The sequence below is a fragment of the Miscanthus floridulus genome, chromosome 11, assembly GCF_019320115.1.
Source record: "Miscanthus floridulus cultivar M001 chromosome 11, ASM1932011v1, whole genome shotgun sequence".
Lineage (NCBI taxonomy): Eukaryota > Viridiplantae > Streptophyta > Magnoliopsida > Poales > Poaceae > Miscanthus > Miscanthus floridulus.
In genome coordinates, this window is record NC_089590.1 from 66131423 (window position 1) to 66203360 (window position 71938).

General features: G+C 43.4%; 3 protein-coding genes across 8 annotated transcripts; 1 reads left to right on the plus strand and 2 right to left on the minus strand.

The window, feature by feature from the left end:
• Nucleotides 1-30664: 30664 nt before the first annotated feature.
• On the plus strand, nucleotides 30665-33849 carry LOC136491047 (pentatricopeptide repeat-containing protein At3g53360, mitochondrial-like). The gene has a single exon (XM_066487252.1). The coding sequence runs from the start codon at nucleotides 30753-30755 to the stop codon at nucleotides 33051-33053; it is 2301 nt and encodes a 766-aa protein (XP_066343349.1). The 5' UTR covers nucleotides 30665-30752; the 3' UTR covers nucleotides 33054-33849.
• A 120-nt stretch (nucleotides 33850-33969) lies between these two features.
• On the minus strand, nucleotides 33970-39921 carry LOC136491058 (UDP-xylose transporter 1-like). 5 transcript variants are annotated; one of them, XM_066487272.1, is made up of 9 exons: nucleotides 39700-39921; nucleotides 38542-38664; nucleotides 37265-37430; nucleotides 36948-37132; nucleotides 36812-36879; nucleotides 36383-36515; nucleotides 35943-36104; nucleotides 35068-35340; nucleotides 33970-34257 (listed from the first exon to the last, which is right to left on the minus strand). In XM_066487272.1, the coding sequence occupies exons 3-9, from the start codon at nucleotides 37377-37379 to the stop codon at nucleotides 34171-34173; spliced, it is 1023 nt and encodes a 340-aa protein (XP_066343369.1). In that variant the 5' UTR covers nucleotides 37380-37430; nucleotides 38542-38664; nucleotides 39700-39921; the 3' UTR covers nucleotides 33970-34170. The 5 variants fall into 5 exon arrangements, with proteins under 5 accessions (XP_066343369.1, XP_066343367.1, XP_066343368.1 ...); XM_066487270.1 differs by having other exon boundaries at nucleotides 38542-38670; XM_066487271.1 differs by having other exon boundaries at nucleotides 38542-38728.
• Nucleotides 39922-49767: 9846 nt separating this feature from the next.
• Nucleotides 49768-53735, minus strand: LOC136491062 (probable cytokinin riboside 5'-monophosphate phosphoribohydrolase LOGL6). Of its 2 annotated transcripts, XM_066487276.1 has the most exons (7): nucleotides 53486-53735; nucleotides 52054-52151; nucleotides 51852-51882; nucleotides 51060-51159; nucleotides 50522-50592; nucleotides 50264-50407; nucleotides 49768-50186 (listed from the first exon to the last, which is right to left on the minus strand). In XM_066487276.1, exons 1-7 carry the CDS (start codon nucleotides 53657-53659, stop codon nucleotides 50043-50045), a joined length of 762 nt encoding a protein of 253 aa, XP_066343373.1. In that variant the 5' UTR covers nucleotides 53660-53735; the 3' UTR covers nucleotides 49768-50042. The 2 variants fall into 2 exon arrangements, with proteins under 2 accessions (XP_066343373.1, XP_066343372.1); XM_066487275.1 differs by having other exon boundaries at nucleotides 51852-52151.
• Between the last annotated feature and the right edge of the window lie 18203 nt (nucleotides 53736-71938).

A 71938-nucleotide genomic window follows, 5' to 3' on the forward strand; every position in this document is an offset into this window, starting at 1 on the left:
GGTGGCCCCGGTGCCGTTGCACCTCGGTGTCCCTGCTCCCTCCTCGGTGGCTCTGGTGCTGGTGCGCCCCAGCGTCCCTGCTCCCTCCTCCGTGGCCCTGGTGTCATTGCGCCCCAGCGTCCCTACTCCTTCCCCGGCGGCTCTGGTGCTGGTGTGCCCTAGCGTCCCTACTCCCTCCCCGGTGGCCCCGATGCTGGTGCGTCCCTGCTCCCTCCTCGGCGGCTCTGGTACCTGCTATGCGCTTCGGTGTTCGCGCTCCCTCCACCGGCGGCCCTGGTGCTGGTGCGCCCCGACGTCCCTGCTCCTTCCCCCGGTGGCTCTGGTACTCGTTCGCTCCAGTGTCCACCACCCTTTTTTGGCTCTGATAGTTTCATGTTTTGTTTTTTGATTTGATTGCTGCAGTGGTAGCCATTGATTTGATTGCTGCGGTTGACATTCATCAAGATTGCAATGTGGTCTTCGATGTTAATGAATTAAGCCATAAATTGGTAACTTAAGACATGGACCATAAGGAAGTGATTGTTATTGGCACTTTTGAAAATCTAGACAGTATGATAGTTGCTTGTTATGTTTCATATTTCTTAGAATCACCAGTGCTAACAAGCACTGAAAGTGCATGCTCTAGGTATGAGCTGCTAGCAGCTTTGTTAGGTTGTAGTAAACTCTGTGAGGTGTTCGGTCTCTGCTTGAGTGTATTCCATCTTTGTGTGTTTGACCAATTAGTACTATAAAACTTGTTGAGACATTTATATAGTGTATCTTCATGGATATTATGTATGCCAAAACTAAATAGCTAGCTAGCTAGCTAGGGGAACTAGCAAGCTAATAGTAAGTATATCTGAACATTGGGATCTTGCATATCTTGACTTGCATTGGGATCTTTCCGTGCATGACGTGTTTATTGGCACCTAGCTCTCTCAAAGGGGGCCATGCATGCATGAAATGCAGCACTAGCTAATAGCTGTACTTTGATACTACTAGATTAGTAGCTGTGTGACCATTTGGCTTTAATTTCATGCTTTGATAGAATATAGAAGACGATCTTGCTAGCTAATGGCTCCATCATTCTTGTTGCATCACGACCACTGCATTATTTGGTTGGATGAAAAGGGAGAGCAAAAAGGCGACAATCATATTGTCTCTCTTCTGCTTTTGAATGCTATTTAGTGCGAACAATATATAGCTAACAATTGCATCCTTTCTTTTTCTTTGAAACGAAAGAGACTAATGGAGTTTGCTCTAGATGGCAAAATACACTTATGTTACTTAATTATAACATTGGAACTTTCCTTCAATAATTCATGTTAGATATTTTATAGATGTTTCAAGCATCATTTCTTCACGCGAATCAGTCCACTAGCAAACTTTCAAGTTCCTAGAATAGAAGTTCCAAATTTTATCAAAATTCCAAGATCGGGTCATGTTACATTCTTCTTCATGATAATGAAATAGAAAATAGGGAAATCTCAGTTTATTGCTGTCTTCCATCAGTGTCACTTTAGTTGGTTTAAAGGCATCACCAGCTTAATTAGTTTAACAGAAATTGATTACTAGCTAGTGTTTCTTATCTCACCAAACAGAAATTAATCAGTCCACTAACAGAAATTGATTCCAAGACCTAGTTGCTATGATTCTAATCTCACCTATTAATTTCTTGTGTTTTCTCATTTGGCCGATGATGCAAACTATAGCAATCTAAGGTGGTTGTGGGTATTCTTCCTATTGGTGCTTTTTTGTCTTTTTGTGTTTTCTCATGTCTGTCATTAAACCGTGGGATACATCCATTCCCAAGACTATTGTAGGCATGCCTACTTGATGGCTGGGATGGACGTGTCCCATGCTTCCATGGTAGCCATGAACTTGCCTTAGTAATTTGTGTTCTTATTTGCCACCTGGGATGATTACAGTTAGCTTGCAAGATGATCATAAGTTAGTTTGCAGTTAGCTGAGGCCTATATTTTTTTGTGCCTATGATGTCAACCATTTTTTTGACTGAGCCTAATACAATTGTGAGACCCTTTTTATGCTTATGAAGATAATATTGCTAGTTGAGTAATGGATTATGCACATTGATGACCTTGGACTTGTGAGGTACTGGAGCATTGTTTCTTCTATCTTCTGCTTATGCTTCTCATGGCTGTCATCAAACCATGTGAGACATCCATGCCCAAGCAATAGCTGGGCGGTTGTGATAATCTAATGGCTGGGCTGGATGTCTCTCATGGTTTCATACATGTCATGATCTTGTTTTTCTACTATCTGTTTGAGGTTTATTGTTGTCTATGTTTCTTAAGCTCCAAGTTTAAGGTCAAATGAAAAGATAATTAAATCTGAGGCAAATCGATTGAACTAACCCTCATCTTATCAACATCTTATACTTTGTTTCATTGATCTGCATCTATCTATCTATTTTCGATCCATCCATCTAGCACTGGTTCCTTCCTTCATCATGAACTACCACTGCTTATGTTTGCAATGATCTGAGATGGATGCTACATGTCGGGGACCTAATACCGGGGTACCTAATGAGGTGGTACTAATAACCATCGAACGTTGACACTTCCAGTCAGATAAGAGCACTACTATGCTTCTTGCCCGAACGACGGAAGATTGGTTTCGCCTCGCTCGATGGCTAAGGGCTGGCTCTGCCTCGCCCGACATCTGAGGGCGGGCTCCACCTCGCCCGGTGACCTAGGGCTGGCTCCACCTCGCCCGACGTCTGAGGTTGGGCTCCGCCTCGCCTGATGTCTGAGGGTGGGCTCTGCCTCGCTCGATGTTCGAGGGCGCGCTCCGCCTCGCCCGACCCCCGAGGGCTGGACTCCACCTTGCCCGATGGCTAAGGGCTAGCTCCGCCTCGCTCGACGTCCGAGGGTGGGCTCTGCCTCGCCCGATGACTAGGGGTTGGCTCCGCCTCGCCCGACGTCCGAGGGTGGGATCCACCTCGCTCGACGTTTGAGGGCGGGCTCTGACTCGCCCAATGATTGCACCCTACTCTTTCATGATGACAAGCACAGGGTATGACAGGACATTCGAGTCAAACGCAGTACCGAGGACCATGCCCTGCATGCCTGCAGGAAGATACCTTCAGGATATGATGGGACGGGCACTTTAAGCCCTTTCCGACATAATAGTGCCTGAATAGTGTTATAGGCGCCGACTTTTGTCCCACAGTGTAGTAGGCGCCGCCTTCAGTCCTAGGGCATGGATACTAACACAGGCATATGACAGCCACTATGGTCCAAGATAGAAATCACATCATCTATAGCGATGGACGTATGGTCACTTCCCCGAGGGTCATAGCTCACCTCTTCGGCACGCCGCATCGTCCACCGGCGTAGGATGGGACGCACCCACTTGCTAAATGAGGCCAGGGCATGGCCTATGAGGATTAGCAAACGCACCACCTCTAACACGGTCTGCCATGTTAAGTAGGATAGGCATAGGGAAAAAGGAAGACCCGACTCCCTCAAAGGACCTTCTATATCTTTGGTATTTTCCTCTTTATCCCATCTATAACCCCTGCTCCCCCCTTGGTCTATAAAAGGGAGGGTAGGGCCCTCCATTAAGGGGATGAACTCTCGATGGATCAGTTCAACACACACAACACATCATGCATACAACCAAGCAGTGACCGAGCTCTTGGCGTCTTTTCGACCATTCCATCAGAGACCTAGGACCTCTCCCTCTCTCGACCATTTGTATCCCCTACTATGAACCTTTTTCAGTACTAATAACACGAGCAGCAACAGACTAGATATAGAGACATTCGAGCCAAACCAGTATAAATCTTATGTCCTTTAGTGCACCATCCGGGCCTAACGGGCAACAATGATAAATTTACTAGCCGGTGTTTGTTTGAAACACCAACACTACTGCTCTGCATCATCATGTTCATATATGCTCTTCATTCCCTGCTAACTAGCTCTTTTGCTGCTGGTACACCCATCCATCATATTATTCCTTCCACATATATATCATGGGTCATGGCTGCTGCCTGCTGCATGTAGATGCAGCTAGCCTGTAGGCCAACCCTTGCATTGAGAGATATTTTAGCTGTCTGTGCTAATCTTGTGTTTAGTAGATGTTAGCTATCTTTTGCTAAACACTGACCCCTCTTATACCATGTCATTTGCAGCTGAAATAGATGTTAGTTGTCTTTTGCTAAATACTGACCTCTCTTATACCATGTCATTTGCTTGCTTGCCTGCTTGCCTGCTTGTTGCTTCACCTGCAAGCACTGACTATGTTTGCTTGCCTGCTTGTTGCTTCATTCATACACACTGCAATCCATAGCAGCTAGCTTCTACAGCTGCTGAACATGAGTACTAGTAGTGTCAAATTTTAACTTTGATGATCTTTGCGAGACGTCATTTGCTCTAAAGCAACCCCGGGCTGCAGTTTCTTGGTATATGACTGATTCTTTAGTTTAGTAGGTAGTAGCTTCATGTGTCTATTTTTCTATACTTGGTAGTATACATGATATTATTTGCACTCCTGTATCTCACCTTAGACTACTATATCTTGTTTAAGTATAAGTACCTTCGATAGTAACTCTAGGGGTAAAGTCCAATTTACAACCTTGAACTCTCGCCAAAGTCCGGATTGCAACCTCGAACTCCAAAACCGGATAACTTTGGCCCTCAAACTCTTGAAACTGTTCAACTTTCAACCCTGGGCTGATTTTTGGGCGGTTTTGGTGTGTGAACAGTAACTTTTGATATTTTCGGGAGGCGTCAAAATTTTATATTATTTTTTGAGCATCTTAACGTCCTCAAATGAAAAAACTCAAAACTACAAAGTTGTAGATCTCGTTGAGAGCTACAACTTTGGTATAAAAAGTATTTTCATTTAACTCCATACAAATAATATATTAGTGCTCTAATGCGGCAAGCGCTAGTAGGCGATTATTATGGTGCCGAAATTTTATATTATTTTTTTGAGCATCTTACTGTCCTCAAATGAAAAAATATTAAAACTATAAAGTTGTAGATCTCATCGAGGTCTACAATTTACATATAAAAATTATCTTCATCTGACATTGTATTGAAGGGTTTTCTATTTTTTGAAATTTGAGTCTCGACACGCAACCTATTTTGCCTTTCTGGTATTCTGTCCAGTGGACATAGCATATGAATTTAAGTTGTCTTTAGAATGCAAATCCCTAGATATTAAGTGAAATGATTCCTTGCCTCTCTTGGTAGCTATTGACCTTTTTCTGGTCCCTGGCATTTTGCATCTGAATTCTAGTCCTGCTGCTTGTCATCCTTATTTCTAGGACAAGGCTGCCCTTTTATAGTCCTGCTACTCTTTTCCACTTGTTTTACCAACCTTGGTATAAAGAATATGATATAAAACTACAAACTACTGTAAAAAAGATACCTGAGACAACTCCAATTACTAGGAATGGCTTCTTTGTATTTATTCCATAGATGACAAGATCCCCTGATCCAGGAGCTACCTAGGTGAATAATTATTTTTGGAGTGCATATTTGGTTGGCAAGGACAACTGAGTCATTGTCTTGGTTTTTTTTGGTTGGCCAGACAACATGTGAGACACATGCTCATGCTAAGAAGTATTTGGTATTTTCCTGCTAGGAGAGCTGAGTTTCTATCTTGTTTCTATTTGTCATGGTAAACATTGATATTGGTGCTACATAGACAACAATACCATTATTTTAATATTTGTTATTTTCCTGCTAGCTAAGACAATTGAGTCACTGTCATGTTTCTAGGACAAGGCTGCTCTTTTCTAGTCCTGCTGCGCAACAGGACCAAAATTGGCATGATGATCAAATGGCCCCCTACTTATAAGCGGCTGTTGTTTTTTTGCCACCTTTCCTATCCTCTATGTTTGGGAAGCAGCAACTGCTTTTTTATACCTTTTCCTCTCTATATTTGCTAAGTAGCTGTTACTTTTTTTTTGCCAAATCTCCCCTCTCCTCTCCTCTCCTCTCCTTTGTTTTGTTGATGATGAAATTGTCCAAGTCCATATATTATATGGAATATGAGCTGATGATCAAGAACTTGTGAGAAACTTGGCATCATTAGTAGTCGTCCCTATATTACCTTCTCCACTCTTCTCTGTTATGATGCCTTGATGCTCAAAGTTCATGATCAAATGATGATTGACTTGTTTCTGAGGCCTCTACTACTGCTACTACTCATTTTTTGATATATTGTTGTTTTATAGGACTACTTTGGTTTATAGACCTTTTTAATTTCTTATATCTTCTCACGTACCTAAAGCACACTTTCTTACATCTATTAGAACAAAGTGCGAAATAATGTCGCGGACACCAGACAGTGCAGCCCGATGCCCCGAGCATGATGAGCAGCCAACCTATGAGGAGCAAGCACTAGAGGACCAGCTTACTCAGGAGCGGTTCGATAACGAGTTAGAAAAGGATCTAGAAGTGATGTTTACTTAGGAGTAGTGTGACGAGGAGGAAGGGGGAGCAGAAGAAAGAGCAGGAGAGGCTGCTGAAGGCGAAGAAGAAGAAGATGATGATGATGAGGACTCAGAAGAGGGATATGTAAGTCCCGAGGATCCTTTCCCACGTGAAGCCAGAAGGAGGCCAACGGAGTAAGATTTGGACAAGGATTTTGACCCGAACGAGGAGGTAGAAAAAAGCCTTAGCTTATAAATTTTGCTAAACCTTTGGCTGTGTTAACTCTGTTAACACTTTAACCTATCGTATATATAGGTCCCTCCTGAAACTCAAAAACGATGACATCGACGTCCGTGACATCTCACCGGGGAAGACGGAGTAGAGGAAAGGAGGGCAGAGGCAATAGCCACAGAGATGAACATTGAGGCCTCTGCTCCACAACCTCAAGACACAATCATGACTACCAAGCCTAAGAGGAAACAAGGGGATAGAAAAGTAAATCAATATCTTGATAAGGCATGCTATGTGATAACGGAGGTCGGGCTAGCAGGGGAGATCCTTGAGTCAAAGGAATTAAGAGGACGATTCCATAACGATCGGGGCCCTAGTAAGAGATAAATTGAACCCAGCAATCCCAAACTGGAAAGAGGTATCAGAGAAGAAAAAGGATGAACTATGGGATAGGCAGCTGAAGCTCAATTTTAGATTTCCATAGGGTAAGCACGGACTGATAAAAAATACTTTCAAGATTATGGGAGAGTCATTCCGATGTTGGAGGTCAAACCTTAACAAGAAGTATATCCAAAAGGGGTTAACTCCCTTCAATAAGTTTGGCAATATAACTCCTAGTCAATGGGAGGAGCTCGTGGCTTAGAAGACTTCACCGGAGGCATTGAAGCTCAGTGTCCGTAACACCAAGCCGGCGAAGAGGAACAAACACCATCATCTAGGCCCCGATGGCTACTATGCCAAGAAGAGCAGTTTAGGAAGATGGACGAAGAGGCCACAACTGCTGAGAATATCGATATGATGAATTTGAAGGTACGCTCAAGGAATTGGATATATGCGAGAAGTACAGAATCATCCAACAGTAATCTTAAGTTTTATAAGCCAGAGACACAAGAGGTAGTATCAAGGATATTGAAATATGCTGAAGACAAGGAGAAGGGCTCATTCAATCCTTTCAGAGAGAGGGATGAGCTTAGCCTTGTCTTGGGAAACAAGGAGCACACAGGCCGCACCAGGGGGCTAGGGAAAAGGACGACCTGGAAGCACGGATTCAAAGAGGACAGGCACATGTACAAGAAACATGGTAGAGACCAGGAGAGTAATCTTGAGCTCCAAGTGAAGGCTCTAGTTGTGAAGGCACTGAAGGAGCAATGACTATTTACGGAGCCACGTATATTAATGACGCCACTAGGAGAACTGGCTTTAGTTGGTAGCCCTCCAAAAGTTCCTAGCAGCCAAGGTTCCACTGCAGCCACAACCCCCATCGATCGCATATAGGAACCAACTAGTTGCACCTTTGTGTTTCTCAGCGGCTAACAGAACATTGTGATGGAGGTGGCAATGGGTGTGGCACATCCTCCCAATGGCTTACACCATAATAATAAGATACCACCGGACTACACTAAGGTCAAGGTGCATACCGTGAAGCCCGAGTTCATACAGTGGAGGATAGACTACGCAACTCTTGAGGGGCTGGTGTTACTCGGAGATGTAATGGGGTAGTTCATCCTCTGACATAAACAGGACATTATATTGACTACTTCTTCGCCACATCCTCCTCTCCCAAATTTGGAGCGAGTTGTTGAGGTCGGAGAGATATTTTCACCATCTCGTGACCACCACATTCCTGAGATGCCACATTCTTCCCCGCCTCCTAGCGAGCATGTGCCTGATAAGACACAACCTCCTCAACCTCGTACCGATCAAGTGCATAATGAGATGCCACAGTCTTCTCAACAAGCACAGCCGATACATGAACAACGAGTGCCTCCTGAAGAAGGTGATGCACAAGAAGATGAGGACATGCCTAAATGGGAACTTTGAAAGAAGCATCCAATCACCATAAGACCAATTTATGTTCCGATGAAAGACGTCTCGTCGGTGCACAAGTAGTATTCCCATGACCAGTTCAAGCCTGACAACCAAGTTAAAAAAGTCCCATCACGGACTTCTAAGGAGGCCGTCACTAGCAAACTCCACCAAATAGTAAAGCATTATCCAAATATTGATGCCATCAAATGGTCAAAGGATTGCCTGAAAACATATGAAAGAGGCAAGCCCTTCCTACCAAACCGGGACATCCAACGCCTACCACTTGGAATGAGAAGGTTCTATGATTGGTACTTGCGTGTTCTCCCAATGAGCATAGACCTTGTACAAGTATGCTTCCCCGCTGGCACATTTGGAAGCCCAGCCAGGAAAATTGTCTCTGACTTCAATGACATGTAGACATGCTTTTACCTCAGAGCAATGGAGATGAATCTAATTTGCACGTGGTGTCTGTAAGTCCTTATCCTCCCGATATGATATGAATGTAATCTTTGAATTTTGTTGTAACTAACCCACGCCGTAATTTATAGAATGCAAGTGCATGTTGTAAAACAAATGCCAAGTGTGAAAGTTGGGTATATAGACCCTCAGGCTATAGCACAAACAAATTTTAATTACCCTAAACAGTGAAAACTGGATGACAAAGAGCTAGCTGCTGGAAAGACCCTTCGGGAGAAAGAGCACATCCGTATGAAGAAACTAATGGAAGAGTCCCTTAAGGTTTCGGCATACATTGCCCTGGCTTTTAAAATTCTCCAACTACACTCTACTATATGGCGACCATACAACTTCGAGTAAGTTCAACTCTATACTTAAAGCTCTGTCCGATATATTTTATTCGATGCAAAAGAACTTATCTAGTTCTATGATTAAATCCATGCAGCAACCACTGGATTTGTATAGGCGTCGATGTCAGGAGGAGCATGGCATAGGTCTTTGATTCAATAGATAGGGACTCGATGACATACAAAGACTTCGTATCGATTCTCAAGATGTATACATATCGACAATCCTCATTAGCTTATATGTTTGTATACATACTTGTAATGTTCACTTTTGGAAACTAACAAGTTGTATTTGCTAAAATAATTCAAACAGGGCATTTAGGTTCTATGTCACTAAACATCACGGAAGGCATGATTCAGTAAGGAAAGAAAAGCTGACTATAAAAACACTATGTGCGGTAAGTGTAACTTACTTCTTCAGAACTCCATTACATGGCTGTCAAAAGCATTACTTAACATTTCCATATGCAAAACACACAATGCTCCAAGCAGAAGCCTAAAAGTGTACATTGTGAATACTATGTATGTTCTATGATGAGTAACACCGGTGGCTACAGGAGACACTCCTTAAGGGTAAGTTTGAACCTCTTTACCCGTAGTATAAAAACTTCGTATATGGTATGAAATACTAAACCGAAACTTGTTCTCTTGTAGTGAAAATAAGAGAAATAAATGAAAAGAGACCCATACAAGGATGACCAACTCTCAGAGCTCGTCGACGACTTTTACAACTTCATATTGGACCAGATTGTACACATCAAAGGCACCTAACATGACCGAGAGTCTGACTTAGGTAGAAATCCTCAGTACCAACACCTTCATGAGACTGAAAGGCTAGCTCTAGGCCGTTGATAACAATATATGTATGGAATTTGATATTGGTTTTACTTTGTGAATTATGTCTATTTAATGATGGATTGTATATATTCTTGTGAATTAGACTTGTAATTGTTGTTTATATAATATTCTTGTGCTTGTAGTTTATATAATACTCTTGAGCGAACGCGGTTCGAAACGTTGGTCGCGGCGCGTTCGGCGGGATTATCTCGCTTTCCTCGCTCACTCGCAACGCGAACGCGGGAATACGCAGAAACAAACAGGGCCATATGTATGTTCTGGTTGAATTTGAATTATAAATTTAAATTTTTTTGATGAGAAAATGTACTGTAGGGGCGGTTCTAGACTGAACTGCCCCTATAAACAGGTATTACACCAGCCGCCCCTACAAATCGATTTGTAGGGGTGGTCTATGAACCGCCCCTATAAATGCATGATTTGTAGAGACGGTTTGGTAAAGGCGGCTGGCCAAACCGTCCCTACAAATGGTCTTGAGCCGCCCCTACAAACCCTGTGTGATGTAGTGAAATGGCATGCCAACATTGTTGATAAGGACCTGATTTGTATATGTAAGTAGGTGGCAAGTGAAATTATGAAGAAACATTATGGGCCATTGTGGCAACTTCAATAGCTACATAAATAAGATGGTAATATACTATGAAACTGCACCTGCATACCTAGTAGATAATAATAATGCTTCTCATGTACAACACTCTTGAAGACATTGCTAGTTTGATACGAACATCAGTCTTTGCTCATAGATGCACCTGCAGTTGCAGAATTGAATGGATATGACAGTAAGAATGTATGATTTAGGCCATTCTCTTTTTGCTTGTTTGAACAAACTAAGGAAATATAGACATAGACTGCCGGTAGGTGGACATGATAGTATGTTGTGCTGCTTTCAGCTCAAATTTATACAATGTAAAACACCAACAGTGTGGGTTGTCCATTATCTCAGATAAAAGAAAACAGAAATGTAAACCATGGTCTGGGAGTGTATTTGTTTAGTTTTCAGGTTATATTCAGTAATCAAGAGCATAGGAAATCAAAATCATGTAGCCACATCTTGTTGTGTAAGAGTCCACTATCAATAAATTTGGTACACTTTTCAGAGCATCGGGAATATAAAAAACAAATTTAAGTGTGGAAAACAACATTATATTCTTGGAAAGTCACCTATAAAGGAGTTAAAAGTAGATAGTCTCAGCTTGCTGCACAGCATCTCCATGATATCTTGCCCAAGGCATATTGTGAGGTGAGCAAACCATTGCAAATGATAAATGCCTCATGGTTTAACACTAAACTGCACCACAATGTGGAGTAGCACAATAAATAAAGATTATATCTACGTAAATTAACTAAACTGAACAGGATGAGGGATCACCAAATAAAATTGCCCAAAGCAGTTTATTGTTGTGCAGAACAGCCCAGCTGCTATGCAAAGGTCATCACAGGAATGTTTTCAGCAGTTTAGCACAATTGACAAGGAAAAAGAAATGCACATAGAAAATATATCACTCTTTGTAGAGTGGCTAAATTGCCATATTATTGCTCATTTTGACAATGTTCCAAGGGCTTTGGAAATAAAATTTGTATATTAAATGATTAGCAGCCTGTTTAGCTGGCTGGGCTGGATCATGGATTATTTACTGCTGACTGGTTTGGTTTGAGAGAAAAATACTGTTCCAGCTTATAATCCACGATCGTATACGATCGTTTACGCCCGCCGAATAGGCTGTAGGTATGTACCGATTGAATGGTTAGCAAGTGAAAGTAACAAAAAGAAGGCATCGAATAACATTTTGCTCTACAATCAGCAATTGATTAGAAATTGAGACTACTGGCAGGACATCCATCAATTCAAATTATTTAACAAAAGGGAAACAAAAGGCACCATTTTTTTGGAGAAGTCTTGGTCTGCAGACCATAAAGTAGGACATCACGCACTTCGCTATGTACCTGAGTTTCATATGAAGCCATAGGAAAAGATTATCACACATTGCCCCCAAAATGGTTAAGGCATATCTATATATAGATATGAGGTCAACATAATCCGATAGCATCCTAGATTTGTTTTAATACCTCTATTGTGTACTATTTTAGCGAGCTGCAGCATGAAAACTATCATTATGTATGTTGAGATTTGTCTCATAAGCTAAGTAACATGTGGTGATTGTAGGAACCAAATATGGAAATAAAATCAAGAATATGGCACCAAAGTATGAAGCAGCAATAAGGGGAAACAAAGAGTTCTGAATGTTTTTTAGTATGCATGGCATGAGTTTGGTTGCCACAAAAGAAGGCATTACTCCCGTGAGGAATTGCTCTGAATCCTGATATAATAATTTGAATATAGTGTTGTCAGTGTTTTGTTTGCAGAGTGTGGTTTACTGAATGAGGTGCTCAATATAAATTTAATGGATTAGCCCTTTTCAGGATTATGCCGGGAAAGCTTGGATCGACATGTGCATTAATCAAGCAAATAAACTTTAGCATTTACCGCCATGCCTTTTGTGTCCAATGGATCTTGACATCTTCACCTGTCGGCCTATTATGCTCCTGCAAAATTAGACAAAGAGATCAGGGAAACTGTGGATGTCAGAAAAAGTGACCAGATCGAGTAAGAAGGAAATGGCATCCAGTACCTAACCTATTTCAGTCACATTAGTGTAAATCATAGAAATTTCTTGGCTATCTTATAGCTTGTTGGGAAGAAGTGTGCACATGTTTCTTTTTTTCTCGTAGTCGAACATTATCAAGGTTATATATGAAACTATTAAGTATTGCCTGCATAACAAATTGTAAGACGTTTTGGCTTTTGAAGGTACATAGATTTTCATATGTATTTAGACAACGTATATCTAGACACGTAAGAAAAGCTATGTATCTTGAAAAAAACTTACAATTTGGATTGGAAGGAGCAACTTGGAAATGGAAATAGGTTCCTGCAATCAAGAAGCAAACTGAATGTGAAAACACATTCTCTCTTTTTTTCAGTACACGTTTTGTATGAAGTCTAAGCAAATAGTCATCCGTACAAAAGGGGAAGAGTTTTAAACTTATAGGATCTCTAGGAGCATAGATCAAGCCAGGTACTTCATGTAAATGGGTAGCAAGTCCTAGTACATGTTCTAGACAGAGATTAGAGGGAGGAGTAGAGGAACGTGTCGAACCTGACACCGCAGAGGAGGATCTACTCGCATCCGCCATGGAGTTGGTATCTACGCTAGGCAACGACGGTCAGAGAAGAGTACGGTGATGAGTAGTGGCGACCGGCGGTGAAGACCGGTGGTGGCGCAGTGAAGTTCGACGCGGTGGCAGCCCTTCGGTGTAGATGCAGAGGCGGCACGGCTGGTGGCTTCCTGTCACTAGCTGCGCCCCTCTAGATCGGATTAGGGTTTAGGGATTTCGGTGGAGAGCTCGGCTTAGGCGAACCTCGTGTTAAGAGCAGCCGGCCCCCACCTCTTTTTATAGCGCAGTGCGATAGGGGCCCTCCAGCCATGGTGGGCTGGGCGCCCCCGATCAGGGCATGAATTAAAGGCCCAACTGGGCCGTTGGGTCTAGTTAGGATTAGAGATCAATCTAACAATCTCTCCCTTGATCTCCTTCCATCTTTCATTTTCATATCATTTACTTTTGTTCATTCCATTACAGATTAGCGCATAGAACTTGTCTCATCGTCACGGTCTATTACCGATAGATTTAACAGCTATAATACACCACTCTGTTCGGAAATAGATACTTATCTTTGGGCCTTCTTTTGTCTAGGAATTATAGGGTTTCCCTTAAACCCATACTGGCTATATGTTCTCTGAACATGTTGGATGGTAAGCCTTTTATAAGCAGATCCACGAGCATCTTTTCAGTACTTATGTGCTCAAGACTTATGACATGATCCCAGACTTTATCTTTCACAATATAATACTTTATGTCAATGTGTTTGGCAGCATAACTTGACTTATTGTTGTGAGCATACTGTACTGCTAGATTATTATCGCAATATAACTTAAGTGGTCTATATATGTCGTCAACCACCTTCAAACCGGGTATGAACTTCTTTAGCCAGTTCACCTGCCCCGTTGCCTTATAACATGCTACAAACTCGGCATACATTATGGATGATATAGTGACGGTTTGCTTTGAGCTTTTCCATGAAAGAGCTCCCCCTGCGAGAGTGAATACATATCCAGATGTGGATTTTCTATCATCTCTCGCATAATCAGAATCTAAATATCCCACTATATGGAGTGAATTAGATCTTCTATACGTCATCATGAGGCCTTTCGTTCCTTGCAAATAATGCAAGACTTTCTTTACTAATTTTCAGTGTTCTATTCTAGGATTGCTCTAGAATCTACCAAGTAACCCAGTAACAAATGTCAAGTCAGGGCGCGTACATACTTGAGCATATTGCAAGCTTTCGACAGCTGAAGCATATGGAACCACTTTCATTTGATCGATCTCATATTGGTTCCTGGGACATTGAAAATCCCCATATCTGTCGCCCTTGACTATAGGAGCAGGTGAGGGACTACATTTGTGCATACTGATTTTCTTTAAGATTCTTTCTATGTATACCTTTTGTGACAGTCCTAATACCCCTTTACTTCTATCTCGGTGAATCTCGATCCCTAGAACGAATGAGGCTTCACCAAGATCTTTCATATCAAATTTTGAGGACAAAAACTTCTTTGTCTCTAGTAGTAGACTGGCATCACTACTAGCAAGTAAGATGTCATCCACATACAGGACAAGGAAGATAAACTTTCCATTCTTAAACTTTGCATAGACACAATTGTCCTCAATATTCTCTTTAAACCCAAAATTTCTTATTATCTGATCAAACTTCAAGTACAACTGTCTTGAAGCTTGTTTTAATCCATAAATGGATTTCTTTAGGCGATATCCCATTCGATCTTTTCCTTCCACGACAAAACCTTTTGGTTGTGCCATATAAACATTTTCCTCTAAGTCTCCGTTGAGAAATGCCATCTTTATATCCATCTAATGTAATTCTAAATCATAATGTGCCACTAATGCCATTATGATTCTGAAGGAATCCTTACATGAGACTGGAGAAAAGGTCTCATTGTAATCAATCCCTTCTCTTTGCGTAAAGCATTTTGCCACAAGTCACGCTTTATATCTCTCTATATTTCCTTGAGAGTCAAGTTTTGTTTTGTAGACCCATTTATAGCCTACTGTTTTGGCTCATTTAGGAATTATTTCTAAGTCCAACACTTTATTGGCATTCATAGATTTCATTTCATCTTCCATGGCCTCAAGCCACTTTGATGAATGATCACTTCTCATGGCTTCTTCAAATGAGGTGGGATCATCCTCCATTTGAAATTTCTTAGTGTTGTATACTTCATAGTCAGCAGGAATAACTGATTTTCTAACTCTTTGAGACCTTCTAGGGGTCTCCACATTTGGCACATCTTCTGTTTGAGGCTGTTGTTGCTCCTCCTCATGTGTGGCAATAGGTTCTACAGGATCCTAAAGAACAGGTTCCTCATCGTCATTCATTGTTGCCACAGGCAAAATAACAACAGGTGCTGGCACTACAGTATCTTGCACTATTGGTGCAGCGATAGCAGGTAGTGAGAAAAATGGCTCATCAATCATCAGAGTGGGTGCATATACCTGCTTCTCTTCAAGGTCAATTTCTCAAGCTACCATGCTCCCCCTCATCATTTCATCCTCTAGGAAGACAGCGTGTCTCATTTCCACAAACTTTGTATATCTGTCTGGATAGTAGAAATGAAAACCTTTTGACTTTTCTAGGTAGCTAATAAAATGACAACTTACTATTTTGGGATCTAGCTTCCTAATGTTTGGGTTAAATACTTTAGCCTCAGCAGGACTCTCCCACACACGTAAGTGGTTTAGTGAGGATACTCTTCCTATCCACAACTCATACGATGTTTTGGGCACCGACTTACTTGGTACTCTATTGAGAATATGAATGGCGGTTTTTAACGCCTCCATCCATAGGTTCAACGGTAAGGTAGAGTAACTTATCATACTGTGCACCATATCCATCAGGGTATGATTACGTCTTTTAGCTACTCCATTCTGCTAAGGTTCGCTCGGTGTAGAATATTGGGCTACTATGCCATTCTCCTGTAAGAACCTTTCAAAGGGTCCAAGAACTTGGCCATATGGGGTATGTCGACCATAGTACTCCCCCACGGTCGGACCTGACTATCTTAATCTTTAAATTGTGTTGGTTTTCAACTTCTGCCTTAAATATCTTAAATTTATCCAATGCTTGTGTTCTTTCTTTGATTGGATAAATGTAGCCACAACAGGAGTAATCATCTATGAATGTTATGAATGAATCATAACCAACCATACTCTTTACAGGAAACGGACCACAGATATCTGTGTGAATAATCTGTAAAATTCCTGCGCTTCGTTTGATATCTTTCCTAATTTTCTTTACATACTTTCCTTTAATGCATTCTCTGCATTGTTCTAAATCTAAGAGCTCTAATGGAGGAAGAATATCATTCTTAACTAGTCTTTCTATTCTCCTCCTCGAAATATGGCCTAAACGACAGTGCCATAATTTCGACAATGCATCGTGAGCTCTCTTTCATTTTCTGTTTACATCCGCAGACAAGGATACATTCACATTGTCGCACGCAACGTTTCCATTATCGCATACAACATTCACATCATCACGTAGTGATAACAGATAAAGCTCATTTTGTAAGATAGCAAGACCAACACATGCATTATTAAATGTTATCTTACATTTGCCATTTCCAAAATGGCAATCATATCCATCATTGTCCAAGCATGAAACACTAATCAAGTTTCTCTGTAATGAGGGAACATAAAGAACATCTATAAGTAAAAGTGTGAAGCCATCAGCAAGCTCTAGAGAAAGATCGTCAACAGCTTCGACATCTGCTCAGACTCCATTTGCAACTTTAGCGTGTCTTTCTCTTCTTTGCGTAGTCCTCGTCGAACGGAATCCCTATAAAGAATTAGCAACATGAATAGTTGCACCTGAGTCAAGCCACCAAGTAGATTTCAAATACTGTACATACAGGAATTCATTTATGAACGCAATAATGTTCTCACCTTTGTTTGCCCTGATCATCTTTAAGTAATCAGGACAATCTTTCTTATAATGTCCCATCTTCTTACAATAGAGACATTAATCTTTCTCTACTATGAACTTGTTTTGCTGAGGCTGATGCAGCATGGGACCCTTTCCCTTTGACTTTGAGGAGGAGTTAGCAATATTATTCTTTTTCTTATTGTCTTTCAAATAATTGATAGAGCCACCATTGACAGCTTTCATTCTCTCCTCCTCTTGCACACACATAGCCATAAGCCTCTCCATATCCCATTTTTTGGGCTGTATGTTGTAGTTGACAACAAAAGTGTCAAACTCTTCTGGTAAGGAAGCAAAAATCAGATAGATAAGGAACTCTTCCTTGAGAGCTAGATTCATTGGTTTCAGCTTGGATGCCAAATTGCTCATCCTTAGTATGTGCTCTCTTATGCCACAATTATCTGAGTACCTCTCTGTCACTAGCTGCTTTATCAGCTAGGTAGCATGTCTTTAAAGAGCTAGTGAACTGACTCTTTATTCTTTTGAGGTACTCGGTGATGGTGTCACACTCTAGGATTGAGCTCACAATTGCTGGCTCAATCATGTTCTTTATCACAACCAAACATTTCTTGTTGGCAGTGACCCACTTCCTATGCTCAAGGTCATAGGACATTCTTTGGCATGCAAAATCCATCTCTTTGGTTGCCCAAGCGGCATCAACCTTTTTTTGTCTCCCTCACCGATGCCACAGGCTTAGTGGGACATGGTGAGGTGACTACCCAGTCCACCTCAGTCAAGATGAAGGTCAGGTCAATCTTTTTCTTTCACTACGTGTAGTTATCACCTTTGAGAGTGGGGATCTCTTTGATACAACCCATTAAGTTGTATTCGCCTGAAAACACAATTCATATAGAGTGAGAACATAAACATAATAACAATAATAATTGCATGCCTTAGTTCCAACGTTGGTTAAAATTAAAATATACAATTGTCCTCTACATTAATTCTATATCACCATTGGGCAGAAATAGAATTAATGCAAGACAAAACATCATCATATTGCCATTAATCAATGTTGGTCAGAAAAATAACAATATTATAATCAATTAAAACATATCTATTTCAAAATTAAATTCTCCCATTGGTTTAAATTTAATAATAAAAATAACATCTTTAAATATGCAGCGGAAAAATAATCTCAATTTAGTGAATTTTACCCACCGAAAAATTCTCTTTTCTATTTTCCTTAAGCCATTTATTCATTTTCCAGGGGATAAAACTTTTACTGGAAAAAGAAAAAACAAAATGACTCAAAATGTATATTGTTTTCAGCCCAACCGGCAAAACGGCTCGGCCCATTTCTCTGTGCGGCGTCCGGCCGCACCCAGGCCGCAACGTGGGCCTAGGCCGGCAAAGTGTCACGACCACACACGCCCACCTAGGCCGCGAAACGGCCTGATCGATCTTGGCCATCCGCGCTGATCCGACAGCCATCCGCGCGCGTCGCATGATCAAAACGCCGACCGCAGCGGCTCCCTTGAAACCCTAGCGGCCATTCTGCTCCACCCTTTCTCTCTCTTCGCCTCTCTTCTCAGCACAACACAGCAGCAACCGAGCGAGTCCGAATGAGCAGATGATGGAGGGTGAGCAGAGCCTCGGCGCCGTTGCCGGCCCCCTCGTCGGCGAGCGCGCTCCCCAGCGGGTGAGCGTGCCACCGTCAAGCGGCCTGGCCGTGGCGCCCCTTTGGCCAAAGCCTGGCGAGCAGCGACCCTGGCTTGGCCTTCTTTCCCCATGCACCGGCAAAGCAGCAACGTTGCACAGCGGCGAGGTAGGTCTCCCCTTCCCTAACATCCCCCTCTGATTGGCTTCTTTCTTTTGTTCTTCTCGAATTCAACCGATTAAGGATCTAGGGTTAGGGTTTCTTTTCTTGTTAGGGTTTCACTGTTTATCTTCCCCGTGAAATCTTCATAGGTTTAGGGTTCGGCTCTATATTCTTAAGGCTAAAACCCTCTTCTTCTTCTCCTTTCCTTAACCCAGTTAGGGTTAGGGTTCAACCAAACCCTCTGTTCTTCTTAGACCCGCACTGGATCTAACCTTCTACTTTCTTTTCTTATCGGTTTACCCATTCTAGATCTAAAAACCCTAGAAACCAATGGCTTTGATACCATTGTTAAACTTATAGGATCTCTAGGAGCATAGATCAAGCCAGGTACTTCATGTAAATGGGTAGCAAGTCCTAGTACATGTTCTAGATAGAGATTAGAGGGAGGAGTAGAGGAACGTGTCGAACCTGACACCGTAGAGGAGGATCCGCTCGCGTCTGCCATGGAGTCGATGTCTATGCTAGGCAGCGACGGTCGGGGAAGAGTACGGTGATGAGCAGTGGTGACCGGCGGTGAAGACTGGTGGTGGCATAGTGAAGTCTGGCATGGTGGCAGCCCTTCGGTGTAGATGCAGAGGTGGCGTGGCTAGTGGCTTTCCGTCACTGGCTGCGCCCCACTAGATCAGATTAGGGTTTAGAGATTTCGGTGGAGAGCTTGGCTCAGACGAACCTCGTGTTAAGAGCGGACGACCCCCACCTCTTTTTACAGTGCAGTGTGACAGGGGCCCTCCAGCCATGGTGGGCTGGGCGCCCCTGATCAGGGAGCGAATGAAAGGCCCAACTGGGCCGTTGGGTCCAGTTAGGATTAGAGATCAATCTAACAAAGAGATGTTAACTGACAAATCGTTTATGTATAACCCATAGAAAATGTATCATATTTGTGCACTATGATAAAATTGAATCTTCTTATCCTCCTGAGAGGACATATAGTCCAATTTTGCTGAGATATATGTGTGTCCTCTAACCTTAAAAGTGATATGAAAGACGTAGGACACAAAGGGCAAAAGAAATAGGAACTGAAGGACCTACCGTGCATATGAGGAAGCAGACTGCATTGGCGCAAGGGCTGCCCCTCCATCTCTAGCTTTGGTTGCACCGTGCGTTATGCGGGCGGACAACAGCGGCGGCGAAACTCGACCTGGGGAGGGCTCCGACGAAGGCTCTGCCAGACTAGTCGGGCCATGCGCCGGAGTGGCTGCCAGGACAGGATGGCGCTGTGGGGGCGGTGGACGACAGGCAGGGGCGGCGCACAGCAGGCTAGGACGCTGGAGGGTGCAGGGGCGGCACGGGTGCGATGCAAGGCAGGTTGGGGCGACCGATTCCTCATAGTTTATTTCGTCCTCGCGGGTGGGCAGCGCGAGGCATGTGGAAGCTTCGAGATGAGGCAGATGGAGGGAAGGGGCATGGCAGCTGATCGGATGGCCGCGTGGCTAATCAGACGGACTGAACAAACTGGTGATGTGGAAGCAGGAGGTGTTCATTTTGGTATACAACATTAAGGGAGTATATGGTAGATTAATCTAACATTCCTAGTCAACCGTTGCAACAAACACATGGAGAGAAACCGCGGTCATCGGCGGAGGCACAGGGTATGCCAGATATGCACTGACATACCCTGCGGCACCGGTGAATATACTATTATATATACGTATGAGCATTTGTATTTGTAAAAAAGGAAAAAACTTACCTGGAATGGATCACGCCACCACGAACGTCCCACTTGAGGCGGCCCACGCAGCAAAGAAGGCGCTGGTCACCCACGAATGGATCACGCCACGAAACGCAACACAGGCACACGTAGGCCCACACGGCAACACTGACCACACGACGAACGGAGCGAGTGGGCCTAAACTGCTTTTCCCTAATCTAATCTCGATTGGAGGCGACGGCTGGCCGGAGCGAGAGGACGGTCACGACGCCGCCGGACACCCTGACAGCCTAACGCCTGAGACGCGGTGAGTACACCACACTTTCCCAGTTCCCCTAGTCTAATCTCTTGTGCTATTTGATAACATCACAATTAATAGATTATTTAATTATTTAGCATCGTGATTTTTAATATTTGTGCAGTAATGAAAAGAAACACGGATATTGCATCTCTTTTTCAAAAGCATGCAGCGAAGAAGGTGGTGGCGGCAGTTGCTACATCTAATCGTTCCTCAGATCTCTGATCCAGTTGAACATGTAGTCGAAGAGCAGACTCATGTAACGCCCTGACCCGGGAAGACGGCTAAGGCCCACTCTACACGTTAAATGAACCGCACCTGCTAATTAACTCTCTTGCGCTTTCGTTCTCACTTCGCGCAAAAGGATCAATCCGAAGTTAACAGCCTCTCAGGTCCTGGCTTTTAAGCTTGTCTAGCGTTAGTTCATTTCCGATATGGGACTAAACTGGGAATACAACGCTGATGCTACAGTACCCCAAGCTACGACACCTCATCACTATAGTGTCATGAATTCGGTCTGGCCCAACTAGCCCAATGGGCTAGGTCTCACAACGCATGAGAGAGTAATTGAGGAAATTGTTTCTAGCTGTGGCAATGACAAGTGTTGAAAGGGTATTTTCTCCCATGGTTTTAGTGAAAACAAAGTCACGAAATAAGATGGGAGATAGCGTTTTGAATGATTGTCTGGTCATTTTCATTGAGCAGAATATTTTCTTTGAAGTCAGTGAAGATGATATAATCAAGATATTTATGTCCCTTCAAAAACGTCAAATAAAACCCTCAGAAAAATAGCATCGTAAGTCTCTGATACTTATTATGCCTATATTTTAATTATCGATATGACTTTTGAACTATTTATATTATATTTAGTAGATGGTTTTAACTTAATATATGAATTTAAGCCTTATTATGTTACTTAGTGCATATATACCAAATTACGTTGTCAATTTTTAAATTATTACTGAATTGGTAAAATAAATTTACCAAATTATATATGAATTTTTTTGAGCGGCATACCTTAAACTAAAATTCTAGATTTGCCACAACGGTCATCCATCCATGGCCATGTTTGGAGAACCCATCTGAATCGCGGACCGGACACGCATGTAAAAGGAACTAAAAAAGGAGCATTGACCTCTTCGTGCTCTTATCGCCCCCGAACATCTTGTTTGACTTGCTGACATCGAGGCCCTGGATCCAGGAACAAGAAGCCAGAGCAATCCACACGGACACGGAGAGGAAAATCTTGGAAGCGTTTTTTTTATGGGGACGAGAGGGCGCAAAACGGATTCAGATTAGCGCGTACTCCTACGTAGTACAAAAATAGGAGTACACGAAAGCACCAACAGCTCCTCTTCTGTGCAACAGACATCTCTGCAGGTTGACTTTTGGAGCCATGTTCTGGAGGGAGACAAAAAAAAATGGTGGTCGTTCGGATACATCGTGTCGTCGGCCTCGAAACAGCTGCGGAAGCCGGAAGAAACATCTGCGACCACGCCTTCCCACGTGGCTGGCACATGAGCAGACACCGGCGCCGGTTCGCTTGGGCGCGCCCACGTGCCGCGCGAGGTCGTGAGGCGCCCGGCGCATTGCTTGGATCGCGCGGTCGTGCTTGTGCATGCATGCATGGCCGCGTCCAGGGATGAGAACGCTTAATTCGCTCTCGTTAGAGCAACTCCAGCAGATGCTATTTTTTATTTTGAATCCAGTTTAGATAATTTGTGGTATAAAATAGACTCCAACAGATATTGTATCTGGCTTTCTAAAATACCCAGCCGGCTATCCCATGAATTCCGCTAGGTAAATAAAGCAAACCTACGACGCTCGCCATCGCTCCTCCCGCGCGATTTCCCGGGTGCGGGGAGTCCTTCCCGCAAGAGAGCGCTTCGCGTGGCTCTATTCTCCCGACAACCCGCCGGTACACTGCTTTGTCTGGTTTCGACCCTTCCCGTCCACAACTACCGTCGTGCTCTATGGTGTCGTCGCTTCCCTCTAGGTGCCGGTGCTCGTCAACATTGTCATGGATACGCAAATTTATGTAGCTGCGTGCCTGCGTTCGCCATCATCCTCCCTGTCCCCGTGCCGCCCCAGTGCCCCACATCCGCCGAGCTGCAGGAGGAGGCGGTCATGGCGGCGCACGGGTGACGGTGGAAATAGGCACAGCTTAACTAGTCATCAGATCAGCCGCACCCGCACCAGGGGCTCTGTGGAGGCCGCCGAACTCTGGCGCCTTGTAGCAAACTCGTATGCTGCTGGTTCTGCTGGCCACCGCGCTGCACCTGCACGGCTCCAGTAGTAGCAGACTAGCAGCAATGCTGTTCTTTTAATAGAGTACTAGGCTACTACTCCAGTAGAACAAATCGAAGAGATCAGCAGCTAGCTCTGGAAATTGCAGTGATCAGACTTGACAAAGTTCATCTATATTGTGCTGGAATATATAGTTTTGTACTGAGCCATGTCAATGATCTGTACTTTGCAATGTCATCAATAAGAACTCTGTAAAGGAGCTGCTTCTAATGTGAGCACGATGAAGATGCTACTACCTGTGTTTCAGGCACCATCACGGTAGTTTGCCCGGTTGGGATTTAGGCAGGTGACATCGAACTTTTCAATATAGAAGATGAGAAATAGCTAGGCTGTTGTAGAGTCCTCTTCTTTTAAGGAGTTTTCTATTTTACAGAATAGCTAAAATATGAAATTTGACAACTAATTTTAGATAATCTCTCGGAGATGCTCTTAGGATTAGGTCATGTCATGTATGGCTCGTTGAATTGGCAATAATGCCGTGCACCTCGTACCACCTCGTACGTGCACCGTGCATGCATAAAAGGCTCGTGCACGTACGAGGGCCATATACAATGAGAGACGCCATGTGTTTTTCCATGCGGTGACGCGGCGCGGATCGGGCGACGTACCTTGCGGTGCCAGGGTGCATTGGTGCGCGGCGCGGACGGCGACTCACGCGGCGCGACGGAACGATGCAGACTTGCAGAGAGGAGATGGACCGACACGTGCTGGCTCTCCTTACGCACGACAACACGACATGTTTGTGTCCACTTTCCTTCTCTCGACCGACCATCGCTGCACCTGCTTCCATGCTGTGCACATCAGCACACATCCGTGCTTCCATCATGTTACCACGGGGGGATTCACGTGAGCACAGAACACACCGCTAGATACTTCTCCGTTTTATACGTGTTGTTTTAAGTGAAACGATACTGATTTCTGAAAAAAATCCTTACAGTTTTACAAAATGTAGATTATATATTATAAAAGTGTTTTCATATGAATTTAAAAACATAAATAATATATTATGAACTTATATATTTTTTTAGAGACCGATGGTCAAAGATATAAAATGTTTGACTTAGAATAAATCTGATGTGACATGTAAATAAAAAGGATGGAGTATTTGGGTACATTCGAATATATTTTAATCTAAAACATTTTACGTCCAAAAAACCAAAAAATAATTAACAAAAAATTATGACAAATATATGCATGTCTGTTCCACTCGCAATCGACATGATAACATGCCGATCATATATAAATAATACAAATCATGGCAACATAAGGTACAATGTTATACCCTGGGGTAAAGCTAGTGCTGGAGGCACCAAATGCCTCGTTGCTACTACTTGGGTTCATTTCATTTTTTTAGAATTACTCGGAACAACGTCAACGCCCACAATACGCACGCATATTTATCCTTATGAACACACGTACATAAACTCTACCCCATGAGCACCTCCGAAGGACTGATGTAACACCCGGTTTCAAGGACAAAGCCGAATGCACACCATATGTGAGCCCTGGTAATCAAACCTCACATATAGCTACAAATAAAGGGGCAGTATCAATTCACGATGCTTAATATATAACGAACTTAGCAAAAGAAATAACCTTAGAAAGTAATCAACGGATAGACAACTCTGATCTCCGGGTGCAGACTTCACTCCCCTGGATCCAACTGACTGGTTGATCACAAGCCTAACTCCTTCAGACTCTAGCAAACTGATATCAAGCCTGAGGTGTGGGGAAAATTGCAAGAGTGAGTCCATGTCGAACTCAGCAAATATAACAACAAGGTATTGTAATCCATAACCACATGATCAAGTGTAATTGAATAATGAATTGCACATAAACAATTCAAATGAACATACAACAATTTCCTCAGTTTTCCGGGCCGCCCGTATCCGTGGGCACGGGTAGTATACCAGTTTATCAAACTCTGCGCAGAGGTGTACACTTTCACTGTGAGTCGTGATTTGCCCTTTCGCCCGAGGTGATCAGCCTCTTAACCCACTACCAAGGAAGGCCGGCAGGGTTCACTATGAAGCCTTTCAAAGGTTCCGTCTAACCGGGAAGGGCCGCAGGGTCATCGGATATAGGAACCCCCTTCCAAAAAAAATAAAAGGCCGCTTCCATAGCTAGGCTCAACAGGACAGAGGCTGTCCTATACCCAACTCGCAGTATCCTCTAAGCCGGCTGGAAAAAGACCTCATACTGAGCTAAAGCCAGAGCCATATAGCCCTCACAGTTGTACTGTAAATCCCAGCTTTTGCCAAAGGATAACATTCATCATTTATGTTTATATCACATTTCATTAAATAAGCCCAAGATCATGGTCATAGAAAGAAAACCCAAGCTATACTTGCCTTAGTCTTGCTTTACACCCAAAGCAACTTGCTTCAGAAGCCTCACTCTATCTTCAATTCTGCAACTTCTGTAGCTTCGGTACTCAGCTTCTGATCATCGGCGCTTACCAACAATTCTGGTTCTACTCGCGGATCAAAGCACACCAACAAACATACAAGGAAACAAAGTAGACTAAGAACAGCAGAGCAAGAGCTTTAAAACAACGTGCTAAGAGAGTGCTCGTTGCTACGGTCAAAGAAACGCAAGAAACACCGATAACCGAACTATCTTTAAAAGAAACGACTAACGGAGTTTTAAATTATACAAGAAAAGAGATGACTACAAGCTCGATTAATTTTAGTTAAACAAAATCAGAGAGTGGTTATTAGTTCAGATTAGTCAAATCATAATTCAATTTAAAAGCCAAGTTAAATCTAGTCATATGTTACCTATCAATTTTGTTATATATTTAAGCAAATTAAACACTAACTTTGAAAAATAAAAGGACATGTGAAAAACCTACTCAAACTACATATCATGCGGCTTAAGCTAAATAACTTATAACTCAAAAGTACATTGATGATAACAATTAATCATATTAATATTTATATATAAAATACCAAAGTATAAAACCTATATATTGATTTTTAGTTATGAAACTAGTTGCATGTATATATAAATTAAACCAACATGTTTAACTATATATGGAAAAACATATTAAAGTCATTTTAAATTTACTTTACAAAAGAAATAAATATTTGAGAGCATCTACGTCTAATATATGTAATATGGTTAAACTAATCATATTTTAATGTATAAACTAGCATGTATTATTTAACCAAAATAAACTTTAGCTTTTCAAAATAAAAGAACATGTGAGAACCTCTAATAGAACTGTATCTGACGTCTTGTTAAACTAAGCAAACTTATAATACATATATATGACTTTTAAATTGGAAAACTAGTCGCAGGCATATTAATCCATTTAATATTCTATTTATAAAATTTACAAGCATGTAACATGATTAAAGTCATTGCTATCATATAGTTTACATCGGCGTGGTCGCAACACAAAAAGAATGGAATTACAACTCTACGTTGCTTTTAATTAGAAAACAATTAAATTAGTACTAATCAAATTATATTTAAATCAATAAATTCATAATTGGGTGACATAAGATACGTTAGTGCTACTGCTTAGAGCGCGACTTTACGAAACTAACGCGACAAGAACTACTCGAAACGGATTTAAAACGAAGAAACGGAGATTAAGGACTAGGTGGCAAACTCGTAATTACATCGTCTTGTACCTTGTGTCATCCTCACGATCTGAGCCTGAGCATGGTGATGGCCTGCTGCTAACGTGCGCAGGGGGAGGGGCTTGGGCTGTTGCAGATCGTAGCTTCCTTGCCCACTGGAGAGGCTACTGCTATCCTCGTAGGGAAAGGAAGGGGCCTCAGTCTGGGATTTTTCATATAGAGAGGAATATAGATATCGACGAGCTCTGAAGACATAAGATGAACTCATATAAGAAGATAACTTTGCATTGATCTAGAAGGAAACAGGTAGAATTTTGAATAAAGAAATAATTGACGCATGATTGAGTATACGTAGATGAGGCATGCATGTGTAGACGTTTGCAGAATAGGATGGAAATCTTTTTCACCAAAAATTGATTTCACGTGAGCTTTGGTTCTCCTGGATCTGAGTGCGCAGCAACAATTCACCACTTCACGGATAGCACCAAGCCAATGAAATCTCGATTCGCGTGGAAGAGCTAGCTGCGACAAATTTTCCTCTGACTAGAACACGACAGCAGCAAGTTGATTTCTCCTCCTCCCGCCGTGCGGCAGCAGGAACCCAATTGCTTCTGTAAATGGATCAGGCTTCGCCTCCGCCGACTCGATTAGGACTCCGCCTTGGACTGACGCTAGACGTCGAGTCGCCTACTGTAGGGCATGGAAAGAAAACACAGAGACTTTTGGCGGCGGCGGCGGCGCATGTATGATCTGCACGGCATCTAGGGCAGCAGCTCGCTATTTATATATATAGACAAGCGATGGTCATATATGTGGACGTGGTGATGGAGATTGACATGAAACTGCAAGTGCTATTTACGGACAGGCATGACGTGCTTGATACGGAGTCCTTGGCTTACACGGCAAATAACCCAGATAGATTGGGGAAAGGAAAACAGAGGTTGATCATTTGCTCTGTTCTTGAAACAGCTGGCTTCGCTATCTATTGCATATATGATCTGTATGTGTCCTCTCATCAAGGCAAGGTGGGGTGGATCAACGTGAGAGAGAATTGTACAGACCTATTCATTAGTCAAGGAAACCTGGTTTAATATAGATTAGAGTTAGAATTAATTGTTTTTAGATTTAATTAATTTCACGAATAAAATATTTTTAGAAAATCCAGAATCAAAACCTCCAAAAATTCAGGGAAATTCCTCGAGATATCTTTGAAACATGAGGAACCCAAATAAAGTATTTGGAGCTCATGAAAAGATATTTTAGAGCATTTAAAAATTAGATTATGCTCACAAACAAGTGAGAACAGGTTCCGGAAAAAGCCAAAGAAATTCCCGAGGTATCCATGGAGATAGGTTGATGAATAGTGAGCAGGAAGGAGTGATTTGGATTTCATGGAAAAGATTTTAGGATACTTCTCAAGCAAATATTAAGTCGGAAAATAAGGAATTTGATCGGTGAGAAAGACTAAGAATTGCTGGAGAAAGAAGATTGACTTACTAAACGCATTTTTAAAATCTTTTCTCACAACATGAAATAAATCAACAACCAAGCATCACATCAAACAATAGCTCGTCAAATTAATTTGGAAAAGCTTGAAAATTCACATTTTTCCTATAACTAAGTTTACGCTAGTTCAAACTAAGATTGGTAAATTTTATCCAAATATCAAAACATTTATTTTAATTAGTGTTTTCTATGCACAACCCAAAATTAGAAATTTTGGGGTGTGACAACTGAGCCGGCGGATCTCAAGATTCATGAAGTCACCACAGGCGCCTCGCTGTCGACGGGGACGTCGCCTACCGCTGAAAGCATAGCGCCGTTAAATCCTGAAATAAATCCAGCAAAATGCAAGCACCTGTGCCAAGTCGAGGACTTGAACCCGGGTGAGCAGGTTCCACCACAAGGAACCCAACCAACTGATTTATGATCAGTTCGCTAGGTTCATTTCATTGACCAACCATGTTTGATGTAGTCGATTAATAAAGGGTGATGCAGGGAAGAGAGGAAGTCGTGTAATCGCCATCCGCGCCATGTAGTCAAAGACGAGCAGGGGGGCGCCCTTTTATAACAGAGGAGGAGCAACATGTAGGGGACAAAAACATGACATCGAGAAAGATTCCATCAATTAGTCCAAGTGGCAACATGTAGGGGACAAAAACATGACATCGAGAAAGATTCCATCAATTAGTCCAAGTGGCAAAACCAGCCCACCCGGCACCATATCGTGTCGGAGCGAAGCGGAATGGGGTGGACCGAGCCCTACACGGATCGCGAGGCGCGTGCGTTTTGCACTCAATTTTCGTCTCTCTCAACCTCACGGATGCTCATAATTACCACTTATTTATGCTAAGTCTATTTAGTCAAATCTTATATGTGACTAAGGCAATTCCACCTAGCATTTTATTTGAGCCTTAAGTTTTATTTGATTTTAATTAAATATAAAATTTAGCAAATCCAAATTAAAATCCGACGCACATCTTTGATGCCATTGTCATAGTCATACCACTACTCAATCAAAATCCGAGACACACATTTGAGGTCATACCAATACTTTTGTTTTGGGAAAAAAAACGTTGTAGGTTGGGAAAAAAATATCTACCTCCTTTGAAAAAAAAACTGTTGCAAGGTTAGTATCTGCCGCATACTCATGTGCCGGCCCAAATCTAACCCTATATGCCTCAAGCACAAACCATTGCAGTGGCGTTTGAATAATGGGATAGTCAAGGTGGGATAGGGAAACGGAGGGTTGTGTAAATAATTTCCCACGTTTGGTTGGTGGGATAGGGAAATGAACTGGGTTGAGGAAAGAGAAATGTGGCACTCATTTCCCACCGTTTCTATCCCACCGAGAGGGGTGGGTTATGCGCGGGTTACGGCGTTGGCGATGAATCGGTCGGAGCCGTGGCCGCCAACTCGCGCGTCGCCACCGCGCGCCGGCCGCCAGGGGCCAGACTGAAGCTGGATTCGCGCCTATCAAGGTGCCCGTTGCTCCCCTCGCGCGGCCGCGCCCCCGGGGACCTGCACAGCTGCCGCTCGCGGAAGCAGCTGCTTCACCCACGCGGCTGTCGTAAACCGCTGCTGGCCTCGCACCTGAGCCACCGCCACCGCCTGAGCTCCTCACCTCGCTCCCGACACGGAGCCACCCTCACTTCACGCTCAGGTCCCAGGAGTAGCCGTCAACTCACGCGGCGGCGGGCGCTCGATTTGCTTCTGTCGGGCAGAGAGATCAACGACGTGGATGGGGATGGGCGGCGGCGTGCAAGTAGCGCCGAATCCGAGTCCTCTCGGCCCGGATCCGGCGTCACCACGCCACAGATGCGTGCGGGATTGTGGGGTTGCTGGATTCTCCGAGCAGATGCATGTCGTGCTTTCGCTTGGCGGCTTCCGGCGCCTACACGAGTACTACTTCCGTCCGGTCCAGTAGGTCACGAGTAAGCCCCGTTCGCTTCGAAGAATTTTGGAGGAATTTATGAGAGAAAAATACTCTTCTGGATAAAAAAAAAAGAAGCGGATCAACAGGCCTAAGGTGAAAGATAGGCAAGAAAAATATGCTCTTTTTTTAATAATTGACCTATCCCAAACCAAGTATCAAACACCGGTATGGGATAAAACATCTATAACCCTAACCTAAACCTACCCCATTATAACCCATCTCATTTCCTCGACCCAAACCTCCAAACGCCACTGCCTGTGTTTCATCGTGTCGAGCCATCTTGCACTCTCCCCATTGCCGGCTTGCCAAACCCGAAAGAAATCCAGAGCCCAGACGGCCCAAATCATGACATCCACGAGCCAACCGCCGTCTGGGAGTGTTTTGTTCCCGCCGCGGCGCCCATCACCGCCTGCAGCTCGTACTGCCAGCGGTCGCCGGCCGCCGCAGATGCAGAATCCCAGCGGAACCATCCTCCAGCTCTACCACGCGGGCCGGCTTTCCGCCGCGCTCCGGGCCTTCGAGTCGCTCCCCTCCTCGCTCGCATCCGCATCCGCCCCCGACCGTCTCTCCCCCGCTGCCTATGCCGCGCTCGTCGCGGCCTGCTCCCGCCTCCGCTCCCTCCCGCAGGGGCGCCTTGTCCACCGTCACCTCCTTGCCTCCTCCGCTAGGGACCCATACCTCGCTCACAACACCATTCTCAGCAACCACCTCATCACCATGTACGGACGCTGCGCCGCCCCAGACTCTGCCCGCGTGGTGTTCGACGGGATGCTCGACAGGAACCCCGTCTCCTGGGCCGCCGTTATCGCGGCGCATGCGCAGAACAGCCGTTGCGCCGACGCCATGGGCCTCTTCTCCTCCATGCTGCGGTCAGGGACCATGCCCGACCAGTTTGCACTTGGCAGTGCGGTCCGCGCGTGCGCGGAGCTTGGGGACTTGGGCCTAGGGAGGCAGGTGCATGCGCAGGCCATAAAATCGGAGAACGGAAGTGACCTGATCGTGCAGAACGCACTCGTCACCATGTACTCCAAGTGCGGCTCAGTTGGGGATGGATTCGCGCTCTTTGAGAGGATTAGGGACAAAGATTTGATCTCATGGGGGTCAATTATTGCCGGGCTTGCACAGCAAGGTTGTGAAATGGACGCACTACAAATTTTCAGGGAGATGATTGCTGAGGGCATGCATCACCCCAACGAGTTCCATTTTGGGGGCGTCTTTAGGGCCTGCTCTGTTGTTGTTAACAGTTTGGAGTATGGGGAGCAGATTCATGGTTTATCTGTCAAGTATATGTTGGACCGCGATTCATATGCAGGTTGCTCATTAAGTGACATGTATGCCCGTTGCAATAAGCTTGACTCGGCAAGGAAGGTGTTTTACAGAATTGAGTCACCTGATTTGGTTTCTTGGAATTCCTTAATAAATGCTTTCTCTGCTGAGGGGCTCCTTAGTGAGGCTATGGTCCTGTTCTCTGAGATGAGAGATTCTGGTCTGAGGCCTGATGGTATCACTGTTATGGCTTTGTTATGTGCGTGTGTTGGCTGTGATGCTTTACATCAAGGTAGATCCATCCACTCGTACTTGGTCAAATTAGGTTTAGGCGGGGATGTTATGGTATGCAATTCTTTACTCAGCATGTATGCAAGGTGTTTGGATTTCCCCTCTGCAATGGATGTCTTTCACGAGACACATGATCGTGATATTGTCACCTGGAACAGCATTCTTACTGCTTGTGTGCAGCACCAGCATCTGGAAGATGTATTTAAGTTATTCAGCCTCTTGCACAGATCAATGCCAAGTCTGGATAGGATCAGTCTAAACAATGTTTTGAGTGCTTCTGCTGAGCTGGGTTACTTTGAAATGGTCAAACAGGTTCATGCATATGCCTTCAAGGTTGGACTGGTGGGTGATGCAATGCTAAGTAATGGTCTGATTGACACTTATGCTAAATGTGGAAGTTTAGATGATGCCAACAAGCTCTTTGAAATAATGGGCACCAGCCGTGATGTATTCTCTTGGAGCAGCTTGATTGTTGGTTATGCCCAATTTGGTTATGCAAAGGAAGCACTTGATTTATTTGCCAGGATGAGAAACCTTGGAGTCAAGCCAAATCATGTAACCTTTGTTGGTGTCCTCACAGCATGCAGTCGTGTAGGACTTGTTGATGAAGGCTGCTATTACTACAGTATTATGGAACCTGAATATGGCATTGTCCCAACGAGAGGGCATTGCTCATGTGTCCTTGATTTGTTGGCACGTGCTGGGAGACTAAGTGAGGCGGCAAAGTTTGTTGATCAAATGCCATTTGAACCTGATATTATAATGTGGAAGACTCTGCTAGCCGCTAGCAGAACACATAATGATGTCGAGATGGGGAAGAGGGCAGCAGAAGGTGTTTTAAATATTGATCCTTCTCATTCAGCAGCCTATGTCCTTTTGTGCAACATATATGCTTCATCTGGCAATTGGAATGAGTTTGCAAGATTGAAGAAGGATATGAGAACCAGCGGAGTCCAGAAATCACCTGGGAAGAGTTGGATTAAACTCAAGGGCGAGCTGAAAGTCTTTATTGTGGAAGACAGATCGCACCCAGAGTCTGATGAAATGTACACAATGCTGGAGCTAATTGGATTGGAAATGGTAAAAGCGGGTTATATCCCAGAACTTTCATGTCACTCATGTAAATATGTTAGTTCTGACCACACATATTATGATTTGCTGAGCGAAGAAATGTTAGCTGAATATGGTTGAGTCAGGTCACAACAGCCATTGCTGATTCCCTAGTTTTTTCTTTTACCATGTCACAAGGTTATTTTTGTTGATTGCCAAAGGAAATCAAGGTTCACTAGAATTGCACCACCAAATCTCGATAAGGTACTTGGTGCTTACCTTTGTGCTGCATTTTGATGATTCAGTAACAGCATGTTGTGGATTTCCCTTTCCTAAATGAATGGAAGAAAAGGTATGGTGTTTTACCAGAAATTATCTGTTTCTTTGGTTCCGGACTCTGGTTTCTAGTTGAAAATACATGAGGGAGAAATGTTTTAACATTGTGGTTGAACTGTGTACATAGTAGTGAATCTGTGGAGGAAGCTACTGAAGTTGATGCTGCTGTTTCATAGCTGATGGCAGCTTCTTCTGCCGCCCCCTCAAACTCTGTAATGATTTCTTTTGTAATCTAGTTTCGAAAAGATAGCTGATGGCAGGTTATACCTGTTTGAAGTGCCACATATTTGTGTTGAGTAGGTTTCAAGCTAGTGAACAAGACACGTGAAGTATCTGAATTCTTACAGAATAGTTAAAACCTTTGAATTTTTAATTTACTGTTCAGAAGCCCTGCCTTTTATGGGTAGCAGCTTGCTAGTACACTGCCTGAAAGGTGTTCGTACCAATACATTTCATGCAAGCAATTGTGATGATACATCTCTGATGTAGACCACTTTTACATAAATGAATCCACTTGGAGTAACCGAGGCATAATATTTTATCCTCCGTTTCTTTCACCTTGGAATTGGAACTGATTCTGATGGTAGACTGCTGATTTTATTGTGTACTTAGAGTAGCAGTTCAGAAGTGATCTATGGAATGTCCTCAAGATTTATTGTTTGATTTTGTTAGACTAGCTTGGTAAAGTAGAGAACTACATTTGCTAAAGTATAGTTTGAGATCTGCACTAGTAAAACTTCAGCTGGAACTGCTGTGTGTAGAATACAATCAAATAATAATCTTAATGTCAAAATATACATTCTCTACAAATTTTAAAATCTTCCTTTCCTAAAAAGGAAATAAAAAAAATGAAAAGAATGGCTCTCCAGGTCCATTAAATTCGAAGGGCAGTTCATACTAGACCTAAACTACAAGAAAAGCCTTAGCAGTCGTGAGATAAACCATTTGCTTTCTTGGTGTCGTTGCTGTCTTTAGTTGCCAAAAGTGGTTCAGCCTCCTTATCTGGCATCTACATATACATCACCAAAAACATCAGAAAGGGTGAACTGAAAAAAGGTTGTACATATTAAATTGTACTTCAAGGACGATTTGGCAATTTTTGTTGCATATTTCATAATGTAAATTATGTTGCAGGCTTGCAGCTGTGTTGAGCATATTTGATATCCCATCCAGAAGCTAAAATAATTCACTACACATGTGCTTGTAGCACACATCATTCCCTAAACATTACAAGGTCCAATCTGGTTCACAGTATTGGAGGCGCCATAATTTTTGTCTATCTGTACCATAGTACCATACTAATGCTTAATACTGATTCTGATCAGCGTGCTAATTCTATTCAAATCTAAAGTAATTTCATTTTTTTCAAATCAATGTTTATTTCATCGTGGTTATACCAAAATAGAAGATTCAACCACTACTGTATTTAATTTGATGAAATGGACTCTTGATTATTGCTGCCGAGTATAGTAAGCAGGAGAGTCATTGGCACGGCTGTTCTAGTCTTACACTTCTTTTATTCCATAAAAAACTATGTCTATGATAAACATGATTATTTTTTTTGAAAAAGATAAATATGAATTATAGGGCCTGATTGGTTTGCGACCAAAATTTGCCATGCCGAAGACTTGGCAAGCCAAAGTTAGGTAAAAAATTGCCATAGATTTGGCAAACCAAATGTGAGAAGTTGACAAGTTTTGGTTGCAAACCAAATAATAGCCATAAGCATAGCTTGCCAAATCTTTGTCTGGGCATATTTTGGAAGCCAACCAATCAGGCCCATAATGCATGTTATTCAAGGATTGGAAAAAAATAAAACCTGTGAAACTGGCAGAGCATCATTTGCTGACTTCTTCTTGCCCTCTCTTACAGAGAAGTAGGAGTACAGTGCCATCCCAAATATGGCAATTAGAATGCCCAATGCGTTCCTTAGAGTGAAAGGATCATGTAATAGAGTGTAGCCAAATGATAGAACCAGACATGTCTTAAGGTGACCAAGCACCTGGTATGTCACTGGGGATGTTGTTCCAATCACAAGAAATGTACTGAAGTTCACAGACACCGCAATCAAGCAAGATAGGACAATGAAACCCTGCATACAATTCATATAGAGTGGATCATTTTTCATTTCATTGTCAAATTTGAGGTATACATGAGATTCTTTTCCAATAGGCAAGAATATGATAAGAGAGTAATACCGACTTGAAAATGCTGTTATATTCTAGCAATATCTGCTGACGCCATTGTATGCTTGATTTTATTTTTAATTCTGTAGGTTACCGAACTGAAGGGCGGGCCTGGTGCAAGCGGTAGAGTCTTACCGCCTGTGACCGGAAGGTCCTGGGTTCGAGTCGCGGTCTCCTCGCATTGCACAGGCGAGGGTAAGGCTTGCCACTGACACCCTTCCCCAGACCCCGCACAGAGCGGGAGCTCTCTGCACTGGGTACGCCCTTTTAGGTTACCGAACTATTTTACAGTACATAAAACATGTTTGCGTTTAAAGCGCTTTCACATGATTAAAGATCTACACACACATCAAATACCAATTATTTTCTTAGCAATCTTGCAGGTCTCAGAATTTTAATATTCTGCAAATTATGGAATTGGCTGGTTGTGTGTCTTAAATCAATTGAATTCCCTAAATAATTGCAAGAATACTATTTCATGTATTTAGGTAAAGTATTAAGATCATACCAGAACTGGAGCAGAGTATTTGTGTGCAAAGACACTCCGGTTAGTAAGGAGTTGATCCACAAAAGGACCAGTTGCAAACAGAATTGCCGCCTGGTAAGGCGCAGATTGGTACAGAAGCTGCGTTGAGGAGACCTTCAACCTCTTCTGTATCGTATTTGTGAGCTTCGTTCAAAAAAGATTTGGTTAAGGATTAGCATGTGGCACTGGTATATGAAGGATGTGGCAGATTCATGCCAAGCGATTCATAAAGTGGCTCAAACTAGAAGGTCTGTAAATAGCTTATAAGACTTTCAGTACTGGGTCCTTGTATGTTTTTTTAGTAATGAACTACTTTATCATGTACATTGCAATGAGAAGTGGGTTAAAAAGAACTAAAAATATTTGCTTTCACCTTACAGTTTTGAGACTATTGATTACTGTATTACTATAATGTAGGATACAATTTGGCCAACACAAGTGGTGGCAATGGCGAGGCCAGAAAGGACGGACCCAAGCAGATTTAGCTTGAGATCAGTAACTGAAGCAATTCCTACTCCAAGAAGTAAGACCAGAAGAGAAAGCTTGATACTCTCGCTGCACATCATTGAATTGGTATTAGCTCAGTGAAAATAACAGTTAATACCACAGGGACCATTTAGGCTCAGAAAATGATAGACATATTTAATCAATCATTTGACCCAAGAGTTTATTTGGAAATATCTGAAACTTAATTGTTCTCCTGAATCAAAAGTACAAAATGGATCAGAAGATTTCAGTGTTTTATTCCTCAAAAAAGGATTTCAGTGTTTACTTAAGTTATTTTCTATCATTCCTTTGACTGTAAATGAGGTCCGATATTGTGAGAAAATAGCTCAATTTATATCTCGAACCTGAATCTTTTCTTCAAGAAGATAGTCTCCAATAGCACAGTGAAAGGTATGATCGCCAATTTTGTCATCTGTAGAACATACTAAGTTTAATGTATCTGCTCATGTTTTATATTAAACGGTACCTAGACGAGCTTACCTGGTAGAATCCAATGGAGTTGAATCCTAAACTCAGGTTGAGAAGGCCAATTGACGTGCCATTCAGCAACCCAAAGAGTATCACTGTCTGTCCATCAATTGCCTTGGGCTCGAAGAAATGTAAGCGCTGTGCCACATGGAGGGTGCAGAAGGTCACCATCAGATGCCAGCTTGTTAATGTTGTAGCTGCATTGGTTCATAAACAACACAAGACAAGTCAACATCACACTCTGATAAGTATGCAAATTTGGTGCATCCATGATGTTTTGTTATTCAAGGTCCATTGATGCATGGAAAAACAAAGTATGTTGTACTAACCGAATGGAAAACCAAGTGTGCTGATGAGAGCTTTGTTGCAGATGACAATGGCAACTGAAGATGCAACAGAGAGTGCAAGTGATCCGATCACACCAAGCTGGAAACCAGCTGACATCTTGACCAACTGGTGTTTCTCTGCTTGTCTTGATGTCTTCTGAATCCAAATCTGTAAAGAGTAGTCTAAGGTATGCATACTAAACTTGAGAAAATAAAGGCATATCAAGTTCATTCCCTGTGTCTGTTTGGCTTGAACTCATTGCTATTATACAACCATAGTCTTTTGTTAAAGTGATACTGGCCATTTGTTATTATGATTTAGTAGTATTGAGCCATTGGTGCCCTAAATTCACTTGAGCACAGAACGGGTTGGATGGTTATTAGCATTTGACTATAGCATCCTTGTTGCCAGAACCCATGCATAAACCCATTGATTTTCGTTGTAGAATGCAAGGGGTGGTCATAATCTTAGCTGGCCTAAGCCCAATTCATGAACAAGAACAGTATATGGTATCCTTGAATCCCCTTTATTGCTGGTTATAGGGAAAAGGGATTGCATTTGTTCAATCTGGTGGAGATTCTCTTATACGCGTCACATGGACATCACAAAAACGTAAGCCTGGCACTTGGCTTGCCGCATATAATATGCTCACACCAAACAAGGTTAATCATGACCAAGTTGGTCATCACGAACGAATCACATAAAGCAACTAAGGCTAGTAACACCCCATACCCCCACCCACCCAACTGCAACCGCGGCCGCAACATGCATCAAGGGGCAAATCAGTCATTTTAGGATGAATGACTAAAGTTTAGCCTAAAGTTTAGGGGCTAAAATTTAGTGCATGGCAAATGGATCCTGCAGAGTTCGTCTGACTGCACATGTATATGCTGCTTTTATCTACCAAATGACTGTACATTGTACCCGACCTTACTTTTGAGTCAGTAGCTAGCCTTGTCTTATATGGCTTGTCCTATATTTTGGAGAGCTGGAACCTACTACCTACTGGACTGCTACTGGCCCTCAGATGCTCAACAAACAGGTGGTTACAGTTGCTTTCAAATGATTCATAAGATTACAAAAAAAAAAAAATGATTCATAAGATGACCGGAATAGAAGAAACTGAACACATGCATGGTCTTATGGTTATCCAATCCACCTCACGCTTCATGTGTTTGGTGGTCACTTATTATAATATATATTAATATGTTGCTTAAGAAGTAGCTTTGCATGGTTGGTAAGATCCAAGTGGTTGAGAAGGAAATTTGTTGGAACTGACCTTTTGTTGTAGTGGAAATGGATGGGAAATCCTAATGCATCAATCTCCGTGACAGAGGACTATGCTCTCTTTAGATTGATTCTTATTTCCTTCTGTTGCCAACTAAGGCCCTGTTTGGTTGAGCTGTGGCTGTGACAAAAAGCTGCTGTGAGCTGTGAGCTGTGGAAAAGCTGCTGTGGGCTGTGAGCTGTAGAAAAGCTGAAAGCTGTTTGGTTAAACAAGTATAAAATATACCTTTTATCTTTATCTCTCTTGAAACAACTATGGAAGAGCTTTTTATTCCACCAATTTCGAAAAGCAGAAAGCCAAAAGCCAAAAGCAGGGTCAACCCAGCTTTCAAAAATGAACTACGGAAAAGCAGCTGCTTCTGAAAAAGCGTCCTCCAAAAGCAGCCCCTTTGGTTGGGCTTTTGGCTTTTGGGGCCAAAAGCCAAAGCCAAAAGCCCAACCAAACAGGGCCTAAATTGATGGGAATTTGCAACCCAGATCAATTTGTCTTTTTTTAAAAAAAAATTATAAAAAATCTGCCAATACTAAAAAGCCTAAGGTAGGGAGCTCATGTTGATGCAGATGTACGGGCTGAAAGGCTACTTGCATCTAACATAGCTAGCATTGCCGTAAAGGCATGGGCAATACAAGTATGCTTTTCCAGATGAAATAATAGCCACCCATAAAACGATGACCAGGGCCCCTAATATCATCTCGATGCTTTGGGATTCCTGATCTATTGCTTTTGTGTGCATTTTGTTCACATATAGCGTGGGATCAACAAAGGCACATGCTAATAGCCTACCGGACCAGGTTACTTTCAAATGCCTATTTCGTTAATTAATAAAAAGAACTTTCAAACTCCTACCGTGCTAATAACAGTATAAGCAAGACCGTGAACATATATCTTAGAGAGAGAGAAAATCCACAAATTATCACGAATCAGGAGAAAATGAGAAGGATGTACTATGCTGTTCGGGTGGCTTCAGATTATGACAATACAAGTATACTTTTATAATGATAATAATTACTTCTCTGAATCTAGCCGGACAACAAGTATATTTTGATAATGCGCAGGCTTGTCAACAATCAAGTTTATGAATTACATTGTCAAAATTCAAAAGGCATAGAATGAAGAAATGAGCACAACAAATCGAAACCAGATACAAACCTCTTGTCACCGAGTCCACTAAGCAGAAATCTAGAACCGACTAAATAAACATGGGCAGTGGGAAGCAAACAGCATTGATAGATAAAGATCAGACGACAGTCTGAATGAACTGATGCTTGCTTGAGACTTGAGCTGTCGTAGCAACCTCTGTCTTCCCCTGCTCCCTGTTCCTTCCTCTTGTCGATGTTCCAAGGAGAGAGAGAGAGAGAGAGAGGTGGCTGTTCGCTTATGAAGAGGAAGAGGAAGAGAGGGAGGGCGACGCACCTTTATGTCCAGAGTTTACAGGGGGGAAGGTGCAGAGGCGCGCGCGCGTGTACGGTGGGCGCGGTTAGGCTGCTGCTTCGCTTGGATTGGATGCTGGTCAGTGGATGCTTCCTTGGCGAGCCTACAAGGCATCGTGCAACATGCCACCATGTTGTTGCTACTGGTGTATCGCGTAGGTACACGCATGCCGACCAGCAAAATGTTCTAGATTACCCGGCCTTGCATTGGGCCACCGCCAGCATAGAAAACGATGCTAGGAATAGTGAGGGAGTTGGTGCCGGAAAGATGAACCGCGACGTTGCAGGCAGGGTGCAGTATCGTAGAGGTGCAGCACGTCGAGACCACGACCATTTTCACTCACTGCCGAGTTTTAACCCGTGAGCGGTGGCAGGGTTAACAAGTATACTCTGTGGAGGTGTAACTGTGTCTTGTTGCCATGTTGTGGACAGTCAAATCTCTCTAATTATCAGCACCTGTTGTTACTCCGTGATGTACGGACTGATGAACCTTAGAGTTGACTGTAATGTAATAACCCATTGGACCATTTGTGGGAGAAAATTCGCATTGTGTGCCAAGACCCAAGAGTAAGAAGACTTCTGCTGACTGGTGGTTTAACATGTTGACACATTGTCCACCTGTTGTTACTCCGTGATGTACGGACTGATGAACCTTAGAGTTGACTGTAATGTAATAACCATTGGACCATTTGTGGGAGAAAATTCGCATTGCGTGCCAAGACCCAAGAGTAAGAAGACTTCTGCTGACTGGTGGTTTAACATGTCGACACATTGTCATCAGTCAGATCGCTAATTGTGCGTGCCGCTTTCAGTTCTTCGAATTCCCTTGCGAAAGAATGTTTCCATCTCCCGTGGCGTTTTATAGTCCAGTTTTTTTTTTTATTATTATTATTATCTTGCCCTGATCTGGCACGATGGTCACTTGCTTTTGGTCACCTCTTGCCGTCACTCTTGGTTCCTTCTGCTGGAGCAAACCACCAGAGCGTATTTCTTTCCAATTACTTTACTTTACAAATGGAGGCAAGGACAATGCGAAAAGGATCTTTTATCTCAACCGGCGGTGCGTCCAATGTATATAGCTCGCGAACATCAGAGCCTTGACATGAGTTCGCGCAACCAACTGTAACTTCAGTTCTGGTTCACCTGATAGGTTTCCAGATCACAGAGACAGTGCAACAAAAACATCCCACCATTTGCAGCTCATACCACTTTCTCGCTCAAAAAAGTTAGCAATAATCTATAGATTTTCTAAGGATCCTGCAATAGAACAACAACGCTTAGAAAGTAATGCAGGTGGTGCATCAGCTGAACCGAGCAACAGTCAACCTGCCAGATGCATCATGAGAGGGCCATTGCGACCTAAACCAACAGAGGTACATCCACCACTCCGAATAAAAATAAGCCACGCTAAAAAAAAGGACCAAAGCTTGCTGTAGGCTCCAATAATTGACAAATAAAAATAAGAGCTGGTTTTCGGCACCTTGTTTGTTTTGTCACTTGGAGCACAAGGTTGGGAGGGAGGTGGTGGTTGTAAATAAAGCATGGGGGTTCCTGGGGATGCAAGCAAAGGCAATGGCCCAACAGCTAAAGCCGGAATGCCCCGTTTGGTGAACCTTCGGTCTCACTTTTTTTCTTGTGCCTGTACCGACGACCCCACAGCCAAACGCGCTATGTCTCTACTCCAAACAACCTTTTCGCAAATCCTAGCGGTTTATATTTTGAATTGAACTAGAACTCTAGAATACCCACGTGTGTTGCTGTGGAAATCGTAGATAAAACTATACTACTTATATTTACTTATATGAATGAATAAATATCATAATACATGTTAGACTCTGATATGGAGTACTAATATATGTTAGTGGATGATTTAACACTCTGATATGGAGTACTAAATATATATATGTTATTAGCTAGTGATGTGGTTTGCTAGTGTGTATAATCAAGATATAATTGCAAGTGCTAGTGGATGCTGATATGAACAGTTTGTATGGCTTTTTTTATGATACTAGAGGGGCCCAAGCCCCTACAGGAGTTTATTGAAAAAACATAGTTACAAAAAATTACAAAGCTACAGACTTACAGAATATCGGCAACAAAAAAAAACCAACAGATCAAGAGACAAAGAAGGAGCAAAAGAAAATGAGAAAGCTATCCTTGACTCTAGTTAAATCCAATTTTGTATCCATTGATTGTACATGAGGTACTGTCTCTGCTTGCTCTCAGCAAAGTTAGAGCCAATTCTCTGTTAAAAGAGATCTTGCAGGTTTGGATGTTTGGACCAACTCCATTGAAAATTAAGTCATTCCTAGCTCACCAAATGGTCCAGCACATTAAGATCACAACATTCAAGTAGAAGTCTGAGTTTAACTGATCTCTGAGCATAAGAATCACTTCTCGGAAGGTTATCTGTGAATGAGTATTCAGGTTTAGGATACCCCAGCAAGACTTTGCAAATGGACAGTCCTGGAAGAGGTGAAAGAGGGTTTCCTCAGTTGCTAAATGACATAGCTCACAGTTATAAGTCTCCAGGTGTATATTTTTTCTTTGAAGGATATTTCGTGTACTTAACATGTCCTTTAGGAGCAACCAAAAACAGACCTTGTGTTTTGGTTGGCAGTATGTTTTCTAGAGCCATATGAAGACAGGATGTATAGATGATGTCCTACCAACCTTTTGTAAGCCTTTGATGCAGAAAATTGTTTGAACCCCAAGCATAACTTCACAAATCACTATCAGTATTTAGATTTAGATTATCCAAGAAATCCATCAATGCCTGTAATTGGGAGAAAGCCTAGGCTGACAGTGGCAGGCGAAACAGATGGTTAAGCACTTAAGCTAGCTATTAGCCAGGGCACTGCTGACTGCAGGGGCAGAGTCAAGGTGGAGCTGCCAGGGGCCATGCCCCCCCCCCCCCCCCCTAACATCATAACAAATGAATTTACATAGTACATAATTTAATAATCTATATTTATATTAGCAAGATATAACAAAAAAAAATCTTGTCATATATATTTTTTGATATCCTTTGAACAATAAAATCACATAAAATACAATTAGAATATAATATTTTGATTTATTTAAACTTTTTTGCCTGCCATATTAGGACACATTTAATGAATTTTAGGCTTTACCAAATATGTAGTTACATTTCATCATGTTTTATAATTTACTGAATCCGTACTTAACTAGTAATAACAATCAAAGCTCAAAGTGCAAAAAATGCACCTTGAAAAAACTAAACAGATGAGCTATGCTCAGTTCGTATATATCAAAATTTTTTGACTGGTCCCTCTTATGTATAATTCCTGATTACGCCAATGCCCATACCGCCGTGTTGGCAAACAGGACTGGGTTCATATCGGCGATCATGATGTGATGAGAGGAGAGGAGCTTGATAACGTTGGTGTTGTGGAATGCTCACAACAGCTTGATGGCTTGATGGGGTTGGGGTCACCGTGTAGTAGTATATATAATAACGAGGTGAGGTGAGGTGAAGGTAGTGACGACCATTGATCCATGCATGCATGCAAGTACATCCTATCATGCTAGCTAGCAAGCTAGGTTGTGCAATTAGGCGAGTTTGTGCTATTGCAAAGAAACTCCTTGGGATACTCACTCACATTATCGTCGTCGTCGTCGTTGTTGCTGCTGCTGCTGCGGTGGCGGCGGCGGCGGCGGCGGTTGTTGTTATTGTTGTTGTTGTTGTTGATAGTAGAGGCAAGATTTTATATATTGTTGACATATACACATGTTCATTCTTTCTTATTTTCTCCATAGATAGCCAGCCACCTTTATCCTTATCATTGTTTGGGTTTGGGGAATGGGCATCGCATTGAGCAGGTACCCAGTCCGGACGGCCGAGGCCGAGCAAGCATTTTTCTGTCCAACCACACTCGTGGGAACACACGGCTAGGCGAGGTTGGCAAGATATTTGATGCAGACAAACTTCACTCGGCACCTACTCAACACTTACTTAGTTTCTTAGACCTTACTCGACACTTACTTAGTTACTTAGGCCCGGCCCGGTTTGGGAAACAGTTGTGAGATTATGGGTTTTTAGAAAGAGCTTCACGCTCCTCTGACATAGAATGAGGTGGGATGAAGATGCACAACTTTATCTCACACTTCTTCTTTATCTCACACTTGTGGGTCCTCTTAGCTTCCAAAATCCAAAAAACCTAACACAGCCTAAACGACGTGCGCTTCTTGTAGACAAGTCGTACTCTTCCCTCTCTTTTCTTTTCACTGCTAGTGTCCATCCTCTTGCTGCATGATTCATTGGCATGGAAATATAATTGATGTTGTACGTCCTGCTCTGGCATGGACTTGAGGGTGCTGTGACGGACGAGTAGCTCCATGCGAACCTTCTGCACTACCCTATAAGAGCGAGTATAATAGCAGGTTGTAAGCCGACTAAATGCTGAGGTGGAGGAGAGAGGGGAGAAGAGAGAGGAGAAGCGGGCTGTAAACTTACAGCCGGCTTGGGCACAAGAACCAAGAAAGTCTGTGAGAGAGACAAGTGGGCCATGTATTAACTGTAAAGAGCCAACTACTATATGAGTGGGCTGAGAGAAGGCTACAAGAAACCTTACAGCCAACAAACCGGTTGTATTATTAGCCTTGTTCTAAATCTTGCAAGGGCAACGATGACGTGGGCGGGTCGGCTAGCAAGCTAGCTTAGGTCGCCATTGGATCAACGCCCACCGATCCGCTTGGCACATGGCCAGGAGCCTGAGAGCATTAATAGCATGTACTCGGTCCATTTATTAGTATAGCATTAATAGCATATACTCGGTCCATTTATTAGTATAGTCGTAACCTAAAGTGATGTTTGGTTGTCCCTCTCAAATTTTAGTCGTTGTCCGATCGAATATTTGGATATATGCATGTAGTATTAAATATAGACTAATTGCGAAACTAATTGCATAGTTTACGACTAATTTGCGAGACAAAATTTTTAAGCCTAATTAGTCCATGATTTGACAATGTGTTGTTACAGTAAACATGTGTTAATGACGGATTAATTAGGCTTAGAAAATTCGTCTCGTGGAGTACCGATAGATTATGTAATTTATTTTTTTATTAGTATCCGAACGCCACGTACAACATTCTCCCGACACACCTCCTAAATTTTAGTCACGGGATCCAAACACCCCCTAAATTCAACTGCAACAGGTACTTCGTGGACGTCTCTCACCTTTTTTGTCGAACCCAGGAGGCAGAGCCAGGGGGCCATGGCCCACATAACATCATAACAAAAAAAATTTAGGTACATAATTTAATAATCTATATTTATATTAGCAAGATATAACGGAAAGTTCTTGCATATATATTTTTCGATATCTTTTGAACAATAATATCACATAAAATACAATTAGAATAGAATATTTTGATTTATTTAATTTTTTTGTCTGTCATATTAGGATACATTTAATGAAATTTTAGGTTTTATCAAATGTGTAGTTACATTTCGTTATGTTTTACATTTTACTGAATCCATACTTAACTAGTCATAACAATCAAAGCTCAAAATGCGAAAAAATACACCTTAAAAAACCTAAACACAGTTCGTGTATATCAAAAAAATTTGATTGGCCTCCCTATGTATAATTCCTGGCTCTGGCTGAGATACTATTGCTTTTGCTAAGGCCCTGTTCGTTTTCCCGGGAATCACCCCCAGAAAGAATTCCCGGCCAGAATCGTTAGTCAATTTGTATAAGTTTGTGTTAGCTGGAATGATTCTATGTGTCATTTTGCTGAAAACGAACGAGCCCTAAAGGAGAACGAGTCAGGGAACTTCAGCTTTGCTGCACGAACTGGACCAGCCATCCAATTATCCTCCCAAAGCAAGCAAGATTGTCCATTATGAATCTGCACAACTGTTATATCTTTTTTTTTTCCAGAACTTCATATTAGCTTTCCACCAAAAACTGCCTTTCTTTTGTAACCCTGGTAATTTACCATTGGGGTAACTTCTCAAACCAAGGCCACCCAAGGGGTTTCCACTTTGTTGAAGAATTTGTGAAGATTTTTCATCAAAAGTGCTTCATTCTGCTTTTTTAGCTTCATGACTCCCAATCCCCCCATCCTTCTTTGGTACTGTCATCATTTTCCAAGCTGCTTTGGAAAAATATAAGACTTATTTATATAGACATGCAGTATAGATATACATTGCCGTTTCAATTTTTTGCGGTCGATTGCTTTTTGGAAACTAATGTTCGTGCTCTGGCCCAAACTATCATCTCATCAGCTCGCAGGTCCCCTCGAAGACGATCAGTCGATCACCCATTAATAAACGGAGAAGGCGACGGCAACACACGGCAGGCAAACCCAAAGCTCTCCCACGCCATCCCCGTGCAGCCCAGCGGTATTCAGGCGGATCTCCCGTCCGTCCGCCCGCCAGTCGCCAGAGCTCCGGTTGATTAGAAACCGACGTCCGTAGTTCAGGGGTTGCCTTCCGTTGCAGCCCAGCGGCGTGGCCTCGATGGCTTCGCGTTCGCCAGCTGGGCCCAGGGGTCGCGGCGGCAGGGATCGTGATCGCAGCCTCACGAGGCCCTGTCGACTTTCTGCTCCGGGTCCCTGCCGGCCGGGCCCGGGCGGTCGTCGGGTGCGACGGCGAGCGACACGCGGATGCCATGATCTCGTATTCTCGTTCGTCTGACGGCACCTGACGATGATGTGGCGGGCCGGGGAGGAAGGGATCACTGGCCCGGCCGTTACGATCGGTGTTGGATCGGCTCGGACGGTCAGGATGCCGGCTGCTCTCGTCTAGTAAAAAATCGGTGTCGCTGCCGCGTTGCGACAGGGACACCGGACACCGGCCTAGCGCCATGGACCACCCAGAAATGAAAAATTCAGGTTTCGGCACGGCACACCATCGCTTCAGGCTTCAGTCTTTCTCAATAGCACGCCTTTACTCGAAGGAAATGCTATTGAATCTCAGACTTTTCTTAAGGAAACGCTAGCACGCAGATGTCTGATGGGGATGAATTCCATCGGACGTCCACCCGCGCGCCTGACAAGTCTATCCGACATTTGTCCCATCTCCATCTGCGCACCCTGCCCCCATCCCCATCTGTTCGCCCCGCCCCCGCAGGCGCACCCCCGCCCCGTTGTGCCCCTGACCGCTGACCCCCATCGCGCCGCACGCCACGTCCGCCGGCCACCGGCTCGCCGCGCCCCATTCCCCGCACTACTACACAAAATCTTTCAGGCAGCGTTTCCAAATGGGTCTAGGAGGCGGGCGGGTTGCCCGCCTCGGTTAATGCCTGTTGATTTACGGAGGCGTTAGCTTTTATTAACCGAGACGGTCACAATTAACCGTCTCGCAAAATCGATTTAGGATAAAAACCGCCTCCTAAAATCTATTAACGCAGACGGGCCTTATAGAGGCCCGCCTCCAAAAATACCTCTATTTTCAGAGGCGGGCCTCTTAAAAGGTCTGCCTCCGTTAATGTGGCTGAGCCCAGTTAGAAGCCCATCTCGGCCCAAAACTCCGTCACAGTATATAACCTAGGTCAAAACCCTAGCTCCCCAGTCCACTCAATCTTATCTCTTGTCACCGCCGCTCCCGACCCTCAGCGCATGTCGCTCGCGGCCTCTTTCTCTTCTCTCCCTCACCGGCCTCTCCCTCACCTCTCTTCTCACATGGTAGCGAGAGCTCAGAGGCGGGGCCCGACGGGACGAGGTGGCGGAGCGAAGCGCGACCTCCTCCAGCGGCCTCTCTCCCTTGCTTGTATTTGGTCGGGGGCACAAAGGCGGAGCGACGATGGGCGAGCGAGGGGCACGGCAGACTGGGCCTTCTCCCCTAGCCAGATCCGGTGGCAGCGCCGGGGAGCCCGTCTCTCCTCCCTCCGGGGGCGGCGCAGTGCAGGAACGTCGGATCTGATGGCGGCTCGACGTAGGCACTCCAAATCTGGTGGCGCCGTGGGGGAGCCCCCTCTCTCCACCCTCCGATGGCGGCTTGGCGCGGGGATGCCGGATCCAGCTCATGTCGGCGGCGCGCAGGGACGCCAGATCCGGCGGCGGCACGGCGCGGGGACGCCAGATCTAGCTCGCGTCGGTAGCTTGCAGGGACGCCGAATCTAGCTCGCGTCGGCGGCGCGCAGGGATGTGGCGGCGGCGGCGGTCGCGGGGAGCAGGTGGGCTTGTCAGTGGGCTCTGAAACGGGATTGTCGGTGGGCTTTCAGTTTTTATCTTTTTCAAATGATTTACCGAGGCGGGCAGGACAACCGCCTTGGTAAAAAGTGATTTACCATGATCTTTGGGCCGGGGCGGTTGTGATGCCCGCCTCGAATAATCTATTTTGCCCGCCTCGGTTAAAATTGTTGTAGTAGTGTCGGCACTCCCTGACTCTCCGAACAACAGGAAGCACGTGCAACATGAAACACTTGAGTGCAACATATGTCTGAAACAGATGAAATATCTGGAATATACACTTGCAACATATGTGTGAAAACATATACAACATCCAGATTGAACACTTGCAACTTGCAAGATAAAAACACTTGTTGCAACAGAAGATTGAAATAGATGAAACATTTTGAAACATATTGTTGCAAAATGGGTGAAAGCATATGCAACATCCGGATTAAAACGCTTGCAACATACGTTTGGAAACAGATGGAACAGTTTGAACAAACGCTTGCAACATGCTTCAAAAACACTTGCAGCATATGCAACATGTGCAACATCCGCGATCTACTTTTGCAACATCCATATGAAACAATTGCAACTTGCCTCTGAAACGTCTGAAACATACATTTGCAACATAGGGGGAGAGAGGTCTGGGCCGGTCGATTCTGGGCGACGAGGTGGGAGCCGACAGCGAGCAGCTGCGCGCGAGCACCACCCAACACTAGCACCACACGACGTGCGCGAGCACCACCACCACTAGCGCCACCGGCACCAGGCTTGGCTCGGTGGCGACGGTGGGGGCTAGGGGCGCCATGGCCGCCGGGGTGGGGGAGCTCGGTCGTCAGGGTGAGAGAGGGTGCCGCCGGGGTGGGGAGGGCGCCGTGCCAGTGTGGGGGAGAGCCGCCTAGTCCCCTGCAACACCACCGCGCCACCTCCATGGATCTCGCCGGAGGCGAGTGGATCTCGCTCGTGCTCCGTGAATCTCGTCGGGGTAGGGGAGAGGGCCGTCGGATCTACGGGCATTGGGGGCTATCGGCGATAGATCTTGCCGGGGTGGGGGAGGACGCCGGTTGTTGGTGCATTGCAGCAGGGGATGAGGAGCGCGGAAGGGATAAGGATGGGAAGCCGGGGAAGCAAAGGGGTAATTTTTAATATACGTACGGGCGGGGGCAAGCTGCGGAGGTGAAAAAGCCGTCCGACGTCTGTGCGGTCCCTCGAACGCACGACACGTAGCATTTCCGCTTTTCTTAACGTTTGCATGGATTTACAACCGCGTTAAAAGGAGCCCACTCATCTCGTAGGATCTAAAAATTATCACGAGACTGTCCATAATATGTCAGTTTTGTTTTTGACAATAGGATTCGTTTGTGTGCATCGATCTCTGTGCGCATTGACGTCTGAAACATTTTCCTGACACGAAAGGGGCCTACCGGGCCAATAATACGTTACCTGAAGCTACTGGGCCAATAATTCCTGAAGCTACTGGGCCAATAATTCCTGACACGAAAGGGGCCTACCGGGCCGAAAACATTTTCCTTCTAAACTTTCTTGATTTCTCAAAAACAATGCCTCAGGGCTGCACGCGGTTATCGTCTGCCCCCTTAGTGACACAGTAATAATCCAGTAACAGCTCATTTGCTACTAGAAATTCGAATTAACACTGCAGAATTAATACAGCTGATATATTGCCAATACTAGATTGATCAGTCGACACATCCCAACATTAGGCGCATTCTACTCAAGTTACAGGAATTAAAAGCAATCTGAAGTGGAGCGGTTCTCTCTGCAGCTTTGCTTGAGTACCCTTGCTAAATAATCTGAAGTTCTGAATCTTCCTACATCACCACTTAATTAATTTCGCAGGTCTGCAGAGAAACCTAAATGGTTACTGGCCAGTAGTACGTAATAGCTAACACCATTAATTCAGAGCATGGCTCCTCGCTGTGCTTGGATGATCGGCTTCCCTTCTTTGAGCCCCGGCGGGATCTCGCAGCTCTTGCAGTAGCTCAGCTGCTCCATCTCCCACTTCATCTTCGGCACCACCTTCTCGTGCCGGGGGGAATACTCCTGTGAATCAGGATCAGATATGTCAGCTTCCAATGTGTTATCCCTCGTTACATACGTTTTGTCAGTGGATAAGTCACCTCTAACTTGTCGAGCAGTTCTTTCGGTGTCGGGGCCAAGACGATGATGTGGCTAGCAGTCGGGCTGATGAACTCTTCCTCTACAGCTTTGTCGATGAAGGATAGGAGGGAGTTGTAGTACCCGTCCACGTTTAGCAGCCCAACCTGTTGTAGCACCCCCAGGCCCCAGTACAGTTGTAAAAACATTTGTGACGACAGTGGTACGCACTACAACATGAATCTTTAGTAAATGAGTTGCAGACAATGAAGAGCTAGTACCGGCTTGTCGTGAATGCCAAGCTGCGCCCATGCGATCACTTCCAGCAGCTCTTCAAGGGTTCCATAGCCTCCTGTGTAGTGTAATCGAAAGAACAGTTTACTTTCTATCACAGAAACTCAGAACTATGAAAACTGATTAGTGATGCTGAGCTCATATCGACTGCTACCTGGATAACTGAAACAACTGCCATAATACTGGTCACATCAAAAGTTTGGTAGGATAAAATTTTCATCACTACCCAAAATTAAATAGGCTTCAAATGAGGACTAGAAAGGGCCCTGAATTTTCAAAAGGTGAAAAACAAAATCCTCATGCACCAACCAACACCAACTGGGCAAACCAATCTGGGAGTTGAATTTAGAGTCAAACTGCCCCTGCGTGCATCCTGCTTTACAACTTTCGACTCACGCTTCCACTACGCATGGATCCAGTATATATGTGTGACATGACCAGGGAGAGAAAGCGACAGTAAAAAGTGAGCTACATCTACATGTCGGCTCACTACTCAGCTTGATAAAAAAAAGGAAGTTACTGTACCAGGAAGTGCTATGAAGGCATCAGATTGCCTGGCCATCTCAGCCTTCCTCTGATGCATATCTGCCACGGCCTTCACCTCCCCAACCGTCTCACCTGTTATCTGCACACACAAGCAAACACGGATGCATGCCTGTAATGTAATCAACACTCCATAGCCTAACAGGAGCAACCAGAAGGGGTGGCTGTGAGCCTGTGACTGAGAGGCCTGCTATCTATCTCCTAGGAGTATTTTATTTTAGACGGGGTCGGACCGGGCAGCATGGTTCAGGAGAAGTAATCATGGTGTTGTTGTGGGGGACAAAAAGAAAATGTGAGGGTCATTTCTTTTTGTTAACAAAGTCATTATCTGCTTAAAGGATGAGGGCCTTAAGAACAAAGGGGCAGACACTAGAAGCAGCAGTCAGGATCAGCAAGATGCCAAGATCTCATCTATCATCAGGGAAAGGAAAACCGGATTTTCACTGAAGAACATTCAACGTGATCTTTCAGTCCAGAGAAGATAAGCTTGCATCCTTCTTTCCACTTCAGAGAAAAATATATTTGCACATGTAAATTCATTCTTCTGTATTTCTTGTTCAAAAACAAAAACAGTTGTTCATTAGTTCGTGGCTAGTATATACTTGTATTCTTATATTAAAACATTAGTTATAAAATTAATTAAAGATAGTATAAGTACTAGGAAAAACAAAAAAAGAATCTGATCTACCATGCTTTGTCGAATTCATGGGAATCATTGCATGTGATTAAACAATGACAGGGTTTTAGGGAGGCGTGAGAGCGTGGTTACCGTACCTCTCTCGGCATGAGGGTCTTGGGAATCACCCTGCACATATATAATTGATCGACAATGAGATGACAAATTATATAGCATTTAGCACCTGAGGATGCGACCAATCCAACTCTTTTTGTCATGATTTTACAAAGTTTCTTCAGGTTATTCTTTTTATGTGTGCTAGTGCTGAAGACTGACCATGCATCATTGCTGTTTACATACCCTATGACGTGCCTCCCTCCATTGTAGACTGCTCGAGAGACCAGGCCCATTAGCCCGACACTTCCCCCGCCGTAGACCAGATCAATGTTCCTTGAGACCTACAATATAATGGTAATTCTAGTGATAAACAAATCTAATGGAACTAGTTAACGTGATGGGCATGTCTAGTCTGTTATCTATATAGTAGCTAGCTACAATGTTGTGTGATCTTACATACTTTATTTTATCTGCAAACCATACATATTGCCATGAAGTGGTGATAACTGAAACTGAGGATGTGCCAAGAACAGAAACACATGTTCAAAATTAATTCAATGAATTCGTTCATGCACGGAGGAGCTTGCTGGTGGTCAGCGAGATCCTTTTCTTCAATGGCACAGAAAATTCAGCAAATGCATGGGAAATAATCACTAGTGGAGGTGGAGGCGTGGAGCGTCAAAATATTAAATGAGTGAGGAGATGTGAAAGGTATTACATGGTGAGGTGCTTCACATATGAACAAAAAGCATTTATTGCACTATGTGAGTCCATTTTAACTTCCAAAATTTTAATTTCAAATTCAAACTCGTCATTTCTGAAAAGAAGAAGTCAAGCAGTAGTTTCAGTGCACATATATATATGCCATCTTTGCAGTAGTGAGTGATGAGGTATCTCGGCTGTATATATGCCATCTTTACAGCTCGACCTATGCGTGGTTAATGCCCATGATTATTGTACGTATCTGTATCTAAAGACAACAAAGCGTAAAGAGTAGCCGGCCACCCAGCGTGCCACGTCGTCTGCTTTTCGTGGCCGTTCAATCGGCCGCGCGGACGGTCCAGATCGGGCGAGCCGCGGTCATTTTTTTAAAAAAAAAACCTTCTTTTTTTCGGAAATCAACCCGCGCTCCAGAGTCCCTCTCAGGACATTTTGCAAAAAACACCTCAGATTATTTTGAAATCAACCCGCGGTCCAGAACGGATGGCTTCCGGTTTTTTTTTCAAAAAAACCCTTATCTTTGTCGAAAATCAACCCGCGCTCCACAAACCCTCTCATCATTTTTTGCGAAAACCTCCTCGGATTTTTCTCAAATCAACATACAGGACAACTTTGATTATATCTTTTTTTCCCAAAAAAAACGTATGGCCAGTGGCCCGCGCGCATGGGCGCGCCCGAAGGACTAGTGTTGTACTATCTTCTTTTAAGTTTTAAGGCAAGCACGGCATAGAACTGCTGCCACAGAAATTGCAATCAAGCTAGAAAGAAAACAAGATAAACATTTATGGGCACCCGTGGTCGTGCTAAAGAAAAACTTATTGCATGCAGACTACTAGAGTAAGAAAAACCATGTTACCGTTGATCAGCAAAAACAACCATTTCAGCAGTAACAGACACATGCTGAAAGCTGATGCAACTATCTAGCGAGATTACGAGGAGAAAGAAGCAGACGCACCAGCTCCTCGCCGAGCTCGACTGCAGCATCCTGGTAGCTCTTCTTCTTCCCCTGGCTGCTTCCGCAGAAGACGCAGATCCTCCTGAACCGAGGAGAGGGCACCGTCGTCATCTCCATCACCTCCGCTCCTTCTTCCTCCTTGATCTCCATCTCCAAGTGATGTTCTGCGTCCATCTACACCACTAGTTCTGGCTCCCTGTTTATGTTCACCTTCTTTGCAGCAATGGTGGCACGGTAGAATGGAGAGATATCCCACTACAGCATGGCTAGCTTTACTGCACTCGATTGCACCACCACTTTGCGGTTATATATACTAGCCAGGGGCGGTGGTGGGCCCCGCAGGAGCTTATTATCTGCTGAAACATATCTGGGGATCGAGCTGGTGTGTGGTTCTTCTACCTAGCTAACTGGTGGAAATTAGAAAGCTGATGAGTGCAATGTTTAGAAGGGCCTGAGACTGATCAAGGGCTAATTAAGCACGATTGGCTCGGAATGAAAGAAGAATCAGACACAGATCAGACTTTATTTACTGCATCTCACTGAGCCCATTCCGGTGATGTCTTGCAATGTTGGCTTAGGTAGCCGGCAGGTAGTCGACAGTTGTACGCGATCCCTACTAAACTGAATATAATGTTAATTAGGCTGCAGTTAGAGGCAACTTTTATATATGTCGGCTACGACCACCGGCTTGACATACACTCCTCATACTAGGGTTCATCGAGAAGAAAGACAGACATGCTTGCTTGCAATGTAAGAGAAGTAGAAGAAACAGAAGCATCTATCAGGCATTCGGGCATGCATGTGCAGGGAATCGTGCCTAAATGTCTGATGCTGCAATGGAAACGCGTTCAGTGGAGAAGAAGTAGATATGCAGGCCTACTCATTACAGGTCCAGGCTCCAGGCGCGATGTTGGGATCCAATGATCCATCATGCATTGCTCGCAAAATTTTGCAAACTGCTTGCCGCCTTGCCGGAGACTTGAAGAACCCGTTTGCAGCTAGCACTATGATTGCAGTAGTGGAGAAACGCATGCATATGCGTCTTGAATTGAGCGCTGCTACCACTACAGGAGACACGCTCTTTGTCGAGTGCTCGGCGCTTTGCCGAGTGTCGAAACACGGGCACTCGGCAAAGAGGCAGTTTGTCGAGTGCCGCACTCAGCAAAGCCGGCACTCGGCACTCGGCAAACGTCCTCTTTGCCGAGTGTCAAGCACTCGGCAAAGAATTAACCCTCGGCAAAATACCTCAGGCAATGCCGGTGGCCCCTCCGTCATCCTTTGCCGAGTGCACTCGGCAAACGTGCTGTCTTTGCCGAGTACTGCAAGCTTGGCACTCGGCAAAGTATTTTTTTTATTTTTATTTTCAAATATTTTCTGTGGCATTTATACAGTACCTTGAAGCACATGTTCCAATTTGGAACTTTTCTATGACTTGTTGGTATATTTTTTAAATTTTTTATGTTTACTTAAATTTTTCTCGAAAAAGTAAATTTGAACTGCAGGTGCATGAAATATTAGAATTTAGCGATTCAAAAAGTGGTATTCATGTTTTTGAGTGTATTTTGAGGCCGTGTGCAGGGACATTCGTGAAATTTCGAACATCTGTTTCCCGAAACATGACCACCAACTTGTTAAAAAAGTGTTTTTTTAATTATATAAAATGCAAACGAAGTCCAAAAATTACGAAACTTGTCGAGGTGTCTTGTCATCGCATGTAGAGACTGTGGTAAAAAATTTAGAAGTTTTCGAGCAAGTTGTGACGTACGATGCCTAAAACCCAGACATCTCCACATGTAGAGCCGTTGACTGACCACGGGCGCAGCTCCTCACGCGACTCTGTGCACGATGACGACCTTCAGCACACGGTGGACGGGGACGGGAGTCCACGAACGGAGGACGAGGAGGCGGTTCCAGCGACGGAGGATGAGGAGGCGGCAACGGTAGGGGGTTCCACTTCCTCTGGTACGTCAAAGCCCTACCAGCGAGGTCCCGCAAAGCTCCCGAAGTGACCGATACCTGTTGAGAGGCGCCCACTGATTGCACCCGAGGGCGATAAGTAAGTAACTTCATATGTTCTTCATTTGATATGTTAAAAAATTATAATAACAACTAATAACTATTGTGGACCAATTGTGCAGGAACTGGGTGCTTGTGGACCAGAAGGCCCCGGCACGCAATGTGAATGGCATCCTAGGACTTCTGTGCAAGGAACACTTCCCTGGCCTGGTTAGGAAAGGAGATCAGGATTGGGAGCCGGCCTAGACGTTCAACCACTATGCCCTCATGTAGGATGCTCCAGATCATAATGGCATCCGCTGTAGAAACAAGGCAGATCGGGTGATTAGGGAGTTGTGGGTAAGTCTTTCTTACACTACATTCCTCAATTCCTCGCATTTATTGGACATTCTTGAAATAAAATAATGGATACCTCGTGTCTTTATGCAGGACTTCTTCAGAATCCAGGAGAGACAGGAGGAAAGTGCGTATCAGGTGGCTTACGTTTCCTGTAAAAGGCGTGTCACAGACTTGCACTACGAGTCCTGCCTCTAGGCCCACATAGACTACAACGCCAAGTTTCTACTCAGGCGTGTCAATAAAGAGGAGGCAAGACAGATGACGCTGACAAGGGAGCAGTACATACAGGTAAATACAAAACATGAATATTCATTTCTTTTGAGATTAAGTATGCCTAATTTGATCTTCTGATATGTCGTCTACTTGATGTCCTGTAGGTGATTTCAAGCTAGTGCGCCACCCACCCCGATTGCTGGGAATATATTGTGGACACCTGGTTGGATGGGGACTGGCAGAAGAAGCATGAGGCTCGCGACAGGCGTTTGCAGATGCCAGGTGTACCTCACCATCAGGACAGCCGCAACCTCAGCAAATATGCAAAGGCATATGTAAGTCTCTGCCATTGCTCTAATCTAGCCGCGCTCAATTCTGCATTATTTCTAACCACATGTTGTTGTCTTTCTCGTAGTCGGATGCACACGGTGGCCAGCCAGTTGGTCAACTCAAGGCATATGCTCTGGCTCACATGGGCAAGGCGACGGCTGACATCGAGTATGACTCAGATGCCCTGCTTGAGGCGTACACCAACTCCAGCGTCCACACCTACCTATCTTCGTACACGGAGGCGGCAAGGTCAGTCCATGGGCCGAGCTACGATCTAAGAACCGAGGAGTGCCTTGATCCTCAGCTCGTGATGAGGGTGGGGCAAGGCAAGAAGCATGGGCGGTTCTAGATTGGCGACAGCGTCCTCGACACGGCCTCTACTCCTCCTCTCCACTAGCTCCGAGCAGCGAGCACGAGCTCAAGCGTGCCCATACGCCAACGGCCGACCGTGGTGTCGGCACTCTAGGTAAGCATTCCTGTTTCATTCGTCGTTCTTTGACTTTTACATACCTTACCTATGCATTATTGAAACATTGGGGTCAAATGCTGCAGGCCCAGGTGCAGGAACTGCAGGCCGAGCGGGAGGCCAAGCGGCAGAGGCTACAGGCTTTGGAGGCCCAACAGGAGCAAGATCAGCGGCAGATGACCGAGATGATCAAGTTCATGCAGCAAATTGGCTAACAACAAGGTTGGGCGATCCCACAGACGCTGCTTGCTCCAAATCCACCTCCACAACGTCCTGATTCTACCCCGGTGAGTATAAGTACGAAGTTTTACTTTCTATGCTGAAACTTAGAGAAACCTAGTGGTGGTGGTGGTGGTGGTGGTGTGGTGGTCATGGTGGTGTGGTGGTCATGGTGGTGGTGGTGGTGTGGTGTTGGTGGTGGTGGTCACGGTGTTGTGGTGCTCATGGTGGTGGTGTGGTGGTGGTGGTGGTCATGGTGGTGATGTGGTGGTGGTGTGGTGTGGTGGTGGTGGTGGTGAAGTGTTGGTGATGGCGGTGATGTGGTGGTGGTGGTGGTAGTGGCGGATATTTATCTTGCATATTTATCTCTTCTCTTGTCGCTCACGTGCAATCTCTTCTATTTTATGCAACATCAATCGGGGGCGGCGTCGAACCACCTCGGAGGGTCGTCGGGATCGCACGTTGGGCCATCCTAACCTGAACCGTCGCCGTGAGCTTCAAATGGCAGCCGTTGTGATATAATGCACTTGTGAACTTTGTGAACTATGCTTGTGTGTTTGGACTTTGCACTTGGGAGTCGAGATTGTGATACTTGTATGCTATGTTTGTGTTTGTGGTGGATTGCGATATACATTTGTGTGATATATAGTTGTGTTATATATATATATATGATGTATATCTTGTTTGCAACGATGGAAGACTAAAAACCAAAAAAAAATTAAATATTTTCACTTCTTTACCGAGTGTCATGACACTCAGCAAAGCTGGAAATCTGAGACACTAAGCTTCCCAGCTTTGCCGAGTGCCATGGTCAAGGCACTCGGCAAAGAAAATTTAAAAAAAACTGCTTTGCCGAGTGCCTACCTACATCACTCAGCAAAGAAAATCCAAAAAAAAAGAAAACAAGCTTTGCCAAGTGCCAGATGTAAGCACTCGGCAAAGCATTTAAAAAAAAAATAAAAAACACATTTCTTTGCCGAGTGCCGACGCGTGGCACTCGGCAAAGGGGCCGTCACCGTGACCTGGCCGTCACGGCGGCTTTTCTTTGCCGAGTGCCGTCGTGGCACTCGGGAAATCCTTTGCCGAGTGCCCGGCATGTGGCACTCGGCAAAGAAGCCTTTGTCGCGAAGGGATATGCCGACAGCTCTTTACCGAGTGCAGCACTCGGCAAAGGCTTTGCCGAGTGCAGAGCCTTCTTTGCCGAGTGCAATTACACTCGGCAAAGCACGCGTGTGCTGTAGTGTACCTCTACTAGTACTCTGCCTGAAGCCTAATGATCAACCACAGTAAATAGAGGAAATTACTACCGGCGCTGCGAGAAGGGTTGCACTGTGCTAAACAGTAAATATAAACTGTGCATTATCATCCAGCGTGGCATCTATCGTCTGAACAACACATACAGCTAGCCCCAGTGCACGTCTTGGCATAGCCGTTGCAGAAGGAAAGAACGTAGGCCTGAGGAGTCCATGCATCAGTGTTCAGTGGGGTGTACGTTTTCCTGCAGTAGTAGCCGGCGGCCCATCGCATTTACGTGTACGGTTATTTACATTTCTTGCGAGAGTCCACGTATGTCCCCGGATCCAGCGGCAAGCGCGCGTCCGTAGTCGGTGGTACCTGCAGATTCAGATTTACGCAGCGGTGGAAACCTGACCAGAGCTGGAGCTGAATAGGATGCTCGATGTGAATGTGCATGCAGAATTGAAGAGTTACAGTATCTATCTACAATCTACTACTAGTAGGAATCTAGGATGCTTGATGTGAATGTGCATGCAGAATTGCAAATGCTGTACATCAAAAGCAGCACAGTGTAGGATCGGAACGTCTTGGTGGTCACAACGTCACCTGTGGAGGATATCAAGCTTTTTTGTTTAGCAAATATGTTCGTGCCTTACGACGAGAGAAAAAGAGCTATAAAATGTATTAATGAAAAAATGAGGATGGAATGTCATATATCTATTTATTTTTTACTCCCGATATAAAAAATTAAAGATATAATTTATTTTACGATGACCATGACATTCATAGTATAAATTGATATTGGCAATAATATGACAATGTTTTATTAAGTCTGTATCAAATTAAAATATAATCTTGATAGATTTTTTCTTTCATTGTAAGCCACATGAATATTTACTCGTAAATATATTATAACTCTATTTTTATAGTATCTATGTGTTGGTAGAGTTAGCGAGATCCATGACTTCTTTTTAATTTTTTATATATTCGTTCAATTCAGATTAAACTCCTTGTGGGAACGAAGCAACCAGGAAGACTATATAGCTGGCCTCATTCAGTTGCTGTGTGTTCTGCATGCCACAGTTCACAACAAAACAAATTGACATAAAAGAAAAGGTGTGGCTGCCTGTGATCGAATTACTGAATCTGTCATGTGCACACGAATTCGACAAGCAATGGACGACATCCTATCTAGCTTGGGCCTTTTGTTCCCACTGTCATTGATCACAGTTAATGGATTTTGTGTCCACTGAACCCTGCTAGCTGGAAGCTTTAATTTTGTACTGATAGCCTGACATGTGGATAGATAGGTTGGGGTGGCAAAACCGCAGGAGCAGGAGAAGGCAATGCAAAGCTGATCCATGTCGGGCCTCGATTCACGCTACGATTACAGCCGAGAACGAAGAATTACCGTGAGGCACAGAGCCATGAATGGGACCAGTACAAAATTGAAGGCTGGATCCGTAGATCAGTCTAACGTACTTGCATGACATGGACCACCGGTAGTATATCTGTGGAAAGCGAGGCATACATTCCTGGACCATCAGCTGATCAGCCCCACTGCACAACCTCGTAGCCGTTGCCCAAGGAACAGTATTTTGTGTCACGAAATGACAGTAGCGTAGCAGCTGTACTGGCTGGCTTTAAGTGCAAACGAACAAGCCTATCTAGGTTAAAAAAAACATCACGCTAATGCATCCGAAACCACAAACATGTTTATGTTTGCTGACTTGTGCGATCACGTCAAGCAAAACATCTCAATAAGGCATTCATGTGTAATATCACTTGAGATATAAACGAGTTTTCCCTATCTCCTAGACGGAATCATGGAGCCTAGGAGATTGAATTCGTATAATTATTAGTAGACATCAACCTAAGGCTATCATAATTCAGAATTGCACTAAGCTTCATGGCAGTGTGACCGACGTCTCGCGTCTCGTGAGTCGGGACCTGAGTGCCGCCGTCGTCGTCGCCGCCGCCGCCTCCACCGTCGCTGGTCCCCTTCCCTCCTCCTCCGCCATATCGCCGGAGGCCGGAGGGAGTGGGGATCCATCGTTTTTAGTAAGTTTTTCCAGTAGATCGAGTCTTAAGGGTTAGGGGTCTCTCCATGCCAAATTTATTGGTTTTGGGGATTTATCTCCTTCTCCTCCTCTCCGGCAACGGCGAGAGGGTAGGGTGTAATCGTTTTCTCCATGCCAACTCCGTTGAAGATGAGAGCGACAACTACGGCATCAGCATCCTTACCAGTATGACATGGAGACTTTTATTTTCGGACGGCGATATCAAGGCGGAGATGGTGTCGCCGCCATGGAATAATTTTCTCCAGTCTCTTCTCCGTTTTATCGTGGTTAGATCTTGCCACGATGAAGGACTAGGGAGAATAAGTTTTATATCGGTCTTCCTCATCCTTCGGTGGCAGAAGACACCAGAAAGAAGAAGTTTCTCAACTTTGCCTACATGAATGTTAAGCCGTCGTTCGTTGGACATCTGTTCCCAGGTCTTTTGCCGAGTGTTTGCTAGTGCGGTCATTCATACTGCAAAGCGTTGTACAGGTTTGTTATTGTAGTGGATCCGGTGGGGGTGCACGTCATGGTGTCTACATCCTTAGAGACCACTCAGGCCGAGCTCTTGACCGTCTCCTATTGGGTATAGGAGGCCGGACACCCGGAGGCCATTCACTCGGACGAGTCCACCCCATGGCGGTCTGAGCGGTCCGCTCCCGGCTCCTTTGGTCCGAGTGACGATCGCTCGGAAGGTCCTCCATATTGACGGGGGGCTTGTTCGCCTTGAATTTCAGACTCTGTGTGGAGTGCATCAGCAGGGGTGCCACATTTGGTATTTGGCAGGGGCGTGGTAGGTTTTAGGTAACCAAGTTTTAAATACTCGTCAAACATCGTACATTCATACTCCGTCCGTTCCAAAAGGAGTGTAGTTGTAATTTTTTTAACGAATCAAACAATATTAAGTTTAATCAAATCTATACAAAAAAGTAAGATGTTTTTGGCTTTTCTAGGTTTATAATTTGTGCTATGCACTTAGATATATACTATGTCTAGATATATAATAAAACAATGTATCTAGAAAAGCCAGAATGTGTTATAATTTCAGGAATGCTATATGACACACATGTGTTTTGTTGTTTGTTGGCACACGAATTTTATGTCCGTTGGATTGGCTTCAAGATGCGTGCGTCTGGTTTGGCTGTTGTTGGGTCCGATGTTTCTTATTGGGTCCGGGGCCGCACCTGCTAACACCCTACACCACTCGACGTGGGGATTGGAGGGAGATGGAGACGGAGACGGGGAGACTGCGACCGTGCGACTGGAGTCCGCGTGGGCGGCGACCTTTCTGCCTCCGCGCCCTCCTGCGGTCCTGCCCTCGGCTAGTCGGCCCTCTGCAGTCCTCTTCCTGTGCGACTGGTCGGCACTCCCGTGTCCGACGTACCGGCCTGCCGGCCCCTGCGGCCCCGCCGGCTGCAGCCCCGCTCGCCGCCCAATGAACCGACAAGGCGACCACTGGCCCAGGTGCCCCCCACTCTGCAGATGCCCCCACCCCTTTAAGATTTTAGGTGTGGTGCTTTAATTTGTCCCCATTCCCAGAAATGGAGAATCATCAGTGACTTCAGTGTGATTTTGTTCTAGGTTTTCGGTTTCGGTTGCTTGTATGAATCGGAGCCCATGGAGCTGGACACACCCCCCTCCCGATGCCTTGGCGGTGGTCCACACCCTTGGCTTCACCGGGAATTTGGTTGTGGCATGGGCGGCGGCTGGGGTGTGTGGTTGTGGATTTGGTCACGGTAGGGGTTGTGGATGTGGATTTGGTTGCGGCATGGGCGGCGGCCGGGGGTGCGTGGTGCATCGGCTCTATGCACAGGGTTTGAGCAGGCATTTTGCGTGCATTTGGAGGTCAGATTTGTGTTCTATTTTGTTGCTTTGGTTTCTGTCTTTGTTGATGTTTGTTTGATTAGTGATCTGCATTATAGGATTGTCAATCCCCTGTCCTAGTATGCAGGATAGCAACTTCCTCTCGAAATGTCATGTTCGAACGAACAGAGACCCAAGGCTTTGTCTGTCTCAACGGAATAATTTGGTTGGCTAGCTGCTTTTGGAGCACACGGTGTTTACTTGCTCTCTCTGATCTCCCAACAGCAGAGTTCTTCACTAAACATTCATTTCTTTGTTTCCAGTTGGTCTAAATTGCCTAGTGCAGCTGAATGGCTAATTGTAGATATTTTTTTATAAGAACAATTTGTAGTCATGTGGGCTAGCATTGTGATCTTGTATTGAGTTAAATGTCCCTATCACTCTTAATCAAATGTGCTAGTACTCTTGATATGCTTGCATCTAAGGTTAGAGTAAAAATATAGTTATGAAATGCCACATGTCATGAATGTTCAGTGCCATGCACTTTGTGGTAGGCTAGTAGCATGCTTACAATATCTTTGCAGTGGTCGGCTTGCATGAACATGTAGTGAGTATTTACCAGTAATAATTGGGTGTTGTCTTTGTTTTGATACATTGAGTATGACATAGCAAGGGGGGCAAGTGTCTACCTCTGAAAAAATCTGGTAATGATTTTGGCATGTGTCCTGGTTGCAGTAGCACGTATTAGCTTTCTCGAAAAATTCGGTTACAACTCTCTCTTAAATCTTCCTCCAGGGTGTTAGTGTGGTGAGCTTATATAATTCATGTACTATGCTCTATTAATGTGTGAAGAAAGGGACAGAGGAATATCAGTTTAGTGCCAGAATCCATAGAAAACATTTGGAAAGTTTGTTTATTTTATATAATTTGTCATTAGATCGGTTAATGGTGAGCTCTTTCTGTTGATCCTAGTCTCTGTGCAATTATGGCTATATATCCTAGTCCCTTGGTGTAGTGTACCATATGCTTGCAATTAGATTGGATTGTTTTTAAATTTATCTCAGAATTGCATTTATCTCTAAAATTTTTGATCCACAGTTTGAGTTTGTGCAGTGCTGTGGTTGTGTGCTCTGTTCGCCTAGTCAATAGAGGAAATCGGTGACATATTTTTGGTTTTACATTGTCTTTTTACTATTCTTACAATGTCCTCTTACTATACTTACACTAAACTGTTCATTGTAATTTCCTTGACAGGTTGATGTAAGTTGGGGATATGGCAACTTCTATTCAGTTGGTCTTACATGGTCCCCAATTTATGGAGTGTCAATATGTGTAAGTTTCCTTGTCCACCTTTTTCTTCCATTTTCAAGCAGTTCTTTTTTTTGGTTGAGCTTGTAGTCATTTTCAGATGCTTTGTTACTAGGTAGTGTGAGCTCGAAGAGTTGTGTTTTGAGGTTGCTTTTGTGGAATTCGAGTAGGAAAGGACAATGAGTAGGTAGATAATGTTTTGTTATAGAAACTGGGAAATACTTGGTGCCTGTATTTTCTGAATCCCTTCATTTGTGCACAATGTGGGACATTTGTTTCTGTTATCTGCATTCCATACAAAATATTTGGTAATATTATTTATTTTGAAGAATTTTGTTTTGCATTTGTGAAGTATGTGCCATATTTCTCTCTGATATCTGGCTTCCATAGAAAATATTTGGATATTGTTTTTTCCGAAGAAATTGGCATATGTCTTTTTAAATTCCTTCATTTATCTCATAATTCCATTACCTCAGAAAATATTGTTTTAGAGTTTTGTTTCTTGGTAGTATCCGTGTTTCATAATCCAGCTGTGGAAACATAGCAGCTTTAAGCCTGATGGTGCTCATATCATAAGGGCATCTCGTTGTAATCTGTGTTCTGTTTGAGGTCCAAGTGGGGTAATTGCTACAAGTTGTAATTCCTAAAGTGCATTGTTGGTTTCTCTTTTGTGTTCATACTAAAGCCTGGTTAGAGGCAGAGAGAGATACACTTCCTGATAGATGGTCACAGCCGTGCAGTGTCCCCATCTTGCTCTCCTGCCTCTTCCTGGGTTTTGTGCTTGCCCGATCACGATTACGGTGAACCCATCACATAATGAGTGGATGGATAAATAGATCATCTTGGATTTGAGTTCCACGGGGTGACACTATATGTTTTTTGTTTCTTTCCCTTTTTATGATGTTTTCATCTCCCTGAGTAAATATCTTCATTTGGTCTGTTTATTGTGGAAACCTAGATGCCATTCTCTAATGGAAGTTGGTCATCTGTTGTAAGATGTAACTTGGTAGGCGTTTTGTGATCGATTTTCTTTCCATGTTTTCATGGTTATGCCCCTCTTCAATGGAGCTTTCCATTTTCTTATGTTGCTTTCTAAATCTTCATTGTGCAAAATTAACTCCTTATTTACTCTCCCATTTTTGGAGTCAACAAAATCAATGTTCTACCGGATGTTCTCTTGTTTTTTAGTATTCTTTGTTGTTTGGTTCATGTTTTTTGTTTGATTCATTGATTTCTGTTCAACACTCTACTTGATGTGTTATTGCAGCATAGCTAGTGCTAAATGTATATTGTACACCATTGTTGCATTTACAGTGTCTTTATACTATATTTATAGTGTCATATTACTATATTTACAATGATTTGTTCAATGTAATTTTCTTGTCAGAGTGATGTAAATTTTTATCTTTGTCGATGTAATTTGTTATTTGAATATTTAGTGTAAGTTTTACACCTGAGATTTTAAGTAGTATGTATGCTGAACTCTGTGTAGTGTGAGTTGTCATTTTTTGGTTGAGTTTGTAGTCATATTGAGATTCAAGTGCCAGGTAGTGTTTTGACTTATCTTTTTGGCTTATGTTTGTTTGATAGTTGGATTTAGATCACAGGTTTTGAAATTCATGTGTTTACATTGTCTTTATACATCATGTGACAATTGGTCTCGCTGCAGCAACTGGTTTGGGAGTACTTGCCTACATAGAGGTAACTCTTGGAGTGTTTCTTTTCTTCAGGTGTTGCTTTATTTCCATACACATCATGTGTGATCTATCCTACGGATTAATTGAGACTTTGCTATAGTTTTTAGGGTCAGCTGCTGTTGTTCAACTAGTGATAACCAAGCTCTTGTATGTCGAGGTACATATTTATTTCCTCTCTTCTCTCGTTCAGCTAGTGTGAACCAAGCTCTTGTATGCCGAGGTGCATATTTATTTCCTCTCTTCTCTTGTTTAGTTTAAATGAGTGAAGATTTATTAGGATGTTGTTGTTGTCAGATTCAAGGTTGTTTTTTCGCATTTGTTTGTTCATGATTTCCTTGTAAAATTAAGTTCACTGATATTTTTTGCTTGATTTTTAGTTGGTTTCTCTCTGAATTTGTTATTCAAGCTTTGAATTGAATGTAACGACTCTGGTTTCTAGGTTCAGTGTGACTCAAATTCTTGGAATTAGATTCTCATTTTTTTAATTTACAGTGTATTTTTTAGTGTAAAGTATTTGCCTTTGTAGATACTTTTTTGAATACTATTGAGAGTGCCTCAAGGCAGATGACTATGAGCTGAAAATTTAGCGTACTCAACTGAGGTTTTTCACTTAAGGCTGTTCACCTTATTTTTAGTAGCACCTGAAGCACATGCAGTTGGTTTTTAGAACTTCTCTTTTAGTTCAGTGTATCAGCTTCAGTTTAATCTTTTTTCGATTTAGCAATAGTTTGCTCTGCTTGTCTGAAGGAGTTTCTATATTGCATTGGCCTGGCTTCATCGATAATCTGTTGCAGCTTGCTTCCTGTCTCCTCTGTCTCCATCTGTTATGCAGGTACCAAATACCAGTAGCAACAACCAGCATAGTACAACGCTGGTCACCATGTTTGAATTAGAAAACTGGCAACTCGTAAATCATCACTTATGCAATGTCCCTTTCTTGCTACAGTTCTATCTAGTATTCATTCATTGCAAAATGGTAACCGTGCTTGGGCTTGTTGTTTTCTTGTCCACTAATCTATAGTAGCCTAAAGTTCAGTATTTGTCCAAATAGTTTCAATAGAGCAACTTGTCTTGTTTTTCACATTTTTTTCTGAAGAGTATGGTATATGTCTATGTGAATTGTTGTGGTTGCTTGTTCTCTTCATGTAGTCAATAGACTAAATCATTGACATATGTATTAGTTGTAATGCAGTTCTCAATCTTCATTCTTGTGCCAGTACAAGTATGGCAATAGTTCCTTTTGAGTGCCTGTACAAGTATGGCAATAGTACCCTTAAGATATCATTTTTCAATTCATAGTTTCTTCTGTGATTCTGGCTGCTGCTGCTGCAAAGTGTACACCTCTGATTGCTCATCATTTGGAACCTTTGCTGTTGTTGCAAGAGACTCGATGTTTGATTCGCTGAGAGAGACGTCAGTGCTCCGGTGTGGCCACAACATGCACCTGCAGTGGTTCCACAAGATGTTGAAGCCTGACAAGTAAGTGCCATGCGTACCCTGGTTTTAGATTTTGGAGTTATCTTTATCCTTTATCATTTTTGTTCAGCTTGTAGTCATATGAGATTCTAATGTTTGGCTATTTCCACCTGCTGCTCTGTGGTTCTGTCATTTAGTAAGCTACAGGTTTAGTTAGGGTTTGTTCTGTAGATCTATCAGAGAGAAGCAATTTGTTTTATGTCAGTATGCTGCTGTTCTGTGACTGTATATTATTTGCAGTCAACTATGTATAGGTCAATATTAGTCATTCTAACAAATGATTACAAGTCAATTTTCTGAAATTGCTCCTGCTTATTTGCATGTTTCAGGTTACTCCTCACTGACAAAAGATAGATACTGTTTCCTGAAGCAAAAGTTTGAAAGAATTGGATTGTACATGCATGCAGCAACTATTTCACATATATATTAGAACAACAACTTCGAAACTATAGAGGTAATCTGAGCTGAACATATGAGCTATTTTTGACAGAATGCAGGGTTCAGTGTTGTATTATTTTAGGTATGATATTGTGATATAGTGAACATGTGTCATGCAGCAACTGTTTGGGTGCTTTGTATTAGCCGTTGCTGCTAGTTCAATGCTACAGAAAAATATGAGTAGGGAAGCTATAGCAGCTGTAGCTTCATGCAATTGAGCAGTTTTGGTCCATTAGAAAAATGTGGCTTGTCTCCAGGAGTTGCTATACCATGGGCCTTGTATGAATTTTGGAAACTCATATTCATTTCTTTTGTGTGTTGTTCTTGTCCATAGCTGATGTAGTTCACTATTGCTATTGAAATCTCCTGTTCATGAGAAACAAACAAATTAAACACAAATATAAGTAGTTGCAATTAGGAATAGTGTAAAATTTAAGTATGTAGCACTATAATTCTAGTTGTCATAATGTGCAATAAGTGGAATTTTTATTTACCTTATGAGTACAATTGGGATTTACATTGTTTGAATCAAATTTGTAGTAACTTTCAACGCTAATTTTGAAATCTCTTGTCAATTCTTGAAGTCCTTGCTTATGCACTAGCACATGGACATATTGCCTCAGTTTTTTGCTCTAACTGTGTTGCTCGGGTGCTTACAAGTTCATATGATCAATGCAGGGCACAAATACTAAAATCAATGAAAAGATTGGTGCTGCTATTGTATTCAGCCAGGAGTACAAGAGTGTTGTTTGTCAATATGGATAGGAAATCGTATATCTGTTGCAAAAATGGTTGCATGATGCTTGTATTTTAGCCAAGGAATGGAGAGGTGGCAGGGCTGCCAGCTTTAACATCATTCCCAGCAGCACTAGTGCTGCCAAGGTATATGATAAAATTCATAATGTTGTATACAGTGGAATATATATTGGTTGTTTCCACAAACTAGTAATCAGTCAGTGGTGCTATGTTTTTTTTCATTTGTGCCAACATACACCTCTTTTTTCCTTGTCTTTTTATAGAAAAAAATTATCTCTTGTGATCTGTGCTAAGACATTTTGAAATCTATTTTTTGTGATTTGTGTCGGCATACACCAAGTTTTTGTCCTTGTCCATTCATAGAAAAAATTGTCTCTTGTGATCTGTGCTAAAACATGTTGAAATCTACTTTTTGTGATATATGAGTAGCTGTTTTTATGCTTAGCTTATCCTGACTTAAGATAACTTGCTATTTGTTTTCCTGAACTCATAATATTTTAGTCGCCAGTGTCTTTGTTCCACCCTAGGAAATCATTTCTTAGATTTCTTATGCCTCCAGCGAAATGTGCCTGTGTCAGGCACATTTCTGTGTTTTAGCATCTCTGTGTTTATACTACATCTTTGTGTTTTAGCATTATCGACTTGCAGATCAGTTAAGCCTATGTAAATGGTTTTTGAGGTGCTAGCAGACTTCTTTGAATGTTCTGTTAAATTCCTAGTTCTATTCTTTGTCAGCTTGGTTGAGCAATGAAGTACCCATGCCCAGTAGAAAAGGGACGTGGCGTAGGAGCTACTGAATATCACCACTATGTGTTATATTCATGGGTGCCATGAATGTTGATGCCTACTTTGTCAAATTTTTATACCTGAGACATGATGGTTGGCATCTGGACAGACCATGAAACGTCAGTTGCATCTGTGTATGTCATGGAAAAAATGCAAGTCTATCTCTCCTGTATAAATATTTGTAGCCATTCTAGCTGATTTGACGATCTAAGTGCATGTTTTTTTTGCCAGGTGACTCACTTTTTCCTTTGTTTATCGTGGTTTGTGCTTGCCCAAGCCAATTTTTTGCCCTTGTCCTTTCATAGTAAAAAATTATCTCTTGTGATTTGTGCTATCACTTTATGAACTTTGTTAATTCTAATTTGTGCCAATACACATCTTATTTTTGTCCTTGTTCTCGCACATCAATATAATACAAACCCCAGAAGCACCATTTTTCACCTGTAGCTTGTTTTATTAGGTGGTTTTATGTCGATGACACTGCTACAAGAGCACTTATGTCTTATGCCAGTTGTACTTTAGTGATACCAAAGAACTATTTCTGATCAAACAACTTAAAGATTTAGTAAACCAAACAATTTAAAGATTCAGTTACATAATTGCAGTTTGCTATAATATAGATTGCAAGTATCAAGCACTGCAATTTTAGTTCTAAGCATATACAATATGTTGTTGTTGAACCATTAGCCTCGTTGTTACTAAATTGTTACTTGTGATTTGTGCTAGAGCTAGTATATTTATTACTAAATTGCATTTTGTATTTGTCATGATTTTGTGGTTGTGTCCAAGTTTGTCATCTATCTTTGTTAATACTGATAAACAAGTCATCCTTGTTGGCTTTACCAGTGTTGTGCATGTCTACTTCATTTCCTAGTAGCAGTAGATGCTGATGATGAATGTAGCTTTGGTTTCACTGCCTCACTAGGTTCACTGCCACACTGCATCTTTCCTGTGAACCCTATTTGCTTTAGAAAACTGATAGTAAGCGAAAGGTGTCTATTTGCAGTGCCAAAGGAGCAGCAGGATAAGGTTGTCAAATTTGACTTTCACGGGTAGCTAGCAGAAATCAAGCATGGTAGTGTTGTTATAGCAGCAATAACTAGCTGCACAAACACATCAAATCCTAGTGTTATGCTTGGTGCTGGTCTTGTAGCTAAGAAAGCCTGCGAGTTGGGTCTTGAGGTTAGTCCTCTAGTAATGTAATCATGGGTTGTTATGCTGAGTGCCTTTCTATGCTTTCTGCTGATGTGAGATGGCACTTGTTTTCAGGTTAAACCATGGGTGAAGACAAGCCTTGCCCCTAGATCAGGAGTTGTCATGAAGTACTTGTTTCAGAGGTATCTTGTCATTGTTTAATAAAGAACAGTGAAACATAGAATTTCGTTGTGTATGGGATGGCATGTTTTAATCGAATATGATGATTCCTGGACAGAAGACAACAGCAAAAGACAAAAACGACATAGTTGTGGGCCTTGTTTGCCTGATGGAATTTGTGTGTTGCATTCTCTTAAAACACACGTTTTTTCCGTATTTCAATTCATGTGTTTCTTAGGCATCTAACAACCATGTGCTAACTAGTCCAAAAACACGTGGTTTTTCCTATGTTAAAATCTGTGTGTTTTACATACTGCCAACAACCATGTGTTGGCTTATGTTAAAACACACGTGTGTAGAGTAGACAGAATTTAGAATAATGAAGGTAGTAACATTACTTATGATATCAAATAAGTACCATTAGATGAATCATGTTATATATATTTTTTATAGTGAACATATTTATTGGAGACATACATGTAGACACTATTTTTTTATAAAATTTAGTTAAACTTAAGAAAATTTGATTTGGTTCAAATCTTGAATTGCACTCTAAATGGATATAGCCCGTGCATATATAGCTTGCACTACTACTGAAAACAAACAGAAAGGGTCAGTGACGCCCATCCTGCGAGTACCATTCTCTCCTCGGTCCGAATTTCTTTCATCTTTTAGGAGCCAGAAACCAAGGTGGCTGTTCCTCTCTAAGAACAAGATCAGAGATACTAAGATATATCAATTAGCTAGGATACATCCCATGTCTTGTTCTCGTAGCCTGCATGTAGTACGTAGGACTGCCGCTGCAGCTGCTCCATTCTCCCACACAGCATGACCAGGCATGCATGCTCCATGCCCATCATTGTTCTCTTGCTTGCTAATGTGAATGTCCCCAAGGGTCTTAATAAATTGTGTATATATATAGTTTATTAAGCACATATACATCATGCATGCCAGAATGCCACTAGCTAGTTTATATATGCATGCATTACACTTGGAACCTGAGGTGATTCTGTAGATCGCTGCCGGGGAGGGGGAATAGAGAATCCAAGCACAGCAACAACGTTAACGACGACCCGGCTACCAGCTATAAACCTAAATGCAAGGCTTGTAGACTTTGCTTGAAGCTTTCAATAGCTCGGCCCGGCCCAGTCCGGCCCGGCCGGTCCCCATGGAACTTTTTTCCATCGCCGATTCGCCGTGTGTGCTGCCTCCGCACTGTCCGTTTCACGAAAAAGGAAAGGCCATAGCAGACTACAGTCAGCTGGCACTGAGGCACATTATCGCTCGACTGCCAGGCCCCGGCGGCGCCAGACGCATGCATGCATTCGGACACCAATAATATGACTATGAGGATGAGGATGAGGATGCTACTCCCGCTACGCGCGTCGCGTACGTAGCAGCTAGCCCCTGGCCGGCCGGCAAGGGTATCTCGGCGAATGCCATGGCGCCGCTACGGCAGATCTTGCTCGCACACTGTCTATCGCCCATGGATGCATGCAGGTAATGACGACGGAGGCGAGATCGGATCACAGATCCGGAGCTCGGCTCAGACGACTTTACACGTGCAATCCATAGTAGGCTCTACCTTCTACGTCCCCGATATGCTTGCTGCTTCACGATTGCACTGTTCCCCGACAAGATAAGGTCATGAGATGAACAGGCTATGCCTATCACTATCTGCCTCTGGTTGATCATCGAAATCAGGAAACCCATGCATTCCCTCTGAGTTCCACTGAAGAGTGTTTGTAACCAAAGTGTCTCAAGATTGTTGCTACAAAGTATACACGGATTCAGATTTTGCAATTTACAGCCTGTTCGCTGGTTGATTTCAGCCAGCTCAAACCAGCCAGTCAATAGTGTTTTACTCTCACAACAAATCAGCACCAGCCAGTCCAAACCAGCCCAGAAACCAACCAGCGAACAGACCGTTAGTCCCAAAAATATTCATATAGTCTGGGTCTTCTCAATCGGGCCTTTAAAATTGGGCCAACAAATT

What these genes read in the sequence shown, in the direction of transcription:
- LOC136491058 (XM_066487269.1), bottom strand. Translation starts at nt 37,493, where the DNA reads ATGAACTTGATATGCCTTTATTTTCTCAAGTTTAGTATGCATACCTTA. An exon ending in CCACTTGTGTTGGCCAAATT is followed by an intron (nt 36,105 to 36,382) that starts GTATCCTACATT and finishes TTTTGAACGAAG; the next exon opens with CTCACAAATACGATACAGAA. An exon ending in AATACTCTGCTCCAGTTCTG is followed by an intron (nt 35,341 to 35,942) that starts GTATGATCTTAA and finishes AATTGTATGCAG; the next exon opens with GGTTTCATTGTCCTATCTTG.
- LOC136491062 (XM_066487275.1), bottom strand. Translation starts at nt 53,659, where the DNA reads ATGGACGCAGAACATCACTTGGAGATGGAGATCAAGGAGGAAGAAGGA. An exon ending in TTGGCATTCACGACAAGCCG is followed by an intron (nt 50,408 to 50,521) that starts GTACTAGCTCTT and finishes GTGCTACAACAG; the next exon opens with GTTGGGCTGCTAAACGTGGA. An exon ending in AACTGCTCGACAAGTTAGAG is followed by an intron (nt 50,187 to 50,263) that starts GTGACTTATCCA and finishes CCTGATTCACAG; the next exon opens with GAGTATTCCCCCCGGCACGA.
- LOC136491047 (XM_066487252.1), top strand. Translation starts at nt 30,753, where the DNA reads ATGCAGAATCCCAGCGGAACCATCCTCCAGCTCTACCACGCGGGCCGG.